The 72089-nt window shown below is 35.2% G+C and overlaps 7 protein-coding genes across 7 annotated transcripts in view; 6 read left to right on the top strand and 1 right to left on the bottom strand.

Annotated features, from left to right (window-relative positions):
* LOC107415712 (uncharacterized) overlaps nt 1-2051 on the top strand; it is a 3478-nt gene extending 1427 nt beyond the window's left edge. The window contains exons 3-4 of the mRNA XM_048472587.2: nt 669-1129; nt 1362-2051. Of these exons, the coding sequence (XP_048328544.1) occupies nt 669-1129; nt 1362-2039 (1139 nt within the window). The 3' untranslated portion in view covers nt 2040-2051. The remainder of the gene's footprint in view (nt 1-668; nt 1130-1361) is intronic.
* A 12240-nt stretch (nt 2052-14291) lies between these two features.
* On the top strand, nt 14292-16495 carry LOC125422073 (uncharacterized). The gene is made up of 2 exons (XM_048472543.2): nt 14292-14694; nt 15618-16495. Exons 1-2 carry the CDS (start codon nt 14292-14294, stop codon nt 16493-16495), a joined length of 1281 nt encoding a protein of 426 aa, XP_048328500.2.
* A 9726-nt stretch (nt 16496-26221) lies between these two features.
* Nucleotides 26222-29523, top strand: LOC107415650 (uncharacterized). Its single transcript, XM_016024010.4, has 6 exons — nt 26222-26869; nt 26996-27148; nt 27411-27581; nt 27671-27712; nt 27795-28321; nt 28535-29523. The coding sequence occupies exons 1-6, from the start codon at nt 26350-26352 to the stop codon at nt 29237-29239; spliced, it is 2118 nt and encodes a 705-aa protein (XP_015879496.2). The 5' UTR covers nt 26222-26349; the 3' UTR covers nt 29240-29523.
* Nucleotides 29524-43503: 13980 nt separating this feature from the next.
* Nucleotides 43504-45569, top strand: LOC125422006 (ankyrin repeat-containing protein NPR4-like). The gene is made up of 3 exons (XM_060817350.1): nt 43504-44046; nt 44763-45094; nt 45278-45569. Exons 1-3 carry the CDS (start codon nt 43504-43506, stop codon nt 45567-45569), a joined length of 1167 nt encoding a protein of 388 aa, XP_060673333.1.
* Nucleotides 45570-51310: 5741 nt separating this feature from the next.
* On the bottom strand, nt 51311-51898 carry LOC107415549 (probable transcription repressor OFP9). The gene has a single exon (XM_016023889.4). It carries the CDS (start codon nt 51843-51845, stop codon nt 51312-51314), a length of 534 nt encoding a protein of 177 aa, XP_015879375.3. The 5' UTR covers nt 51846-51898; the 3' UTR covers nt 51311.
* A 3447-nt stretch (nt 51899-55345) lies between these two features.
* On the top strand, nt 55346-60803 carry LOC107415758 (pyrophosphate--fructose 6-phosphate 1-phosphotransferase subunit beta). The gene is made up of 16 exons (XM_016024148.4): nt 55346-55640; nt 55947-56108; nt 56200-56321; nt 56706-56759; nt 56845-56951; nt 57168-57273; nt 57704-57767; nt 57893-57981; nt 58241-58372; nt 58508-58678; nt 58773-58888; nt 59169-59280; nt 59485-59569; nt 59881-59925; nt 60075-60143; nt 60364-60803. Exons 1-16 carry the CDS (start codon nt 55445-55447, stop codon nt 60438-60440), a joined length of 1707 nt encoding a protein of 568 aa, XP_015879634.2. The 5' UTR covers nt 55346-55444; the 3' UTR covers nt 60441-60803.
* Nucleotides 60804-63772: 2969 nt separating this feature from the next.
* LOC107415557 (uncharacterized) lies at nt 63773-64315 on the top strand. Its single transcript, XM_016023901.3, has one exon. The coding sequence runs from the start codon at nt 63773-63775 to the stop codon at nt 64313-64315; it is 543 nt and encodes a 180-aa protein (XP_015879387.3).
* The last annotated feature ends 7774 nt before the right edge of the window (nt 64316-72089 follow it).

Raw genomic sequence — 72089 nt, 5'->3', positions numbered from 1 at the left:
ATTGATTGTTTTCTTAAAAGTTTTTAGTTTTTAAAGCGTATATGGAAAAGTAAAGTTCCGTTCGTTAATACATTTGGCTTTTTTTTTAATATATAATAAATCGGTGTAGTTTGTTTACCAATTTTTTGTTAGTATTAATAAATGATAGCTAAAGACATCTCAATCAACTATAAATCTACGGAGAAAAAAAAATATAAACATCAAATTAAACACAATTTGAAATTATGTTTGTTTTTAATTTTTATTTTCTTTCTTTTATTTACGTTTGTAGTTAAATGACATGTCTAACAAACTTCATTTATTATTAACACCGACAAACAATTGAAATAAATAAACTCTATACAATTTAGTAGAAAAAACAAAAACTAAACATGTTAACAAACAGTTCCTAAACTTTTAACCTTAGGCAATTAAACTGTCATCTCATCACTTAGGGTCACTGATATGTCACCAATGGTAACAAATAATAACGATTTTCAAATATATTTATAGATGATGCTTGTTTTCATCATGTTACAATTCGTATATTAACATGATGTATCCATCTCTATATCCAGTTACATGTATGAATATCAATATTGGACCTATAAATTATAAAATGCACATATTACATCTACAATTCTATCCCTCTCTAATCCCCTGTCTATCTCATTTTGATCTTGGAGCAGGATGGCCAATGATGAAAACGATCTATAAAGAATATAGAAAGCATGAATCTGCTTTCAGACTGGCCAAGTTGCTAATAAAACAAGACACTACATGGCAGGAAATTGAATCAAAAAAAGAAGAGGGAAAGTCTTCCCTACTGCCTACTCCTCCTACCTCACTGCTTACGGCAACAACAAATGGGATAGTAGAGATTGTCAAAGAAATACTAAAAGTGTATCCTCAGGCAGTAGAGCATGTAAGCGAGGCGGGCCAAAACATATTGCACATAGCCATAAAATACCGACAATTGGAGGTCTTTAATCACGTAATGGAGATGGAAGTGGCAATGTATAGGTTGGTTAAACAGATCGACAAAAATGGCTACACAATCTTGCACCAAGTAGGAAACATAGGCAATTACCCTGGAGGTACCCTCCCTGGTCCCGCACTTCAGTTGCAAGATGAGTTGCACTGGTTAGAGGTATTTAATTAATTAATTATTGTTAGTTAGTCCAATCGAAAATGGAGCCAATAATATTAACTGATTATTGTGGCTCTTGAATTTTTATAATAATGCAAAAATTTTCTCATTCGGATTGTCTGGGACAACATCACACCACAACATTAACAATATCGTGGATATGAGAATTAATTTTGCCTATAGATATATATGAATTTCTTTATCTTAGATATTTTAATTCTTTAATTTGCAGCGTGTGCGAAACATTGTACCACCCCAATATGTGACGCTCCGCAGCAAGAAAAAATCTCCCAAAGAAGAAGAAGAAGAATACGAGACTGCTGATGAGTTATTTCTAAGAACTCATACAGAACTACTCAAGGACGCACAGAGCTGGATAAAGCAGACGTCCGAGTCTTGCTCCACCGTAGCTGTTTTTATCGCTTCCGTTGCCTTTGTGGCTGCTTATACCATTCCCGGAGGTAGCGACAAGAAGACAGGGGTACCAATCCTCCTGCACAACTCTTTCTTCATGGTGTTTGTAGTCATGGATGTACTCTCCCTCATCAGCTCCTTGATTTCGGTTGTTCTGTTCCTTTCTATTCTCACTTCCCCATTTGAGCTCCAAGATTTTCGAAACTCCCTCCCTCGAAAGCTCACGTTCGGCTTCACATTCCTCTTCATCTCGGTGGCGGTGACCATGCTAGCATTTGCAGCCACAATCATACTCGTCATTCATTTGAAGAAGCACTGGATTACAATTCTCGTTTACTCTCTTGCATTCCTTCCAGTCACTCTCTTTGCTCTCTTGCAGTACCCTTTGTACCATGCTTTCATGGAGACCATGAACTACACTTGGATAACCATCAAGAAATCGTTACCTTCTCTTCCTTGTTCTACTCCTGTTTCCTCCGTTTACAAGAAAAATTGATTGCGATTTTGTTCATATCAACAAGCCCTTACATATATATATATATATATATAGGTATGGAATGCGTTAAATTGGTACAAAAAATTTAGCATATTGTATGATGATGTGATTGTGGATTTTTTTATCAATCCTCCTAATCAACATTAATTACCAGCAGTTGTGGATCCAGAAGATATTTTCAGTGAAGCACCATTAGTTATATATATATATAAATATATATATAAAGGAAAAAAAAAATACATCAATCATAAAATATTAATGTAAATATTGATCATATTAATGGGTGTATAAAAAATCTAGCATGTATGACATTGTCATTCCTTTATAACATTACCAGCAGTACTTGTGGATCCAGAAAATATTCATAGAGGAGCACCATTAGTTTTTTTGTTTTTTTATTTTTATAAATATGAAGGAAAAAAATCATAAAATTTTAATATAATTATTTATTATAAAACACATAAAATTTAACTAACAATTTTTTTAATGTCTAAAATTATCCTCCATTAAAAGGAAACAACTTCAAGATGCATATTTTGATAAAGGCTATTACAGCCCTCCCACTGGCATCCAATCATTCTCTTGCTCCTTTTGGAGCATGCTTATATTCAGAATTTTTTCAAACCCTAAAATCAACCGTTGAGAAAAAACCTTAGTTATTAAAAGAGCAATTATATTTACATTTCAACTATTATTGTTCTACACTTAAGCAATGATGGATTACTCATGGATCTTGCTCCTCCTTGCCTTACATCAGTTAAGACCCACACGTTTTATAATTCACCCTTTATGATTTCTCATTGATCTTATCTCACATCTTTCAAGGTTTACAAGTCTTACAAAACTTAATTTAAAAAAATAAAAATGATCAAGTAAAATGTAACACCCCGTCCCAAAGTACAACAGAAATTTTCCAACTTTGATCGAGGGTGACTGTTGATCTTTGACTTTTATTGTTGACTGTTGACCCAAGGGGTCAAAAGTTGACTTTTTGACTCGGATGGAATTCTAGGTTGACTGAGGTACCGTTACGAAGTACACATTGGCACGAGTTCGTAGACTAGTAGCACGTCAAAAATGGAGCTACGGTTTGAAAGTTATGAGCAAATCAAGCCGAGGTCCAAACTGTCCAAGGAGTGCCGAAGTTGACTTTTTATTCATGCAAAGTTGAGCTGTGACTCATGCATGGTTGTGAAGTACTCGTTGATACGAGTCAGAAGATTAGCAACACATCCGATTTGGACATGTGGTTTGAAAGTTATGGACGTGTGAAATTTTCCGAATACCGTAATATTTTAATATTTTCGAATTGGTGAACAGTGAAACACCACGTGTTGACATCTGAGAGGTCCACGTGGATGAACAGTGTCACCCATGGTAGCTTTTATTTTGGCAAAACGGGAGAGAAGAGAGAGAAAGGGAGAGAGGAGAGAGAAGGATGAGAGAGAAAGAGAGAGAGAACCACCGGCCACCACCGGTTGGCCATCGTTCGGCCACCGGAGGGCCACACGCGCCACCCCATTGCCTCCACCTCCTCAATTCCGACCGACCACCCAAATCTCATGGTCAGCCGGCCGGTAACGCGCCTAGATCGGAGAGTTTTCCGGCGACGGCCATTTTTCCCCTCCACCACCGGCCATCGCCGATTTGTCTAGTTTCCGGCCACCCCAAGCCACACGCGCCAAACCGGTCTCTCACCCGTGGGAATTCCGGCCTACCCACCAAATTTCATGGCCAACCGACCGGCGACGCGCCCAGATCGGGGCTTTTTCTGGCAGCGAACCTGCCACATTCAAACCCAAATCTCTTCGCCATCCGGCCTCCGTTTGCCTCACCGCCAGTCCCGTTGGAACCCTCTTCCCTTGATCTACAAAACCCCCAAAAATCTCAGTCATTAGCCACCGGACGCACCGCCGCCGGTGATGGTTGCCGGTGACAGTGGCGGCTCGCAGGAAAATCCAGTTCCGGCGAGTACCCAGTTGCACCGCTGGTCCATCCCCACTAGTTTCGACCCCCTGAATCCAAATCCAGGGTCCTTTTCTTCCAACTCACGACGGTTTGGGAGAATCAAGGCTCTAAAGGTCAAAAGCTTTCCGGCGAGATTCCGGCCACCTCGGGTCCGATCTCCGGGAAGTAAGACCGAATTCGTAATCCTTGTCACTCAAGCTTCGATTCGGTATATTACTTGTCAATTTTGGTTAACGTTTGTGTTTAACCCCCCGGGTACCGGGTATTATTTACCCGAATAAAATATTAATTTATTTGACTGTGTGTGAATTGTTGTTCTAAGAGCACGTGTGCATCGTGGAATTAATCCCATGGAGGATCTTAGGTTAATTGCGTGCTCTAGGTGAGTGACCCACCTTTAAAAATATTTTGGGGTAATTAATTATATTTATTTGGTGTTAAATTGATATCTGGAATTATGCTCATGTGGTAGAAATTTAATTATAATTGTGGAAAAATATTATTTTATAAGTACGTATATGTTTATTGGTGCTAAACGGAATTTTGGGCTATTAAAAAATTTCCGATTTTTATTATTGTAATTTAATTGTATTTATTACGCATGAGCAAAGTATTTTCATTAATTAATTGTGTTTGGATTTTTATACTATTTTTTTGGGCATAATTGGTTTAAATATTTTAAGGAAAATATTTGTTTAAATTGGTGGTTTTAAATTTGATAATTATGCCCACGGAATATTATTTGATGGACCTTGTGATACGAGAAAAATTATTTGTATATTGTTATCGGTGTTTTCGTACCGAAAATGTTAAAGGAAAATGTGAGATGGTGAATTTGAAAACTGGTATAATTCCCATGGTGATTTTCAGAAAATCGGTACGGTAATAAAAAATTTAATAATTGGTTTTAGACGCACTCATACAGTATTGGTGTTCTGCCTGTATATGTGGATTAGCGCGCAAGTTATTATGTCTCCCGTAAGTTGCCATTGGACCGAGGGCAAGCAAGTTTGATATTGGCCATAGCCGCCCCCCTCCTTGGCCGGGATGACGGTTTCAGCAGGGTTGCTGTCGGGACGCCGAAGTACAGTATGCAAGTTATTCTCTTTAACCTCCCCACCAGTCGGTGCTCAGGACGCTGGGTATCGGAGGGCATCACTGGTATATGGTGTGGTGTGTCAAGTATAAATTTTCAGATAGAAATTTCAAACCCTAAAGTGTTCAAAAATTATTTATTATATTGTTTACATTTTATTTATATTTGGATTATTTAACTATTATTTATTAAATTAACGATCCCTTGATTTTTGGGCATAAGAATAATCGGGTTTTGGTGAAAATGTTTTAAAAGGGGAACATTTCCAACGGAGTAAATAGTGAGGGTTTTGAGAGAAAATATTACTTTCAAATGATTATTATTTATTTATTTACTTATTCTTAATTAATCAATCGTACTGTGATTATCGTTATTATTATATTTGTCCAGTAGATAGTGTCACTCACTAAGATGATTAGCATCTCATATTTTTAAATTCGGTTCCCGTAGGTCCAGGTTGGGAGACGTTGATCGTCCGGGACTAGCCCGGCGTCTCAGTTCATTGCCGAAAGTCTAAGGAGCATTTTCTTCCCTTTTTCCTCTTCATCTTGTATTGCTTCCTTACCTGTTATTGTATTAATTTCACATTTACTTGTATAACGCTCTATATACTGTATTGGACGCATTTTATTAAATACTGCATTAATTTACTGTTATTCATTTGGAGTGCTGTAAATTGGTGGAATCAAATTGTAGTAATGTGGGAGGAATAAAGGGATGAATATAGAAATGTGTTTTCAGTGCAGGAAATTTGTGGTAAGTCCAACCCTTAGGGGAGGTTCTACCGGATTTTCCATTGGAGGGTCCGGTAGTGTTTCCCTGGGATCAGGGCTTGTCTAGGGTTCCGGTGAGGAATTTTGGACGGGTCCTGAGAGTTGGTATCAGAGCTTTAGGTTCTAGTATTCCTAAGGGACTGTGCATTGTTATGCATCCCATTCACATCTATTCTCTTGTTTTACCTGTCTTAAAGCGTTCTTTCCGTTTGTCTCGAAACAAATTCGTTGCCCGAGTTTAAATAACTCTAATCTTCGAGGGTGTCAATTAGAATCATCTATCCTAACGGGGAATTCCTATGGCCTAGTCGATGGTCGAGGATTGCCTTTTCTTTTTGAAGATCAAGTAATGGGGGCAGATCCAATCTTTGAATCTTTTTGGGATCTAAAGTGACCCTAGATATGGATTGAGTAGTTATGCATCTTATGTTTATGGACCGCTAGCATAAAGGAGTAAAGTTAAAGTGATTCAGCTTACCTGAAGTGGTTCTTCATGGAGGAGTTAGAAGGCCTTTGCTGTGGTTAATTTCTATCCTCGTCTCCAAGGAGCTATCGGAGAATGGTTGTTAAGGGTATTTGACCCAGGTGGTTGATGCCAAAGAAGATGGTGAGCGTTGGAACCGCTAATAGTGGGAAGCAATTCGAAAGTATTTTCCCAACAAGTTACTTGGATTACGACCGTAAAAAGGATATCGAATCATTATTGATTTGGCTTTGGACATCGATCTATTTCAATACCACCATGCCATGCGACTCCATTAAAGTTAAAGGACTTAAAGGCTTAACTGCAAGATTTGGTGAATAAAGGTTTCACTAGGTCAAGCTTATCATCGTGAATGGCATTTGTTTCATTCATGGAGAAGAAAGGTGATTGCCTAAGGGTGTGTATCGGCTACCAACAATTTAGCAAGGTCACCACCCATAATCGATACTTGTTGTCGAGTATGGATGTGTGTCGATCAACCTCAAGGTGTCAAGATATTTTTTTGATCGATTATTAAAAATTAAATACTTTTCAAAGTGATATTTGAAATTAAAGGTATTTTATTCAAGTATTTTTTGTTTATGTTCGTACATCTATTTGTATGTTATATTGGTTGATGATATACTGCATATGCTGCACCATATGGAGGCGGCGAACCAATGTGGCCCATGTAGAGCTAGCCCCATAATCATGTTGCCTACGAGTCCAGGGGATCGGACGGCCAATATAGGCAACCACCCTGGTTTGTATTGGTAGCAGAGTGCCGGCGACAGCTGGAATCATGGATCATGTAGCATGTTAGAAGGTATCGTACATACCTCCATTACTAGCGTGCATATTTCATTTTATGCTATGGATTTTAAGATATGATTTTATGCATTTATTCATGTTTTTATTATTGTTCCAATGTGGAGTTTTAACAATTGCCTATGCAAGTTAAGATATTTTAAACTAATTAAAATAATTTTCATATTATTTATTTGTTCATTGATTTAATTAGTAAATTTCATAAATTATATTTTGATTTTTAAAGAAGATTGGAAATTTAATTTGGGTTGATAAATTGTGTATATTTTATGTCGGTGGTATATTTGAAAAATATATTTTATTATTTGTTTTATGTTATATTTTTCCAAGAGCGACTTAAGGTTTAAGTATCGCCAATCGAGAATCCAAAGTAGGATATCGTTGAGTTCAAAAAGGAGATCCTAAAGGAAGCACGTGATTCAATGTATACGATACACCCCAAGGGTACAAAGATGTAACACCCCGTCCAGAAGTACACCGGAAATTTTCCAACTTTGACCGAGGTTGACCATTGACCATTGACTTTGACCGTTGACTTTTGACCAAGGGGTCAAAAGTTGACTTTTTGACTTGGATGGAATTCTAGGTTGACTGAGGTACCGTTACAAAGTACACGTTGGCATGAGTTCGTAGACTAGTAACACGTTGAAAACGGAGCTACGGTTTGAAAGTTATGAGCAAAACAAGTTGAGGTCCAAACTGTCCAAGGGGTGCCGGAGTTGACTTTTTATTCATGCAAATTTGAGCTTTGACTCATGCATGGTTGTAAAGTACTCGTCGATACGAGTCCGTAGACTAGCGGCACGTCCGATTTGGACATGTGGTTTGAAACTTATGGACCTGTAGAGTTTTTCAAATACTGTATTATTTTAATATTATTTTTAAACATGTAACAATGTGCCACGTGTGACCTAATAAATATGACCATGTGTCACCATGGTGAGATGCCACATGTCAACCATGCTTAATACCATATTATTTTATTATTGTTATTTTATATAATAATATTATTTTTAATATTATTTAATTATTTTATTTTATTTGTATTTCTTTTCTTTTTTCTTTTTTTTCTTTTCCCCCACATGGGAAAAAAGGGCCACGGGCCCCTTCTTCTTCTTCTTCTTCTTCCTCCGTCTTCTTCCTTTCCTTTCCTTCTTCCTCTCGAGCCATCGCCGTTTCTTCGTTTCCGACCATCGGACGGCCACACGCGCTGGCTACCAGTGAAGCCTAGTTCCCGGTGACCTCGACCTCCAAGTTTCCCAGCCAGACGCCGCCGGATGTGCCCAGATCAGGCAGGTGAAGTCGGTGGCAGCGGGTTAAGTTTTTCCAGCGATTCTCGCCGTTTCCAACCAACCCAACTCAATCCATACCTCTATCCCACCATTTTCGACCCCTCTTAGTCCATTTTCGGGGTTAGATTGTCCAAAATCCCCACCGTTTGAGAGATCCCTCAAGTTTAAACTCGGCTGAAGCTTTCCGGCCAATTTCCGGCCACCGCCAGTTGAATTGAGCTCAATGGAGGTCGGTAATGTGATCCTCATCTCACAAGCTTTCCATAGACATATAATTTGTCAATTTTGGTTAACGTTTGTGTTAGACCCCCCGGGTACCGGGTATTATTACCTGAATAAAATATTAATCTATTTGACTGTGTCTGAATTGTTGTTCTAGGAGCACGTGTGCATCGTGGAATTGATCCCATGGAGGATCTTAGGTTAATTGCGTGTTCCAGGTGAGTGACCCACCTTTAAAAATATTTTGGGGTAATTAATTATATTTATTTGATGTTAAATTGATATCTGGAATTTTACTCATGTGGTGGAAATTTAATTATAATTGTGGAAAAATATTATTTTATAAGTACGTATATGTTTGCTGGTGCTAAACGGAATTTTGGGTTATTAAGAAATCCCCGATTTTTATTATTGTGATTTAATTGTATTTATTACGCATGAGCAAGGTATTTTCAGTAATAAATTGTATCTGGATTTTAATATTATTTTTGGACATAATTGGTTTAAATATTTTAAAGAAATTATTTGGTTTAATTGGTGGTTTAAATTTTATAATTATGGCCGTGGAATATTATTTGTTGAACCTCGCGTTACGAGAAAAATTATTGGTATATTGTTATCGATAGTTTCGTACCGGAAATGTTAAAAGAAAATGTGGGATGGTGAATTTGAAAACTGGTATATTTCCCACGGTGATTTTGGAAAATCGGTACGGTAATAAAAAAATTTAATAATTGGTTTTAGACGCACTCATACAGTATTGGTGTTTTGGCTGTATATGTGGATTAGCGTGCAAGTTATTATGTCTCCCGTGAGTTGCCATTGAACCGAGGACAGGCAAGTTTTATATAGTGCACATAGCCGCCCCCCTCCTTGACCGGGATGACGGTTTTAGAAGCGGTACTGTCGGGACGCCGAAATGCCATATGCAAGTTTCTCTCTTTAATCTCCCCGCTAGTCGGTGCTCGGGATGCTGGGTATCGGAGGGCATCACTGGTATATGGTGTAATGCGTCAAGTATAAATTTTTCGGATAGAAATTTCAAACCCCAAAGTGTTCAAAAATTATTTATTATATTTTATTACATTTTATTTACATTTGGGGTATTTATCTATTATTTATTAAATTAATGGATCCCTTGGTTTTTGGAAAATACGAATAACGGGTTTTGGTGAAAATGTTTTAAAAGGGGGAACATTTCCAACGGAGTGAATGTGAGGGTTTTGAGAGAAATTATTACCTTCAAATGTTTATTATTTATTTATTTATTTAATTGTTGGTATTAATTAAATTTCTTTATTTGTTATATTATTAATATTAAAAGTGTTCAGTAGATAAGGTCACTCACTGAGATGATTAGCATCTCACGTTTTTAAATTCCGTTCCCCTAGGTCCAGGTTTGCAGACGTTGATCATCCGAGGCGAGCCCGACGTCTCAGTTCGTTGCCGAAAGTCCAAGGAGCATTTTCTTCCCTTTTTTCCTCTTCATCTTGTATTACTTCTTTATCTGTCATCGTATTAATTTCATATTTATTTCTATAATGCTCTGTATACTGTATTGGACATTTAGTTATTAATTATGCACTGATTTATTGTTATTTATTTTGAAGTGCTGCAATTTGTGGAATTATATTGTAGTAATGTGGGAGGAATAAGGGAATAAATATAGAAGTGTGTTTTCAGTGCAGGAAAATTTTGGTAAGTCCAACCCTTAGGGGAGGTTCTGCCGGATTTTCCATTGGAGGATCCGGTAGGGTTTCCTTGGGATCAGGGCTTTGGACGAGTCCTGACAAAAGATGTATGGAATGCTCACTAGATGACATTATGGTTTGGCACGATAAAGGAAGTCACAGGATTCGAATAAAGGTACTTAAGTCACCGACAAGTAAAAATGGGGAATAGAAACGTTTGAGGTAGTTTCAATCCTTGCCCATTTCCATGTCTGGTGGGGAGATGTAAACATGGATTTCGTGCTTAAACTATCGTTCACAAGGAGAAGGTACGACAACGTTTAGAGAATCAAACAAGATCCAGATAGCGATTAAAGTTCTACTTGGTTGTTGTTGAGGTTAATGAGATGAGGATGATTCCTTAGGCGTGATGGTGGTGTAGTGATAGTGGATGAGGTCTCTATTATACTTGCTAAGTTAAGCTGCTCAGGTTCGGAAGAAGAGCTATACAGTTGTGTGTATACAGATATACTTAGAGCGAGACTTAACGACTGCATTGCCTTTCACCATAGGCTAATGGACAAGCAAAGTGCAGAATTCACACTTCAAAGTTATGTTGAGACTGTGCATTATGCAATGTCGAGAAGAGCTGGATTGAGCAATTTCCATCGATAGGATTCATTACGATATTAGCCACCGAGCGAGCATCGAGGTGTCTTCGTATGAGATTCTAAATGGAAGGCAGTGTCAAACCCCACTATATTGGAGTGAAGTGGGTGAGGAGAAGCACCATACGATGACCAACCTGAATTGGAGGCAAACACCTACGGATGACTATGAATAAGGTGAAGGTCATCCAAGAGAGTTTGAAGACCGTTCAAGATCGACAAATGAGTTAAGCCGACGTGCATGGAAAAGATGTTAAGTTCAAAGTCCGAGATTGAGTTTCTTAAAATTATCTCCGTAGAAGAGGGTCGTATGCTTTGGCTGACAAAGAAAGTTAAGTTCTCATTACCTTAGTTTCTATGGGGTTATTGGAAGAATTGGTTTGGTGGTATGCAAGTTAGTATTTTCGGGAAAGCAGACATGGGTATGCAGCGTAATTCACGTACTGTTGCTACGAAAGGACATCGAAGACCTATCATGTAAGGAGCGACTAAGACAGATTTTAAGTCATGAAGAATGCATATGGGTCAATAAAACTATTTTCTCAGATCAAAAGTCTCGTGGTGAATTAATCTAGTCGAGAAAACGACGAGGAAACTCGAGGCACAAATCCGCAATCAATATTCTTATGCATTTTAGTGATGTATGAAATTTCGATGATGAAATTTTTGTAAGGGGGGGAAGATTGTAACATCCCATCCCAAAGTACAACGGAAATTTTTCAACTTTGACCGAGGGTGACCGTAACCGTTGACTTTGACCGTTGATCATTGACCGAAGGGGTCAAAAGTTGACTTTTTGACTTGGATGGAATTCTAGGTTGACTGAGGTACCGTTACGAAGTACACATTAGCACGAGTTGACCTTTTATTCATGCAAAGTTGAGAGTTGACTCATGCATGGTTGTGAAGTACTCATCGATACGAGTCCGTAAACTAGCGGCACATCCGATTTGGACATGTGGTTTGAAAGTTATGGACGTGTGAAGTTTTTCGAATACTGTAATATTTTAATATTTTTGAATCGGTGAACAGTGAAACACCACGTGTCGACATCTGAGAGGTCCACGTGGGTGAACAGTATCACCCACGGTGGCTTTTATTTTGGCAAAACGGGAGAGAAGAGAGAGAAAGGGAGAGAGAACCACCGGCCACCACCGGTTGGCCATTGTCCGGCCACCGGAGGGCCACACACGCCACCCCATTGCCTCCACCTCCTCAATTCCGACCGGCCACCCAAATCTCACGGCCAACCGGCCGATAACGCACTGGGATCGGAGCGTTTTTCGGCGACGGCCATTTTTCCCCTCCACCACCGGCCATTGAGAATTTGCCCAGTTTCCGACCACCCCAAGCCACACGTGCCTGACCGGTCTCTCACCCGTGGGGATTCCAGCCTACCCACCAAATTTCACGGCCAACCGACTGGTGACGCGCCCGGATCGGGCTTTTTCTGGCGACAGCGCCGCCACCTTCAAACCAAATACTGCATTAATTTATTGTTATTCATTTGGAGTGCTGTAAATTTGTGGAATCAAATTGTAGTAATGTAGGAGGAATAAAGGGATGAATATAGAAGTGTGCTTTCGGTGTAGGAAATTTGTGGTAAGTCCAACCCTTAGGGGAGGTTCTGCCGGATTTTCCATTGGAGGGTCCGGTAGGGTTTCCCTGATATCAAGGCTTGTCTAGGGTTCCCGTGAGAAATTTTGGACGGGTCTGACATAAAAAGTTCTTTAATATGTACTACAAATTCTTTGTGTTTATCTTATATATTTAATCAATTATCAATTTAGTATTTATTAGATTCTAAAGGATTTTATAAATATGTATATACATATAAATATATATATATATATAATTTATATATCTAAAAGATTAGACTGTAAGAATTTATAATTTAAGCAAAAGTTATTATCTTATCGAGTTTAATAAACTCACTATATTTTGGAAATTGAAAATTAAGGGTTGTATGTAGAGACTTTAGAAGTTCAAATATAACTTGGCGCTTTTTCTCAAGATCTAATTCATAATTGCCACTAATAGTGCAAGTTAAGTTGATAGCATACTAGAAGCCTAAAGATTTTATCTGACTAAAGGTCAAAGATTGAAATTGGAGTAGTTTTTGTTAGAATAGGAAATACATATTAATACTCTAATCCTTGAATAGGGATTAGGCGCGTATCAAATTGGTTATAGACACACCCTTTAGTCAAAGACCCAAAAAATTTATAATTGGCCCTTCTCAGAAAAATAATAATAATAATAATAATTGCCCCAATGAACTACACGATAGGCTTCAGAAAGCCGAGGGAAAAAAAAATCACAATTGTCCCAATGGACTACACAATAGGCATGGCTTGCACAAATTTTCCGTTTGGTTTGGCTTTTTTTCCTCAATTCTTTTTTATATTTTTTTTTATATATAATTACAATAAATTTATAAATAATATCACAAAATCAACCAAAAACCAACCAAAAGTAACTGCCAAAGTTTTTTTTTTTTTTTAATAATTCACCTAACGTACAAGCTACTCAAAATCCTCCCTTCAAACTATTATTATTGAAATATAACCACTGATAACAAAAACCAAAAAAAATGTCTCTCTTCTGCGTGGAAAGTTTTTTCTCTCATGATTTCTGCGTGAGTTTTTTATCCTTCTAATCTTGGGAAGGAATTTGTTTTTTTTTTTTTTAAGAAAAATAATGGAAGAAGTGACAACTATGTTTCAAAGACGCCTTTTACTCACATCAAAGGAAAGTTCATCTTTAGATCCACGTTCTCATCATCTTGAAGAGGAGGCGAATGTCCTACAAGTATGTTTATTGGTGCAACTTTTGACTAAAGGTAATTACAATAAGCGTGCTTTTATGGATACCATGTCTTCATTGTAGGGTTCTTCTACACCAATTCAGATTCGAGAATTATATGAAAATATTTTTATAGCCCAGTTTCATTCTGTTAATTACAAAGAACATGTTATAAATGGATCTCCATGGCATTTTGATCGTTCTTTGGTCCTATTAGAAGAAATAACTGGTCCAGTTCTCCCACGTCAAGTTTCTATTACACATGCTATGTTTTGGATTCAATTGCACAATCTTCTTCTTCAATGTATGACCCAGTTTGTTGGTTATGCTATTGGTAACCAATTGGGCAATCTGGTATCTATTGACACTGATGAGGAGATAAATGTTGGGGTCGATTTATGCGCATTAGAGTCCAAATTGACATTCAGAAACCATTGCGGAGAGGCATGAAAGTTAAACTTGACAAAATGGACAGTTTCTTGGTGGATTTCCAATATGAGAAACTGACAAGGTTTTACTTCATATATGGTCTCTTGGGACATTTGCAAAAGGATTGCCACATAGTAAACTCTCATACTACTCCACAATATGGCGCTTGGCTGCGAGCAAATTCTATTTTGATTTCACCTAAAGGATCAAAACTAGGTGTTGGTAATCGCCGTCCTGAGTCTACCAATTCTCAATCTCATACTCATGATGATAGGACAAGGATTTCACAGAAGGGATCTGAATCTGCGACAAGGAGCATTGATGGAGATTTACCGTTACTCCCAGAAACAGTTATGGAAATTGAATCACGAACGGTTTCAGAGAAGATAGCAATTGAAAAACCTCCTATGCAATTGATGCTATTGACGAGGGATGACTCTGGTGATGATGTGGCAACAAAATCAGTCTACAGAAAATCTGATGTGGAAAAAATTTGACCAAGCATGACATGTATTGTAATCTAACCAGGGTTTCTAATTCACTTAAAATACCTACATGAGGAAGTATTCGAGGATACCAACGTGGGATACTTTTCAGGGGTAGAAAACATACTGGTTTGAAACGGACAAGAGCTACAAAGAGAGGTTTGGTGTTGAAGTAGAAGAAATTGAAGAATTCAGTGGATTCCAAAGTAGAAGATGTTGAATCTTCTAAAGTGGTGGGGCTCGCAATGCAACCCCACCACGAGCCATGAAGGTGCTAAGTTGGAATGTTCGTGGGATTCGAGAACCCACGGACATTCAGAGCATTCCTTCGATTGCTCAAAATGGAGAATCTCAACATTGTGTTTCTTATGGAGACACATTTATTGACAAGAAAATTGGAGCAAATTAGAGTGCATATTAACATGGGTGGATGTTTTGGGGTCGATCGGATAGGAATGGGTGGTGGTCTTGCCTTATTTTGGAGACAAGACTTGTAGGTGCAAATTAAATCTTACTCAGTAGGCCGTATTGACTCGGAAATTCTACACCCAGTAAAAGGTTGGTTACATTTAACTGGTTTTTATTGAAACCCAGAGGAAAATCAAAGACACCATTCTTGGGAGCTTTTGCATCGATTAAAATCTACATCTTCACCATTGTGGTTTGTTCTTGGAGATTTCAATGAGATTCTAAGTTTACATGATCAATGGTGTGGTCGTACACGTGCTGCATCCCAAATTGATGGTTTTCATTAGGTAATTTACCTATGTCAGTTGCGTCTAGTGCCTTTCTCTAGCTACAATTATACATGGTCTAATGGACGGGAAGGGGAGGCTAATGTATAAGAGTTGCTTGATAGATCTTTCTGTTCTCTTGAAGGTCGGCTCATGTTTCCAGCTGTTAACGTTCATCATCTTATATCTTCTGTATCTGATCATTGTCTGATACTTTTGGGTCTAGATGATTTCGGTGAAAGGAACATTCAGTTTGGCAAGAGGTTTCATTTTGAAGCCATTTGGACTAAGGAAATTGAGTGTGAACAGATTATTGGTAACGTATGGGGCTCTGCAAGTGACGGGTTAGTTCCAGTGCAACATCTTTTATCAAGATTGGCTATTTGTGCACAAAAGTTGAGGAATTGGAATAAGTATAATTTTGGACAAATTACTCATGAATTAAAGGAGTGCCATCATTCCTTAGCATCCATGAAGTTGGCATCGGGTTCAACGGGAAATTTTCGTCAAGTAAGGGCACTTGAGCACCAGATTAATGGACTATTAGAGAAAGAGGAAATTAAATGGAAGCAGCGATCTAGATTATCGTGGTTGAGAGAGGGTGATCGAAACACTAGATTTTTCCACAATCATGCTTCTTCTAGGCAACGCTGTAATACCATTATAGGTGTTACTAATGGTTTGGGAATTTGGGATGATAATCCAGTTTGTTTCCCTAAGGTTTTCCTTAATTATTTCGACAACCTGTTTTCTACTGGCGGCTCTTTGGTAGATGAAGATGTTTTATTTGGAGTTCAAGGAAGAGTTTCAGATGAAATGAATTTGAACTTATCTCGCCCATTTACTGCAGATGAAGTGAAGGCTAGTTTATTCCAAATGCATCCCACAAAAGCCCCAGGTTGTGATGGAATGCCTACATTGTTTTTTCAAGAGTATTGGCCAATTGTTGGTCCGCAATTAACAGAGGCATGTCTGGATGTTTTAAAAAACAATGGTGATGTAAGCATGGCAAATCACACTTAGATTGCTTTAATTCCAAAGATAAAGGAGCCTAGGCAGGTAGCGGACTACAAACCAATAAATTTATGCACTGTTATTTATAAAGTTATTTCAAAGACAATAGTGAATAGACTTAAACCCATTTACCATTAATTATATCTCGAGAGTAAAGTGCCTTTGTGCCTGATAGGTAGATAACAGACAACATTATGGTTGCTTATAAGTTATTACATAAGCTTGGTAAGCATCAATCTTCTTCTGACCCCTTGATGGCTATTAAGTTGGACATGAGTAAGGCATATGATCGGGTTGAATGGGGTTTTTTACGACGAATGATGCAGGAGATGGGCTTTACTAGTAGCTGGATCAATTTAATCAAAAGGTGTGTTACAACGGTCACCTATTCTGTTTTGGTTAATGGTTCTGCGACTGGTTTGATATGTCCATAAAGAGGGTTAAGACAAGGAGATCCACTGTCTCCTTATCGTTTTCTTCTATATGCAGAGGGTCTATCTTGTCTTTTGAAGAAATTTGACTTCCAAGAATTTTTCAGGGGCTTGCAGGTTGCTCCGTCCAGTCCTGTATATCCCACTTATTTTTCACAGATGATACAGTTTTATTCACGCATACTTTAGTTACTAATTTTGTGAAAGTATGAAGCCACTTAAGGTCAGCAAGTTAATATGCAGAAGACTGACATCACTTTTAGTTCAAATCCTTCATCGGAACTTCGGGCCTCTATAAACTCATTATTGCAAGTGCACTCTTGTCAGGGACATTCGAAATAATTGGGTCTCCCATCTTTTATTGGTCGTCAAAAGGTAGAATTGTTTAGAGCCATTAAAGAACGTGTTTGGAGAAAGTTGAAATGTTGGAAAAAGCGATTATTATCCTGTGCAGGAAAAGAAATCTTGTTGAAGGCAGTGGTTCAATCCATTCCTACTTACTCAATGTGCTGTTTCAAGCTCCCAAAAACACTATTGGATGGTTTGACTAGCATGATTTGTCGTTTCTGGTGGGGTAGTTTTGGAGGCAAACGGGGGATTCATTGGGTTAGTTGGCCGTAATTATGCCAACCAAAATCAATGGGTGGTCTTGGATTCTGATCATTGTAGGCGTTCAATGGAGTTTTAAAACAATGTTGGAGAATTATCCAAAATCCTGATTTTTTTGGTTGCTTTGATTTTAAAAGGAAAATATTTTCCAAATGGGCCCTTTTGGGATGCAGGAATAGGAAGACAGCCTTCTCATTTGTGGAGGAGTCTCTGTTCGGGTCGCAAGATTTTGAACAATGGTGGGATTTGGCATGTAGGGGATGGATGTAACACCCCGTACCAAAAAATATACATGATTAAACAAGTTTGACAAAATTGACTAACTTTGACCAAGTGAATAATATATGGGTTCGAGTTGACTTTTTCAGTAGCCAATATTTTTGGTTTGACTGAGGTACCATTGTGTAGATCTCGTCAATACGAGTTCACAGACTGGCGGCACACCAAATTCTGAGTTATGGACAAAAAGTTATGGTTCTGAGAAGTTTTAAGCATAAGTTTTAAGCATAAGTTTTAAATTAGTGTCCAAGCCAGTCCCCAGTTTTTGTCTATTAGTGATCCAAGGTTTTATATAAGCCTAGATAAGCGTGTCAAACAGGAAACAAAGCCCAAAATACCCATTTTTTTCTCCAAAACCTGAGAAATTCTCTCCTCAAACCCATGGGTCCAAACTGGGTCGTTTCGACCCGTTTACCCATTTCTGGCCAACCACCACTTACATGTTCCAGCCACCTAGGAAGGTCACCTGAAGATGAGCTCAACCGTGAAATTTCATGGCGAGAAGCGGCCGGACAAACCCAAATCGGGCCAGCGAAGTCTGCGGTGGCCGACGAGGTGGGTCACCGGATTTTCTCATTTTTTGGCCATTTCAGGCCAACCCATACAACCTTTCCACTATTTTCAACCCCTGTGAGCTCATTTCCGTGGTTATTTTGTCCAGATTCCTCACCGTTTGAAAGATCCGACAACGAGAAGTTGGGCCGACGCTTCAACAGTGTTTTCTGGCCACCAGAGGAAACTTTGGACCAAGGTGAGCATACTGATGAGTTCCTTGTCTCTTGGGCTTTCCGTCAATATAAATTTTGTGAATTTTGGAGGTCGTTTGATAATTTTTCCATTTTTGGATCAATTAGTTAATTTTCGAATAAGTTAGGAACTGTGTTTGGACAAAATTAGTCAAATTAATTAAAATTGGAGTTGAATTAGTGAAATTGGATATTATTAGGACCCATTAGGTGGTTTGATTTTGAAATATTAGGCTTCGGGTAAAAATCCCCAATTTTGGGTACCGGAACCTAAGGACATGCGGTATAATTGGACTGCCCGGTATCCAATTTATGCAATTTTGTAGTACTATAAATCATTTTGAGACATTTGGGTTATACAAGTATCTCTGGTTTAGTTGTTTGGAGCCTGAGGAATATTTTATTATATTACAGGCATTCGAGTCGAGCCTGGAGGCAATCCTGTAGAGGAGCAGGCATGAGCATCTACAGTACTGTGAGTGGTTATATCATTTTTAAATGATTTGGGTATATAGTATAGTATATATGGGGTTTAAATATTTTACGTATATATCATTTGATTGAAATGTTGTTTTATGCATATATAAATATTTGCTTTCACATATATATGTTATCATTTTATATGACTTTTGATAATATTTTAAGTGATTTTCAATTTTAATGGGTCCATAAATGGACATATAATTTTAAGCATGATCAAATATTTTATAATTTTATGTGCTTAAAATTGGTTTATGGTGAATATATTTCACTATGATATTTCTGATTTTTGTATAAAATGATGTTTTGGGATTTTGAAGAATTTAATTAAGCGGTGGAAGTTTAAATGTTAAATTATGATTTATGATACAGTATCGTTTGGAAAAGTATACATATAATCCTATAAGATTGTTTCATATATACTGTATGGGTTATTTTTAAATTGATGTACCATGTAATGCCAATACCTTGGATCAGTATTATATTATGTTATATTACCGCGCACTGGGTTTACCACGGTGCCGTGAGGTTGGTTTCATCCAATGGTTATCTATTATTATCACGGACTGTGAGGTTGGGTTTATCCGACGGTTTATTATTATTGCCACGGTATCGTGAGGTTGGTATCTCCAACGGTTTATTATTGTCACGGACCCTGAGGTTGGGTACGTCCCGAAGGTTATTTATTATTTCCACGAGACCGTTCATATATTCAAGGTCGTGAGGTGGGTGTATCCCACGGTTTGTATATTGGTACATTGTATGGTACATTGTATATGCCTATATATATTGTTGATTTACAAATATTGTGGTGATTTCTGCATTTTCATTTTTATTTGGTGGAACTGTATTTATTATAGTTTATGCTCAAATGTTTATATCTGGATTTGAGACATTTCATAGTATTACAATGATCGTTCATTCATACTTTTGAGCATCGGTTTTTATTATATTAATTGGGGTACAAGTTTGGGTTTTGTGAAATTATTTTTAAACGGGGATCTTTTCAATGAGTGGAATGAGAGGTTTTGAGAGGAAGATTTTTCAGAGATAAATCATTATTTTTCTATTATACTATGCCACTCACTGAGATTTCTTTATCTCACATTTTATTGTTTTAAATTCGTTCCCCTAGGCCCAGACAGCTAGTAGCAGTCTACCTCGCGCATAGCTTATCGCTTGTTTCCTTCCACTACAGCAGCCGTATTTATCCTTTCTTCACCTATTGTTATCTTCTGGACTTATTTATTATTTATTGGTACTCATAGACTTTGTTGACACTCTTAGAATGCTCTGATTTTAATTATGGGACTCAGTAAAGACCATGGTACTCATGTGTATAGTTATAACCTGTAGTACAGTAGGCCGGTTGTGGACTTATTTATATATACATATATATATTGAGGTATTAATGTTAATGCTGGTGTTTGATTATCTACGTTTTTAAGATGAGGTTCTATTGGATATTTTCTAGGGATTGTCCAGTAGGACTTCACTAGACGGGATCACCCGGGAGGTCCTGGGAGGGTTCCCAGGGCGGATCCTATCATGGATGCTCCATACATATCTATAAGGATCCTTGCCTTCCCTGGGCTAGTTCTCGTAAAGTATTGACAACTAGGGGTGGGCAAAATCCAATCCAATCCGTTCAACCCGTCCAATCCAATCCATTTTTAATGGTTTGGATTGAATTTTTACATCAATTGGATTGGATTGGGTTCAAAATATTATAAATTGTATGGATTGGATTGGTTATGGATTGGAAATATAAATCCAATCCAATCCAATCCAATCCAATCCAAATAATATATTATATAACTAAAAAATTATATCTTTTTTATTTTTTTCATTTTTATATATTAATTTTTTTATTTTTTTTCCAATTTTATATATTGATTTTTAATATATATATATATATATTTTTTTTTTTTTTTTTCTTTTATATCCCCATATCCCAAATCCCAAATCAAATTATAAGTTGTAACCCTAAACTAAATATTTACCTTTATTGCCGCCCACCACTAGTCCATCACCATCACCATAATATATATATATTTTTTACATCCCCATCATATATATATATATCTACATATATTCTATCCAATTGTTACTTATATATATATATATATATATATAAGTGTTTAAATATAATTTATTGCTAATTTTATTGTTTTGATCTTCGTAGAGCTTACAGAATCAACTAAAATTAATGAACCTGTCAACGTTGATTGACTTATGATTTATCAAAGTTTGAAAGTTAAAAAAAAAAAAGGAATTATACATTGATTCTTGAATGAATGAATTTTGACGAATATATTATTTTACATTATTTGTTCTAACAATTTTAATTTAATTTTATAGAAGTGGGATGATGACATTAATATTTGCTATTTAATAAGTGCACGATGTGTATCATTTGCTACATTTTCTTTTTTATTTTCCATTGTAGACTATGTTATATTATTCTAATTGTATTTTATGTTTGGATAATTATAATTTATTATTTATATTTTATATTTGAAAAAAATTTTATTTGTATTATATATTTATAAATTAGTAAGTTTCAAACCGATCAACCAATCCAAACCAAACCGATCATAAATGGTTTGGTTTGGTTTGGATTGGATTTAATACTTTAATGATTTGGTTTGGATTGTAAATTAGAAAAACCGATGTGTATGGATTGGGTTGTATTTCGGTCCAAAACCGAACCAACCCAATCCATGCCCACCCCTATTGACAACCCCTGATTTACATGAAGACTCTTGTGTTGCAAATCTTTTCACTGCTTCTGGTGGATGGAATATCCCATTGGTTCGTTCTATTTTCTCTTATGATGAAGCAAATGTAATTGAAAAAATTCTGATTGGTGGTCCTGGTCAAAAAGATCGTTTTGCATGGTATTATAGCTCACAAGGCATTTACTCTATCAAATCTGGCTACTGGGTGGCTCGATCTTTGGGTGTGGGTGGTCTGATTGCTGAATTAAGTTGTTCGGCAAATCAAAAATGGTGGCATGAGTTATGGAAGTTATCAGTCCCAAATAAGGTGAAAACGTTTCTCTGGCGAGCTTCACATTCTGCTATTTCATGTAGGCAACAGCTTGCTAAATGTCATCTAGATGTGCATACTGTTAGAGTTAGTGACCCGAATTCTTGTTGACCCGACCCGAAAAGCTCGCGGTGCGACCCATTTGGTGAAACTAATTTTGGAGAAACATTTGGGGCTCTGTGGTGGAAGCGGAGGTCTCGGGCCGATGGGGGTGCGGGGGCAACGCCCCCGCGGTATGGACCTGTTCAATTTTAGGGTTTCTTCTGTACTGTATATATATATATTGTTGTTCGGCTGTAATTAGGTTTTACAGAGTATCTCGATTTCGGCTCACCTTTGTACCAATCTTTCGATATTGGATTTGCTTCTCCCTGCCCGTGGTTTTTCCCGTCAAGGGTTTCCACGTAAATTGTGTGTCTGTTCTTCGCTTTCTTTGTTTTCGTTGCTATTGGTTTTTCTCCCAATTTCGTAACACATACTTTATGCCCTTTGTGTTCAATGGGGACTGAAACTATACTTCATGCCTTGTGGGAATGTACTTCGATGCAGAAAGTATGGAAACACTTGGATTTCTTTTCAATTCTAAAAGGCAAATGTTATTATTCTTTTGCTGGTTTATGTTGTTGGGCGATATCATCTCTATCTGATTCACAACCAGCGAAATTTGCTGATGTTGCATGGAGTTTGTGGAATCGTCGAAATAGTTTTATGCATGGTCACGAGCTTCAAAATGTTGAATGGTTACTGGCTAATGTTGCTAGTATGCTGGTGGAGTTCAACGAAGCAAATAAGCCGTTGCTGCTGTAGGCTCAAGTTAAACATTTGTCTTGGTCACTGCCAGTTGGAGAACAATTGAAAATCAATGTGGATGCAGCTTACAGAGATGCTTCGGGTAAGGTTGGGGTAGGAGGTGTTATTCGTAATTCATCTGGTGAGGTAATGGGTCTTCTTACAAAACCTTTTACTCATTCTTGGTTTGCTTTATTTGGGGAGCTCTTGGCTGTTCGTGAGTCTATTTGCTTTTGTGTAGATTCTGGTTTCTTTAAGGGGAAAATTTCATCCGACTCACTAACTGCAGTTAATTTATTAACTGGGGATGGTATTTGTTTGGATGCCAATTGCTTTTTGGTGGATGAGATCCGTGAACTTTTAATTAAATTTAAAGACTTTCATGTTTCTTATTCTAGTCGGCAGCAAAATAAAGCTGCACATTCTGTAGCAAAATATGCTGTCAGTTTAATTTCTTATGAAACTTGGCTTGAAGATAGCCCTGCGTGGTTTCATCCCGTGCTTCAAGTTGACAGATGTATTCCTTTGGTTTATTAATGAATTTCTCTATATTTTTTTCCCAAAAAAAAAAAAAAAGGTGATACCATTGGAGCTATCCGCTTTTGTCATAACTACCAAAGGTAACAAGTTTTCTTTTTCTTTTTCTTAATATTTTTCTATTAAAAAAATACCCAAAAAAAAAAAACTAAAAAAAACTAAAACTTATAGACCGAAAAAATTCTGGAGCAGTTTTGGTTGGTTTTCAAATGGCCAAATTGGTTTCGATTCAATAATCGACAAAAAAACCAACGGATGAGCACACCTTACTTTTAATAGAAATTCCATTTTCCTTTGATTAATTTAGTTTTTATGAATGATATCCTTATATTCTTGTATAAAGTTACAAAACTACCCTAAAAATTTAAATTTTTTAAAGAAGTTCAAATTGCAAAAAGACTCTATACAGTTTTCATTTTTTAAAATTCTTCATTCGTCCCTAAGCATTTTCACATTCTTTTTTCAATTTTTTTATGAAAAAAAAAAAAAAAAGACATTATTTCCTCCAATATGCAGTGTCCTCCCATAACGGTGCCGATTGCAGATCTATGGTGACTTTTTTTAATAAAAAAATTAGTAATATGGAACTTTAAAGCTTTTTTTGGTCAACTTATGGAGTGTATCAATTTTAGCTCACATTTTTTTTTTTTGTTTGGGGAAAAATTAGAAGAAAAAAAAAAGTGTAAAGTAAAAGATCAAGGAATTTCTGAAGTGACTTAGTAGACTTTTAAAAATAGATGACATTGCACTGACAAATAAATGCTTCATGGAAATACATAAGGATTAATTAAGAAAAAGAAGGAAAAAAAAAATATATATATATATATATGCCATTAGAGCTAGCTGGTCTTGGAGAACCATTTGATCCTCATTATAGGTATACGTGGACTTGAAGGTAAGGTGACAGTGACTTTTTTTTAGGTGGTGGAGGCGATGACTACTGCTAAATGCATGAAACCCTATGAAATAACTTTTGAATAATTTTTTTTTTTTTTCCCTAAATGATATCTACTCACAAAAGATCTATTAGCAAAATCTCCTTCTAGAGAAGCTATACCAAATGTACACTAAGCTCCGATTTTCTCTAGTAGGTTCAAAGTTTTTATTTTTAATTTTTATACTTATTCACTTAAATTATCAATTTGTTCAAATTAGAAACAATAGTTAGGAGTCTTTTATTTTTAACAGTAATATCATTAGAACTTTTTTTTTCCCCTCCCCTTTTTGTAAACTATGAGTAACAAATTATTTACTAAATAATATATTAAATATAGCAATATAAGGTACTTTATTTTAAGTAATGGTAAGAGGTACCAACTAGTCCATTAAAATAATGTACACCAGTAACATGTTTTTACTTTATTAATTGACATTTTAATATATCCTAAATATTGAATAATTGAACATTTTAAAATATAAATATAATTAAATATAAACCAATAATATAAAGACATTTATCATTTGATAAACGTCTTAGTAGATGAGTGCATATCTCTAGCATTATTCCTTTATTTTATTTACTTATATTGAATTTTATTTACCTCTTTAGTGTATTTAGTATATATTTTGTCAAACCTCATAGAGGTCATCAGTAATATTTTCCTCCTTGAACTAGTGATTTGCAGCAACGGAACTTTTTTCCAATAAAGTAATTCATCTAAGAAAGCAAGTAACATCTTTGATTCATTGGTATTTTAAAATTGTATAAGCGTGTAAACAAATAAAATGGCAGCAAATATAATTTACAGTGCAGGAAAAAGAACAAATAAACAAACAAAAAGGAAGATAAAGATGCTTATAAAGCTTTACGACACTCGTTTTTTCTTGTCCAGCGTATATAGCGTGTAACTTTTACATAGGAAAGGAGTAAAAAACCATATACATCCATCTTCTTCAGCATCATGCCAGCATTAGTGATAGCAAAGTTCCTTCTAATTTCAATCCCACGTTAATTATATTTAAGGTTTGGTCTTTGTATTTAAGAATTCATTTGGCAAACTATATATATTCCATTTCGTCCCAATGGGAATCCGTCCTTTTCCTACCTCTCTATCTTCTCTATGAATGATTTCTTTTTACGTCATACTTGTTGAGACTTATAGTTGGATTCATTAAAAAATAAAAATAAAATAAAAAATAAAAAAATAAAAAGAGAGAGAGTAAATTAAAGCAGAAAGCAAATGACAAAGTTATGTTTATATGTTAGATTCCTTGCTTAATTAATTTGCTTTCTATCACTTAATTTTGTTTATGTTCCCCTCCACACTTCTTCTTGACTCTTAATTAACTGCACTAGTGCCAGACATACACACACATGCACTAGCATACATCCACCCTTTTTTTTTTTTTTTTTGAATCCAACTATGGCTCTCAACAAGTATGAAGCAAAAAGTACTCATTCATAAGGAAAATGTAGAGGTGGGGAAAGCACGGATTCCCACTGGGACAAAATGGAATATATATAGTTTGCCAAATGTATTATTAAATACAAAGCCCAAACCTTAAATATAATTAATGTGGGATTAAAATTAGAGGGAACTTTGCTATCACTAATGCTGGCATGATGCTGAAAAGATGGATATATAGGTTTTTGAATCCTTTCCTATGCAAAAGTTACACGCTATATACGCTGGACAAGAAAAACCGAGTGTCGTAAAGCTTTATAAGCATCTTTGTTTTTCTTTTTTGTTTGTTTGTTTGTTCTTTTTTCTGCACTGTAAGATTATATTTGCTGCCATTTCATTTGTTTACAGTTTTATACAATTTTAAAATACCAAGGAATCAAAGATGCTACCTTGCTTTCTTAGATATGAATTATTTTATTGGAAAAAAATTCCGTTGCTGTAAACCACTAGTTCAAGGAGGAAAATATATATACATATATATATGAAAATATTTACATAAACGTCCGAGTGCATTATCTTTGTATATCTTTGTGGAAATGGCTAAGAACATTGATCATGAACTTTACAAGAATTTCAAAGATATGTATGAAGGATTAATGAAGGGCGACATGGAGAAAGTGCTCAAACAATATGATAAGTTACCGGTTCCTTTACCGGATTACTTAACTGTATTTGGTGACACACTTCTTCACATCGCCATTTTCATGGACCGTGAAGACATTGCAAGAGAAATCCTCAAAAGGTATGTCAACGATCATCTCTATGATCTAATTCACCAGAAGAACAACCTCGGAAACACGGTTCTTCACGAGGTGGCTACCACGAATATGGTGACCCTCGCCAGGGACTTATTGGATTATGCGCCGAAGCTGCTGTCTTCCAGAAACAACTTCGGCGAAACGCCTCTCTTTAAAGCTGCATACAATGGCCAACATGATATGTTCGATATCCTGTCTCTTGCGGTGGATCTCACAGACAAAGACAATCTCGATCAACACCTCACTAGCAAAGACAGGACTAATATTCTTCATTTGACAATTCTTGCTGAGTTTTTTGGTACGTAATTAATTTCTTCAACTCCAAGCAACCTACAAATTAAAACCTCATCTTGATTTTTTTTTCCCCTTTTATTTTGCTTGACTTCGTTTAAACTTTGTTACAATTAACTTCTTTGAAGTGCAGATCTTGCCTTCATAATAGCAAACAAATATCCACGTTTAGTTGATAAAAGAAATGATGCTGGGAAAATAGGCCTTCAGCTCTTATCAAACAACCCTTCTGCCTTCCTCAGCTCAAGGAATTATGGATTAGTGAAGAGATTGATTTTTAAATATTGTAAGTTTTTTTGTTCTTTTCTCTATATTTATATTGTACGATTTTCATATACCCTAAAAATTCTACAAAAAGTCTCACATAGCTAGAGTGAATGATACAAAAACTAAACCATCAAAACAAAATTAATTTTATTATATAGCTAAATTTAATTTTACTATAATAACTGAAATTTTTTTTTTTCCATCCTTCCTTTATTATTATATATTGCTATTTGGAAATTAGATGAATGGTCGTTCAAATGCATTGTAAAATATAAAACCAGGTGTTCCAACGTCCATTGAGCACGAGAAGAAACGGCATAAATTAGATGATCTTAAACATCCTTATGAACTCAACCCATTTGATGATGAGGATCAGGATAATAATATTCACAAACCTAAGGTTCCCAAGATGCCTCGAACATATACTCGTTGCATGTCCATGGTTGCCTCAGGTAATTATAATCATCAAGTCATGCAAAACCAAATATTTCCCGTTCTATTTCTTAGATTTCAATTTAATGAGAGATTTATAAAATGGCAGTTTTAACACAGATAAATAGATCAATATGGACATTTCTACGAGGTATGTTGTTGTTGTTGTTGTTATTTTCTTCCTTAAATTATCTCATTTCTGTTTTACCTCTAATTTGATAAATTTGGATCAGGATGGCCAACTATGGAAAGAATCTATAATGAACATAGAAAGCATGAATCGGCTATTATACTAGCCAAGTTGCTAATAAAAAAAGATACTACGTGGGAGATTACTCGTTCCGATGAAGAAGGGGGCGACATCTCCCTTGGTTCCGAAGGGAAAAGGAGCAAAGGAGAAATGGCGAAAGAAACAAAACCTCCTATATTCGAGCTTTTACCAAGTCATCCTACCGCACTACTTACCGCGACAAGCAATGGAATAGTAGAAATTGTCAAGGAAATATTAAGAGTATATCCTCAAGCGGTGGAGCATGTAAGCGATGCGGGGCAGAACATATTGCATGTAGCCGTCAAACACCGTCAATTGGAGATCTTTAATCACATAAGAAAGATGGAATTGCCAATGTCTAGGTTGGTTCGAAGGATCGACGACAATGGCTACACAATCTTGCACCATGTTGGAGTCATGAAGTTTTACAGAGGAGGGACCCTCCCTGGTCCTGCACTCCAATTGCAAGAGGAGTTGCATTGGTTCGAGGTAATTAATTAATTTCAAATTCATAAATTAACATAAATTTTGATCAATTTTTGAAACTAATGAATCATTAACCTCAATGTTGGAAATTCGAATTCAGAGTCATGAATCATCAGCACATTGCTTGCTTAAGAATACAGTGTGCTTTTATCACTTACAACTATTTCCGATCATGTAACATGTATATCATTAATTCTTTAATGATGATATATGCAGCGTGTGAAGCATATTGTACCGCCTCATTATGAAAAGCACCGTAGCCACATCAAAAAGGAATTATTATCCAAAAAAAAGGAGACCAGCAATGAGGATGAAGGTTACATACGGGACACTGCCTATGAGTTGTTCGGCAGAACCCATAAAGACCTTCACAAGGATGCAAGGGAGTGGCTAAAGAACACAGCCAAATCATGCTCCACCGTCGCCGTTCTTATCGCCACCGTTGCCTTTGCCGCCGCTTACACCGTTCCAGGGGGTTCGGATTCCAAGACAGGGGCTCCAATCCTGCTGCACGACCCTTTCTTCTTGGTGTTTACAGTAATGGACGTGCTCTCCCTCGCCACCTCCTTGACTTCTGTGGTGATGTTCCTTTCTATTCTCACTTCCCCCTTGGAGCTCGAAGATTTCAAAGAGTCACTCCCTCGGAAACTCACGTTTGGCTTCACCTTCCTCTTCATCTCCGTGGCCATGACCATGCTTGCATTTGCAGCTACCATCGTGCTCATTGTTCATTTGAAGAAGCGTTGGGTTACAACTCTCGTTTATTGTCTTGCATTCCTTCCGGTCACTGTCTTTGCTCTCTTGCAATACCCTCTCTACCTTGCTTTCATGGATACCATGACTTACTCTTTGAACGTGATCAAGCTTTCTCTACCGCCTCTTCCTTGGTCTTCCAAAAAGTCCGTTTACAAGTTGGATTGATGTTTTGCTCATCAATTATTGAGCCTTTTATAGGCAATGCTTTTTAATTTTGTCAAACATTGAGCATACGACAATTTCTCTCTCTGTCTCTCTCTCTCTCTCTCTCTCTCTCTTGTGTATGTGTGGAGGAAAAAAAAAAAAAAAAGAGTAAAGCTTGTAAAAATAATAATAATAAAGTAAAGCTTCATGAGTTAATGGTAACATCTGATATTGAAATTTAAAAAATAAAATAATAAGAATTGGTACCAGTGATATTGTGCACGCTGTGTGCTGCAATGTATAAGCGATGTTTTATAACGATAATTAAGGAATATATTTGTTACATTACATGTAGACGTGCAAACAGAGCGACTTTATATTCACCAATAAGAAATCAGAGCAACTTTACTCTCACATTCTAACATATGGCATATACAGTGTAGCCCGATTTGAGGTCCGATATAAATGGATAGCTCAGGGATGGCGTCCATGAAGCCCACATATCAAGGATTTCGAATCCCAATTAATTATACTTGCCCAAAAAACAATAATAAATAATAAATAATAAACTAAATTCATTACCAAAAAAGAAAATACGATTTATAATCTTAATTGGATCGGCGCTTTTTTCTTTTTTTCTTTTTTTTTCTTTTTTTTCTTTTTTTTAACTAGCCCCTAAGCAGTCCAAGTCAAAAATAAAGTTAAAAAAAAAAAAAAAGGCTAGTCAAAATTAATGTTCTTTTCAAAAAAAAAAAAAAAAAGTCAAAATTAATGTCTGAGTTGGACTGAGCCGCAGAGCCCAAATGTACATTCCTCTACACAAGAAATTTTGCATTTTGTGGCAATAAAATCGTTTCAATCAAATCTCAGTCCCGTCACTAAAAATATTCTATATGCTTTACAATTCAGATGGCGATAACCCTCAAAGAAGTTGATGTATAAAATTCTCAACAAACAAAAAACGGATAGCTGCAAAAAGATTTTTTCTATATGAATAATAAGAAAATTAAAAATATGGATGTGTAATTATTAATTGCTTTACGACGAGTGGGTCCGGAGAAGAGAAGGTGTAGCGATGGCTGTGGCCGAAATAGCGAGACTGAAGAAGGCGTTGATGGATTCTTTTTTATGGGCTGAGCGAGCCTAGATTCGTCATGCCACTAAACTTTGGATGTGAAAGTGTGGAGACAAGTTCAGTCTTGGGCTTGGGCCGGGCCCGTCTCTACCAGACTTTGAATACAATTGTTTTTGGGGCATTCATATGAATGTTTAACAATTTTACACACTATAAAAAGACCATTGAAAAAGCCATACAGTTACTGATTCTAAACTATACTTTGTTTGGGTAAAACGAAGCAAAGTTTAAAAAATCGGTACAGATGGAAATATTGAAAATTTAGAATACAAAAATTTTTATAAAAATATCGAAAAATATCGAATGTTGATAAAAAATTATAAAAAATGATGGAAATTTATTTTGAAAAATAGAAATTTTTATTAAAACTTTAAAATTAGCTTATTTAATCTATCAATTACCAAATTGATTATAAAACTTACTAAAATATTGAATAAATATTATATTCTTCTTAGTGAATTGATTTATAATAAGCATTAATGACCATAGATTAATTATTGTTAATAAAAAAATATCAAAAAATACATATATAATAAAATTATTTATTAACTAAAATATATAAAACGATTATTACAATTGTATTGTAATTCATAAATATCATCTTAATACCACATAAAATTTCTAGATTGTTGAAAATTATCTGTTTCTTCCTCATTTTGATTTTGAGATGTGAAATGTGAGAAGTAGTTATGAAAAAATATATCTCGCTGATAATTTTGCATATAATTATTAATATGTCAACTATATGGATCTTGCATTATTGGTTGACTGTGTGTATAACTACTACTCTCTGATGGTTGGGTTTGATATGGTACCCATGAGTTGCTATTTAGTGACATTCCATAAATATTTATTGAATAAGGGTCATAAAAATGACTTTCAACCCTCATTGATCCAAAATTCATAAAAGTCGAATCATCTTCTTGTTGTAACATCTCCATGTATATGTTTCATCATCTATTTGTCCATATTTGTAAAACAGATATTCCCGGTCAATAAGATTTTCCAGGTTCAAAAATATAATTCATAATCTTTGTATTTTTACTTTATCAATATTCAATAAGTAGAACTTATTAATGTTATTCAATTCAATTCATTCTATTTTGCTTATATCGCTAAATGTTTAAAATGCAATTAAAAGGTAAAAAAATAATCAATGAAGTTAATTTGATAAAAAAAATTTACTAAATATCAATAATATTTATGAATTTTTTTTTAAAAAAAATTTTAAAAATTCTATAGAAATTTTAACGGATATTATGAAAATTCTATCCATTCCCATTTAAAATTTAAATTTTATTTTAACCTTTTAAAAAAATAAAAATTTTGAAAAAATTTTGAAAAAATTTCAGATATTTTAAGCTATGCTTATAAGTAATGCGGACTTTGTGATAACCGAAAAACTGCTGAATATTGAGGCATATACCCATTTCTTAGTACCTTAATTTAGTTCATACGCCCTGTACAAGATCAATCCAACAGTTGTTTATTTTTACCGCAAAAAAAAAAAGTCCAACAGCTATTTAATGCTTGGCAATTCATCAGCATATGAATGGACCAGTACTGTTTTGGGTATTTATTAATTTCTCTGTTATTAAGCTACTACATTGACAGGGAGATATTTAATTATTATTATTATTATTATATTTATTTTTTCCTGAACTAGCTAGTCCGCATCTTTTTACATATATGTCAAAATTATTTTATATCAACAGACGAATTATGTCTAACCGATGCTGTTACCCAAAAATGCAGCAATCACAAGAATGTACTCTGGCTGGTGGATGTTCCAAGCTGCTGGTATATGTCCTGACTTTTCTTTTTTTCTTTTTAATTTCAGATACAAAAACAAAAGCAAAACAAAAAATGATCTTTTCTGATGTTATTCATCTATATTTCTCCATCTCTGCTGCAATATTCTTTCATTTTCAATATTGAAATTGAAACAACTTTCAACATTAAATGCTCGGCACATATTTGGCTTTGTGGGTTATTCAGTGTAAAGCTCCGTCACTTCAAATTTATCTATTTTTGGCTTTATAGGTTAATTGGTGTAACGCTTTGCCACTCTTTTCCTCCATCAATACTATCCCAATTTATCCATGGTACCTCAAATGATATAGAGTTTTTATTCAGATTTTTTAAAAAGTCATCTATTCTAAGATTATTTTTACTGAAACGCGTTTAATTATAAAATCATTTTAAACTTTAAAAAAACCAACCGTTTTAAAAATACATCGATTGATAAAAAAAATATTTATTTTATATTTGAGCTGTCACCGTTTTGACACCGGACAATGTAAGTTAGATATTAAATAGGCTTTACCAATAGAGTCTGTCAATACTTTGCATTCTCTCACAGTTACCCTGACAACATTATACCGGTTCACTTTTGGTCGGCACATTCCAATCCAAAGTATTTGTTCACTAAAACTTTTTAGTCAAGAGCCCACCCCCATGTATTCCACCCCAATTTCAGTCAAGAGTCCTGTGAGCTTTTTAATTCTACTTTATCATCCAATAAGGTGTGGCATCTTGAATTAGCTCATACTTTTGTTTCTATTTTAAATGTTGTTTCTAAACAATGTAATAAGGTCTCTTCATTAAATAGTTTTGATATTTTTTTTGTCAGCCATGTCAGTTGGAAAAATTGCATATGCAACACCTTCAAATTTTAAAACTCACCATTAGATTTTATTCATTCACATGTGAGGTTTCTAGCCCCAGTTCTGTCAAATGAAGGTTATATGTACTATCTTTTGTTTGCATATGACTACTCTAGGTTCAAATAGACTTGTCCAATGAGGTTTAAATCTGAAGTCACCCAAATATTTTTAAAATTTAAATTATTGCTTAAAATCAATTTAAAAGGAAAATGAATTGCTTTTCTTCAATTTGATTGCGGGAGAATTTCAGTCATTAAAAAATATTTTTGTTCTATTTGGAATTATCCTTCAAATCTTGTTGCCATACCCACGATTACAATGGAAAAATTGGAAGAAAATATCATCATGTACTAACCGAGGCTGCTTTATCTCTCCTTGCTCATAGTTCACTTCCACTCAAATTTCGGTGGAACACCTTAATTATATCTAATCTTCAACTTACATTATGTGTTATAATTAACTAGACTTAAAACAAACAAATTAAACTTCATGATTTATGATTTACTCTTATGAAGACAGCTCAATAATAAAATCATCATTTTCTAATACAATGATTTAAAATTCAAATTGCTCTATATTCATAATTAAAAGAATAATATCAAAGGTGCTAAGAAGTCTATCAAAATATTTGTTAAGTGTATATATTATTTGATTTACTTATATTTAATCATATTTATCCTTTGAAATGTTCAACTTCATTTAACTTATCTTTAACAAGGTTATATTAATATTTCAACCAATAAAATAATAACAAATGTACATTTAATAAACAATTTAATCAACTTCTTAGTACCTCTAGCATTATTTTTATCAATAAGAAAACTTTAATTTACAAATGCTTGATTATTTACAATAAACTAATTGATCATATAAGAAAATAGAGGATACATCTTTTATTCCTTGGAACTATAATCCTTCCACTAATTAATTACTATAATCCTTCCACTAATTAATTAAGTATAAAATTGCAGTATGTGCTCGCTAGCTAGACCTCGTGCACGGTAGCGGATTGATCTAATTAAACTTATTATGATCATATTAAAAAAATTTATAAAAAAAAAAAAAAGATTTCCTTTATTCTCTATATGGAATTAATTCTAATGTTTCCACTGATTAAGCATAAAATATCAAACTTTTTGCCATAGAAAAAAAATATTCAAACAGAATATATCCATCTTTTTTCAGCATCATGGAAGTAGTAGCTACCATTGATGGAGATTTTTTGTGCCCATTTGATTTTTTCTTTTCTTTTCTGACATTATACGGGTTAAAGGTATATAGTATCGCTTGTTCAAGCTACTTTAAGCATATTTGGCAAATTGAAAAGGAGATGCCGTTTGTCTCATATTCTCACCAATAGTACTAATCAATCTCTGTACTTCTTTAATAATGACCATCATAATCAACTTCCCAATTATCCACCAGAGTAAGCTAGATATCAGAGATGGCAAGTGTTGTGAAGTCCAGCCGCACCAACCACAGCCAACATTTTTGACAAATGGACATTGCTGCACCGAATTTCAAATTGATCAACAATTGTGGGCTAAGCTGTTGAAAATTGTGGCCTTGTAAGCCTATAAATAGGCTCCTTCCCATTGCATGCAAACCAAGCCAAGTGAGCAAGCTCAATATTATCCCAAGTGAGGAATATTGAGAGAAAACTCCGAGAGAGAGAGTGTTTAAGTTCCAGAGAGAGCTTGAGAGAAGAGTGAGCAATTACAGAGAGAATTGGAGAGTGTAGAGAGAGATTCCACGTGAGAATCCAAGAGAAAAGTTTTTTTGTATTTTTGTATTCTATTTCTAAGAGATTAATAGAATTCTTTTTATTTTTCTTCTCATATTTCTTCTCTAAAGTGGTTAGAGAACCACAACAAGTGGTATCAGAGCTCCAGGTCGAGAGCTTGGGTTCAAAATTTGAAGAAACAGAGCTACTGTTCATCAAGTTGGTGTTTCGAAAAGTTGCTCAAATAATTAATTTGACAATACCAGGTGAAAGTAGTCGACGAGACGAGAACACACAAGTTTTCCGGAGAGAAAGACACCGTCTCACGCGCCCGCACGCGCCGCCTGAACGTTTCTGCAACAAGTCACACGCCTCACGCGCCGCACGCGCCGTCTGGAGGTTGAAGACGACCACGTCAGCAGACACGTCAGCACCCCGGACACGTCATCTGCCACGCCAGCCGACATGTCATCTGTCACGTGTCGACACGTAAGCACCATCTGCCACGTCATCAATAGTTTCTGAAATTACGGAACAGCCCTTGAATTATTGGAAATTACAGATTGACCCCTGTAGTTTCTGAAATTACGGAACAGCCCCTGAACTATTGGAAATTACAGATTGACCCCTGAAGTTTCTGTATTTGCAGGTTGACCCAGAAAGTTTGTGAAATTACAATTTTGCCCCACAATTTCTGGTAATTATATTTTGACCCCGGAAGAGTCAAGTCCACCATTTTCGGCCGTTCCGGACGCAACGGTTAACTCCGTTTTGCCAAATTCAGCTACATTTTTTGGTCAAGCCATAATGTCAATGGAAGAATCATCTTCGGGAGCTATGGTTAAGCTCACTGCCACAAATTATACACTTTGGAGACCTCGGATGGAAGATCTCCTCAATTGTAAGGATCTGTTTGATCCTATAGAAGCTAAAGGAGAAAACCCCGATCCCAGCAAAGTAGCAGAATGGAAGAAATTAAACAAGAAAACGATCGGTCAGATCAGGCAATGGATCGACCACAGTGTCTTCCATCATGTAGCGAAGGAAACGGATGCATATGCCCTCTGGACAAAATTGGAGGACATGTACCAGGCCAAGACTGCTCGGAACAAAGCCCTGTTGCTTAAGCGATTGGTAAATTTAAAATTACAGAGTGGAACTTCTGTAGCCGAGCATACCAGTGAGTTCCAGAGCTTGGTAAATCAACTATCTGCTGTGGATTACCAACTAGGGGATGAGGATCAGGCCCTCCTACTTCTAAGCTCTCTTCCAGACAGTTGGGAGACATTGGTGGTCTCTCTCAGTAATTCGGCCCCGAATGGAAAACTTACTATGTCTATGGTTAAGGATGCCATATTTAATGAAGAGGCCAGGAGAAAAGACATTGGCATGGATCAGTCACATGCCCTCGTCACAGAGAGAGGAAGACAGCAAAGAGGTAGTCGAGATAGGGGGAGAGGCAGGAGCAAGAGCAGAGGCAGATCTACAGACGGCAGAAAATCATCATATAAGTGCTATCATTGTGGCCTGAAGGGTCACATGAAGAAGAACTGCAGAAAGTTGTTGAGAGAGCAGAGACTCCAAGGTAATCAGCCGAAGAAGGATGGAGAGACACTAGTCACTGTTACAGGAGAAGTGGCGCTCTGCTCCACCGAAGAAGAGACATGCCTTCATATATCAACCCAAGATGTTGAGTGGGTAGTCGATACTGCAGCATCCTACCATGTCACTCCACACAGAGATTTCTTCAAAACGTACAAAGTAGGAGACTTTGGTACGGTAAAGATGGGAAATTCCAGTTTTGCAAAGATTATGGGAACTGGTGATATTCAGATAAAAACGAATGTTGGTTGTACAATCACTTTGAAGGATGTCCGTCATGTTCCAGACCTTCGGCTTAATCTATTTTCGGGAGCAGCCTTAGACAAGCAAGGCTATGACAACTACTTCAGCAATGGCACATGGAAAATGACGAAAGGTGCCATAGTTGTCGCCCGAGGACATATTTGTGGAACGCTATACAAGACTCATATGAAGATATGTGCAGATAGCCTCAATATTGCAGAAGGAGAGGCGTCTCAAAATCTGTGGCACCAGAGACTCGGTCACATGAGTGAAAAAGGATTGTCCACTTTGGCAAGGAAGAAGCTTATCACTGTTTGCAAGGATGCTGCGCTAGATCCTTGTAATCACTGCTTGTTTGATAAGCAACATAGAGTCTCCTTCAGTTCATCTGCATCGAGAAGATCAGAGTTGCTTAGTCTGGTGCACTCTGATGTTTGTGGTCCCATGGAGGTGGAATCATTAGGTGGCAACAAGTATTTCCTGACCTTCATTGATGATGCTTCTCGGAAGGTGTGGGTATATTTCTTGAAAACAAAAGACCAGGTATTGGATTACTTCAAACTGTTTCATACCATGGTAGAGCGTGAAACAGGAAAGAAGCTGAAATGTCTCCGCTCAGATAATGGAGGCGAGTATACTTCCAAGGAGTTTGATGCCTACTGCAGAAGACACGGCATTCGACATGAGAAGACGGTCCCTCGCACCCCACAACATAATGGAATAGCCAAAAGAATGAACCGAACCATTATGGAAAAGGTCAGAAGTATGATCAGTATGGCTAAGCTGCCAAAGCCATTCTGGGGAGAAGCTGTTCGTGCCGCCTGCTATTTAATCAACAGATCACCGTCAGTACCGTTGAATTTTGAAATTCCGGAGAAAATGTGGTCGGGTAAGATTCCCTCCTACTCTCATTTAAGAGTGTTTGGTTGTTTAGCTTATGTACATGTATCCAAGGAGTTCAGACAGAAGCTCGATGCAAGATCTACTCCATGCATCTTTATAGGATATGGAGATGAAGAATTCGGATACAGGTTATGGGACCCGAAAACAAAGAAGGTTATTAGAAGCAGGGATGTAGTATTCCATGAAAACCAGAAAATGGAAGACATTGAAAAGCCCAGAATGTCTCCTAATTATAGTTCTAGTGCCGAGAATTTTTGTCCTAATCCAGCACCAGCACAAATAGCCACAGAGGATAATGAGGTGCATGAAGATATACCAGAAGCAGACCAGGAGGAAGAAGGGGATATTGAGCAGGGGGAGACTCAATCCTCTCAAGCAGCTGCAGGGCCATCACAGCGGTCAGATGATGGTACACCTCCTGAAACAAGTGGTTTACAAGTTCGGAGATCTGAGCGAGGCCGAATTCCATCAAAGAGATTTCCAGAATCTGAGTATATTCTGCTTACTGAAGAGGGGGAGCCAGAGAGTTTCCAGGAAGCTGTTTCTCATCAAGAGAAGGAAAAGTGGCTGCAAGCAATGCAAGATGAGATGGAATCCTTGCAGAAAAATCATATTTATGAGTTGGTTGAGCTTCCAATAGGAAAGAAAGCACTAAAGAATAAATGGGTGTTCAAGCTTAAGAAAGATGGCAGCGGAAAGGTGGTGAAACACAAAGCCCGATTGGTGGTCAAAGGATTTCTTCAGAAGAAAGGAATTGACTTTGATGAGATTTTTTCACCAGTGGTAAAAATGACTTCAATTCGAGTCATTTTTGGTTTAGTAGCAAGTCTAAACCTAGAGCTTGAACAGATGGATGTGAAGACAGCATTTCTTCACGGTGATTTACATGAAGAAATCTACATGGAGCAGCCAGAAGGATTTGAGGTTGCAGGGAAAGAAAACCTCGTATGCAAGCTAAAGAAGAGCTTGTATGGCCTCAAGCAAGCACCAAGACAATGGTATAAGAAGTTTGACTCGTTTATGGTGAGTCAAGGCTATAAAAGGACTGCAGCAGACCAGTGTGTTTATATGCAAAAATTTTCAGGTGGAAATTTCATTGCACTTTTGCTATATGTGGACGACATGTTGATCGTTGGACAAGATGCAATGAAGATTAGTCAGCTGAAGAAAGAATTATCTAAGTTCTTTGATATGAAAGACTTAGGACCAGCTCAACAAATTTTGGGAATGCAAATAATCCGAGACAGGAAGAATAGAAGGTTATGGCTATCTCAAGAGAAGTATGTTGAACGGGTGATAAAGAGATTCAACATGGATAAAGCCAAACCGGTCAGCATTCCACTTGCAAATCATTTCAAGTTGAGTAAGAGATTGTGCCCCTCATCCAAAGAAGAGATAGAGGAGATGGCTTCAGTACCATATTCTTCAGCGGTAGGAAGTCTGATGTATGCAATGGTGTGTACCAGACCAGACATTGCTCATGCAGTAGGTGTTGTGAGCAGATTTCTTTCAAATCCTGGAAAGAAACACTGGGAAGCAGTCAAATGGATTCTCAGGTATCTTAAAGGCACATCGAAGCTGTGCTTGTGCTACGGGGGAGGTGACCCAATCTTAGAAGGCTATACAGATGCAGATATGGCCGGAGACCCTGATAATAGAAAGTCTACATCAGGTTATCTCTACACTTTTGCAGGGGGAGCTGTGTCATGGCAGTCAAGATTGCAGAAGTGTGTTGCTTTATCCACTACTGAAGCAGAGTACATTGCCGCAGCGGAAGCGGGTAAGGAAATGTTGTGGTTAAAGCGTTTTCTCACAGAATTGGGCATCAAGCAAGAAGACTACAAGATACATTGTGATAACCAAAGTGCCATGGATTTGAGCAAAAACTCAATGTATCATTCCCGTACAAAGCACATTGACATCCGCTATCATTGGATACGCGAAGTAATAGATCAACAGTTGCTGAAACTGATGAAGATCCACACAAAAGAGAATCCAGCAGATATGCTAACAAAAGTTGTTGCTCAAGAGAAGCTGAAGCTATGCAGAGACATAGCTGGAATAGATGGCAGATGACCATCAGTTTAAATGCGGCTGGAGGGGGAGAATTGTGAAGTCCAGCCGCACCAACCACAGCCACCATTTTTGACAAATGGACATTGCTGCACCGAATTCCAAATTGATCAACAATTGTGGGCTAAGCTGTTGAAGATTGTGGCCTTGTAAGCCTATAAATAGGCTCCTTCCCGTTGCATGCAAACCAAGCCAAGTGAGCAAGCTCAATATTATCCCAAGTGAGGAATATTGAGAGAAAACTCCGAGAGAGAGAGTGTTTAAGTTCCAGAGAGAGCTTGAGAGAAGAGTGAGCAATTCCAGAGAGAATTGGAGAGTGTAGAGAGAGATTCCACGTGAGAATCCAAGAGAGAAGTTTTTTTGTATTTTTGTATTCTATTTCTAAGAGATTAATAGAATTCTTTTTATTTTTCTTCTCATATTTCTTCTCTAAAGTGGTCAGAGAACCACAACAAGTGTTTCAGCATTAGTAACAGAGCCATACCTAGCGGCCTTAGATGAAGACTGGGAAAGAATGTTGAGGTTCTATGAAAAAAACAGAGAAGCACTAATTTATCCTCTCACGGTCACTAATGACACCCCATTTCATATAGCTGTTTACAATACAAGTAAGAGCCCTCTTCAGGAATTGCTTCATATTTTTCCAAATAATGCGCTGATTGCGAAAGCCAATGATAAGAAAAACACACCTCTTCATGAGGCTGGTGCTATTGGAAATATGGAAGCAGCTCAATTGTTGGTGCGTTTCTCTCCAGAGCAGCTTGAGGCCAAAAATGCTTTAGGAGAAACTCCGTTTTTTAGAGCCGCTGCATTTGGTATGACAGAAATGGTCAAGTACTTGGCTTCTGAAGTGCGAAGCCGACACTGTGATATGCAAATTCAGCGCATCAGAGATGATAATACCTCCATTCTTCATAGTGCCATCCATGGCCAACACTTCGGTCTCTCTTTCTCAATGATAATAGTCAATTAATGCTTTTTAATATTTTATTTCAATCTTATAAAATACATGCATGCTATGCTTGACAACGTGATCTTGTTTGTTTTTTTTTTTTTTACTTTGACATTCCAAGTTTGTTAGTTTTTAATTTTAGAGCAAATTAAATCTCTTAGCGCTCCATGCTGTGTGCTAGCTAGCTAGAGTCTTTTAATTTCTTGATTCATATATATATATAGACTCGTGTTCATTGATGTCTAAACTTGTATCTATATAATAAATTATGAAATCTTAAAAATATATATATATATATATATATAGAAAAATTCTACAGTATAAACGGTTTACATACGGATTTGTAGTATTAATGATGATTTTTGAAAAAATCGATTATTTATTCAAAAATCATCATCAACACTGTAGGTCCGTTCCGCACTATGTATACATATCCTTATGAATCCCATAAATAAATATTACTTGTCAAGGCTATATATTATATAGTATAGGCTTGTGTGGCACCAGTAACATTAGTTGTAAAGGCTATTTATATCATATGGACAAGCAGAGGATCTACTGCCTCTGGCAAAGGTAAAGATTCCACTCTACCAAAAAATAATGGTAAAGATTTCATTATGTGTCTACAGCGATTGAAATTAGCGGTTTCTACTTCAAGCATGATTGAGTCTAGATGCCAGTTTGCACTTATTTCCATTAGTTCTTTCTGTCAAAGTCCAGATAAACAAAAGCCTTCTAATTTCTGTAGCGATGAGAAAGTAGTTCTTTCTTTCTACCCAAAATAGTACGGTAAGAGATAGAGATGCTTCTATTCAAATTATATATTTGGAGAAATTTTCATTTATATTTTTTTATTTTTTTCCTAATTACATTTACATTGTATATGTTTGAAAAATTATCACTAATCTCTTAACTGTCAATTTTTACAAGTTAATTTTAAAATTAAAAGCCAAATTTGTATTTTCACAATATTATTCAATTATAAAAATTAATTTTTAACCTTCCTATGACCTTTAACTGTTAAAACTAATGGATAAAAAACTGGATACATCTATTTTAATAGATATAAAAAATTTTAAAAAAATTAATGACAATTTTTTTAAAATATGGAGCATAATTATAATTATAGCAAAATTAAAGAAATCAAAATGAAATTTGCCCATTTATATATTAATGTTTTTGAAGTTATTATGTACATATGTATAGTATATAGACTATATAAATTAATATATAATTAAATAATTATATATATGGGTTTGAAAACAGAGACAGCATTATGGTTACTTCGAAATGATGAAATACTGGAAGATCTTATGGATAATAAAGGCAGGACATGTCTTCAGTTACTGGCAAACATAAAATCGGCTTTCAAGAGTGGATACCCCATGTGTAGATTTGAATCATTTATCTATTTCTGTAAGTCTAAAGTAAAGCTTATCAACATACACATTGGATTGAAAAAAAAATTTATTTATTTATTTATTTATATTTTTCTTTGTCATTTATATATATAATAGGTCTTCCAAATAATGAACATGATGACAAAGCTCAAATGAATTTGAGCCAACTCAATGATTTGGAGAGTGGATTGCGTGGAAATCACCTCCATCATTCTTGCTTTTCAAGCTTCAATAGAGGTAATTTATGGAAAGCATGTATTATTATTATTTTTTTAACTTTTTATTTTTATTTTTTCGTTTTAATTTTTACCCTCTTCCTTAATTGGGACAAACCTTTATTAATATTATTATTTTTATTTTTATTTTTATTTTTACCTGAACCAGCTAGTCCGCATCTTTTTACACATATGTCAAAATTACTTTATATCAACAGACGAATTATATCTAACCGATCGTGTTGCCCAAAATTGCAGCAATCACAGGAATGTACTCTAGCTGGTGGATGTTCCTAGCTGCCGGTATGTGTCCTGACCTTTTTTTCTTTTTTTTAATTTCACATACAAAAAAAAAATGATTTTTCTTTTGTTTTTCATCTATACTTCTCCATCTTTGCTCTAATATTCTTGTTATAGTCTCGTTGATTTTTCATTCAATATGAAAACAACTTTCAACGTTAAATGCTCGGCATGATTTTGGCTTTATGGGTTACTCGGTGCAACACTCAGCCACTATCTCTGCTCTATCAATATTTTACCTAATTTATCTATTTTTGGCTCTATGGGTTAATCTGTGTAACGCCTCGCCATTCTTTTGCTTCACCAGTGTTGTCCTCATTTTTTAATTGCACCTCAAACGGTATGGGATTTTTATTCAGATTTTTTGAAAGGTAACACATCTTAAGATTACTCCCATTAGAGTACACTTAACCCTTAAAAAATTTTCAAATGCTGAAACCAACTACTCTAAAAAAACATTGATTGTTAAGAGAGTATTTACATTATATTTGAACTATCACTGTTCTACATCCGAATGATGTAAGTCGGAGACCAAGTAACCTTTTCCAGTAAAGTAGCCCACCAATGCTTTGCACCTACCAACACTTACCCTGATAACATTATAATGGTTTACACTTGGTCGTCACATTCCACTCTGGTATATTTGTTCACTAATCTTGCTCTTTTTTCTCCGCATTCTTTAAAGTTCACAGATCTTATAATACACCTCTAATCATCACGTTCCACCCTAGTATATTGTTCATTGGTTTCGCCCCTTCTTGCCGCTCATCCTTAAAGGTTTATAGGTCTTACACTCAAGCATATTTTTTCATATTGAGTGTTGATTTTCATTTTTAATGAAAGTTAAATATGGATATTATTAAAGCAAAATGAAGAAAATGTAGAGGAGAAATGAAAAAAGAAATAATGTATTTTTTTAGTTAAATGATAAGTGAAGCTCATAATAAGCTTTTAAAGCTCACAATAACAAGTGAAGCACATAATTCTTTCTAATTATTATTAATTAAACATTTTCGAACAAACTACTCGCATATAAATTCATATATATGGTATGGATATGGATAGGATGGCCAATGATAGGCAAAATCCAGAACAAAAAGAAGAAACACGAATCATCTTGGAAACTTGCAAAGCTGCTTATAAAGAAAGACAGATCATGGGAAAAAACCCATACAAAACCAGATATAGGAATCATATCGTTTGGAGAAACAGAAGGAAGCGAATCAGAGAAAGAAGGTGTAGTAGGAAAGAAAGAAGAAAAGAAGGGAAACAATGATAATGTTAATCCTCTACCATTTCCTACAACACCATTGCTTATAGCTACTAGCACAGGTATAGAAGAGATCGTTAATGGCATATTGAAAGAGCATCCACAGGCTGTTGAGCATGTCAGTGATGAGGGACTCAACATTATGCATGTTGCCATTAGGCACCGCCAAAGGAATATTTTCAAACGTGTAAAGAAGATGAAGATTCTGATGGTGAGGCTGGTTCGGAAAATTGATGACAATGGCTATACCTTATTGCACCATGTTTCTGACATGACCCATTATTATTCTAGTGGAAGTTTGCCTAACGCTGCTCTCCAATTGCAAGATGAATTGAAATGGTTTGAGGTATATATATTTATATTTATGACTAATTACATTTCAGGTATATATATTTATATTTATGACTAATTACATTTTATTGCCTAAATTATAATATAGTTAATACTTATGCTTATATAAAACGCGTCACGCCTTTAGTGGACACATTTATGATACCAATATATTGCGCAACTTTTATAGCAAAATTCTCTTATCCTCTAAACTATATACACATATATTTGCACTTTTATATACATATACAAAGCTTTTATTTAGAAACTCTTCTATTCCATGTTATTTAATTTTTTTAATTAATTAAAAAGGAAAATTTTCATCACAAGGCCAAACTCAGATTTTAAATATTATTATTAATAGTGATTGCAAACTGGGTTGTCTCAAAAGAACATTTGTCATGGCTCTTTAAATGAATCAAAAATTTGTTAGTAAATTTATGTTGGTCATGAACTAACAAATATTGTATTTTGTATTTTTTTTTTTTTTAAAAGAGAGAATTTTCATTTGAATTATAATGAAACGTTAATTTTTCATTTATTATTTTTGAAATATTTTTGTGTAATGTTATAGTCAAATAATTTCTACTGTATTGTGAATCTAGTTTAGATTATTAATGCAGGTACGCAGAACTTTTTTTTTTTTTGACCCCCTGCAATTAACTAATGTAGGCAGAACTTAAAAATCTCTATATATATATTGTAAAAAGGGTCTAACTTGTGATGTGGCAGCGTGTGCGGAAAATAATTCCATCCCATTATGAAATGAACCACAGAAAAGTCAACGGTCAAACAGCAGAAGACATGTTCGAAAAGTCTCACGCGGAGCTTCACAAGGAGGCACAGAGCTGGCTAAAGCGGACATCGGAATCCAGCTCGGTCATCGCGGTGCTCATCGCCACCGTAGCCTTCACGGCGGCCTATACGGTGCCGGGAGGTTCGGATCAGCTCACCGGCCATCCGATACCGGATGAGTCTAAAGTCCCTTCATTATCTCACTTTCTCTCCCCGGTTCCTCCCCCCTACAAAAAAATGACCCCTATTTTGAAGAGGAAAGCTCCCAGGTAGGGGGGAAGCAAGTCTTTTCTGAAAAAACTCGCAGTTCTCCCCCTTATCTAAAATATATATATTGCTTCACGACCCTTTCTTTGTGGTTTTCACGGTCATGGACGTGCTGTCCCTGGTGAGCTCTCTCACATCTGTTGTCATGTTCATCTCCATCCTTACCTCTCCCTTCCGCCTTCAAGATTTCCGCGAGTCTCTCCCCCGAAAGCTTACATTGGCCTTCACGTTCCTGTTCCTATCCGTGGCGTCCACGATGCTGGCTTTCTCAGCCACCGTGATTCTGATCGTCCACATGAAGAAGCGGTGGATAACCACCCTCGTCGTCTACGGCGTGGCTTTTGTTCCAGTGACCGTGTTCGGGCTCTTGCAATTCCCTCTCTACGTGGCGTTCATGGGGACGGTCAAGTACTCTCTCACCATCCTGAAAAAGGCTCTTCCTTGGAATTTCCTTCGGCTGTTATTGTTTTGCAATAATAGGAAATATCTGTTTATTAACAAAGGAAATTAATGTGTCTCCCTCAAGAGCTGGAGAAAATCTTGCATGCAGCGGTGGTACCAGCTCACTTAGTACCACTTCAAGTAATTCTATGCCATATGTAAGAAATGCCATGTCATACCTACTCATCAGCTCAATTAATTTTCTTTTTGGAAAATGTAAAACTTTTGCACGCGCTTTATTACTTCTTTCTTCCATCCGTATGGCTCCTACAGCTAACATTTTTTATAGATCTCTCTTTCACTCCTGGTCAATTTCTTAAGAAATTAGAACACCAAATTGTTATGGGCTTATGGTAATGGTATGTTTTTGAAGAACAAACAAACTAAGAAAATACAAGATTCAACCAAAGGTTCCAAAAATAAAGCTCAAATGAAAAGGACAACGGATTTTTTTTTTCTAAATCTGAGAGGCCAAAAAACGAATACAGATTGGGTGTCGCCATGGCTTCAAATAATCTTAGCTTCACTAGATCTGAACCTCAACCAAACCCTTTCTTTTTGGGCTTTTTTTTTGTTTTTTTTTTAAATATAAACTTTAAAAGAGCCAAAAAAAAAAAGAAAAAAGAAAAAAAAATGAAGAACAGAGAATATAGAGAAATACGCAGAGAGATAGAGAGAGTTAAGCTGTGAAGCTTCATAAAAACAAAAAATGATAATACACACATAGAAAAGTAAAGCGTTTTTTTATGGAAAAAAAATAAAAATAAAAAAAGACAAACAATCAAACAAAGGCACATCAAAGAAGATTAATAATACCATTTTTCTTCATTTTTTTTAACTTTTAATTCTTTTAAAAGATTTGCAGCTTAGGCTAAAATGTGCAGATAAATGGATCTGTAAGCCTTGGAAGGGCAGGGCGAGGAAGATAAACCAGCGCATGCAAAAAAATTTCATCCTTAAAAGAAATAATTAAGATGATAATGAAATGATAAATTGATCTGATACGGTACTTTTAACACATGGCATGAAATGAGTTAGAGTGGTACCAGCTGACCTGGTACCACCGTTGCATGCAAGATTTTCTCCTCAAGCTGGCCTGCCTGCCCGCCCGCCTTCTATTAACGAATTGGTTGCTTTGGATTAGTTTGGAACACAATATTTATATTTTAAGTAATTTATTGTGCGAGTATTATTAATTAATTATGAGTTAATTACATAATTTCTCTTTCTTTCTTTCTTTCTTTCTTTCTTTCTTTTTTTTTTTTACTTTTTTGATTAATTACAATTTACAAAATTTTAATCCTATATAATTTTATATATATATATATATATATTTTTTTTTTTTTTTCTAGGATTTGGTTAGACAAGTGTCTCAACTGGCCAAGAGCTGATGGGAAGCCTTGCATTCGGGCGCCTCCAGCAAGGCAGTAAATCCAGTTTGCATTGAGAATGACGTGACATCTGATTTATCATATAAATATAATAAAATAAAATGTGTTATAATTAAAAATAGTGGTTTTGCAATAAATCGTAAATTAATTAACTCAAATTTTATCTACAACAATCAAAGAAAAGAAGAAATTGTTTTGAAGCTTTCAAAATTTATTAAACAGATGGCAGATGTCAATGGCGGCGGCAAGATCTTGAGTCTTTTTTCCTTTTTTTTTTTTTTTTCCCTCAAAGAAATCACATTACCATAAATTTTACTTTTAAAGTAATCACGTGATTGTCCATGTGGTTGACCTTTTCTCTTTTATTTCCCCCAAGGGTACTATTGGGTGACATGGATTTATTAATTAGGCATTGTGCTACAAATCAACTAAGGCTTACAATTTGAACCAATTATAAGGCTGCAACAGAAGTGCTTATTTAAACAAATACTTGGCGTGCATTGAAAAGGTCGAGAAAGGATTCCATTTGGATTTTATTTCCAACAAAATACACTAAAGCTGTACTGACACAGGTGTGTTTGGTACTCTGAGAGAGTATGCTTTTGTGGAGGTGGATTTATCTTGCAGTGCTTTTTTAACTCTTTGATCAAGTAACATGACTTCACAAAGTAGTAGTTTGAAACTATGTAAATAAAATACTTAATAAAACAAAATAAATAAATAAAAATTGGAATTTTAAAATTATCATTAATGCATGGGGTGCTTGACCTCTAGTGTTTTACGGTTAAAAAATAAACATTTTAGTTTTAATATTAGGCGTTTAGTTTTAAAAATTACCAAAAAAAAAATAAAATGCAACAAATTAATAATTATCAAATTATGAAAGGATTTTAGTGGTGATGATCATATATAATGACAAATAACAAAATTAGTTTTGATGTATCCAGAAAACACCCAAATGACAGGACTCGTCCCGGGAACCCTCTCAGGATCTGCCGGGTGGTCCCGCCTAGTGAAGTCCCATTGAACAATCCCTAGAGAATATCCAATGGAACCTCATCTTAAAACGTAGACAATAAACACAAGCGATAACAATAATACCTCAATATGTATATAAAAATAAAATAAATCCACAACAGCATAAAGTCCACAACCGACTTACTGTACTACATGCCATAACTACATGCATAAGTACCATGGTCTCTACTGAGTCTCATATCTAAAATCAGAACATTTTAAGAGTATCAACGACGTCCAGGAATACAAATAAGTAATAAATAAATCCAGAAGATAACAGTAGATAAAGGAAAGATAAATACGGCTGCTATCGTGGAAGGAACAAAATGATAAGCTGTGCGTGAGATAGACTGCTACTAGCTACCTGAGCCTAGGGGAACGAATTTAAAATAATAAAACGTGAGATAAAAAAATCTCAATGAATGGCATAGTATAATAGAAAAATAATAATTTATTTCTGAAAAATCTTTCTCTCAAGACCTCTCGTTCCATTCGTTTGAAAAGTTCTCCATTTATAAATCATTTCACAAAACCCAAACTTATATCCCAAATTAATATCATAAAATCGATGCTCAAATATAAAATGAACGATCATTGTAATATTATAAAATGTCTCAAATCAAGATATAAATATTTAAGCATAAAATATAATAAATACAGTTCCACCAAATAAATATGAAAATACAGAAATCACCACAATATTTGTAAATTAACAATATGTTCAAACGTACACATTGTACCAAACGATGTACCAATCTGTAAACCGTGGGAGACACCCACCTCACGACCCTTAATAAACAAAAGTTGTCGTAGAAGTATCAAATAACCATCGGGACGTACCCCACCTCACGGTCCGTGGCAATAATAAACAATTGGATGATACCAATCTCATAGCATCGTGGTAATAATAATAAACCGTCGGATGAACCCGACTTCACAGTCCGTGGTAATAATAGATAACCGTTGGATGAAACCAACCTCACAGCACCGTGGTAAACCCTGCGCATTGTAATATAATATAATATAATACTGATCCAAGATATTGGCATTACATGGTACACCAATTTAAAAATAACCAATACAGTATCTTTGAAACAATCTTATAAGATTATATATATATATACTTTTCCAAACGATACTGTATCATAAATCATAATTTAACATTTAGACTTCCACCGCATATTTAAATACTTCAAAAATCTCAAAACATCATTTCATATGAAAACCAAAAATACCACAGTGAAATATATTCACCATAAACCAATTTTAAGTACATAAAATTATAAAATATTTGATCATGCTTAAAATCATATGATTTTCAATCTGGTTTCTCAAACCAAATGGTTTCCAAAATGATTTGAAATCTCAATTTAATTACTAAGATATTTAAATACCACAAGTCCATTTATGGATCCATTAAAATTGAAAATCACTTAAAATATTATCAAAAGTCATATAAAATGATAACACATATATGTGAAAGCAAATATTTATATATGCATAAAACAACATTTCAATCAAATGGTATATAGGTAAAATATTTAAACCACATATATATTATACTATATACCCAAAATATTTAAAAATAATATAACCACTCACAGTACTGTAGATGCTCATGCCTGCTCCTCTATAGGATCGTCTCCAAGCTCAACTCGAGTACCTGTAATATAATAAAATATTCTTCAGGCTCCAAACAACTAAACCAGAGATACTTGTATAACCCAAATGTCTCATAATAATTTATAATATTATAAAATTGCATGAATTGGACATTGGACAGTCCAATTATACCGCGTGTCCTTAGGACCTAGTACCCAAAATTGGGAATTTTCATCGAAAGTCTAATATTTCAAAATTAAACCACCTAATGGGTCCTAATAATATCCAATTTCACTAATTCAACTCCAATTTTAACTAATTTGACCAATTTTGTTCAAACACAGTCCCCAACTTATCCGAAAATTAACTAATTGACCTAAAAATGGAGAAATTATCAAACGACCTCCAAAATTCACAAACTTTATATTGACGGAAAGCCCAAGAGACAAGGAATCTACCAGTGTGCGTCAGCTGAAAAACATTGTTGAAGCGTCAGCCGAACTTCCCGTTGTCGGATCTTTCAAACGGTGAGGAATCTAGACAAAATAATCATGAAAATGAACTCAGAGGGGTCAAAAATAGTGGAAAAGGTGTATGGGTTGGCCTGAAACAGCTAAAAAAATGAAAAAATCCGACGACCCATCTCGACGGCCACCGCGGACTTCGCCGGTCGAATCTGGGAGCTTCCGGCCGTCACTAGCCGTGAAATTTCACGGCTGAGCTCGCCTTCAAGTAACCTTTCTAATTGGCTGGCGCGTGCAAGTGGTAGTTGGCCCGAAATGGGCAAAACGACGGTGATCTGGTTTGACGGTAAACGGGTCGAAACGATCCAGTTCGGATCCACAGGTCTGAAGGGAGAATTTCTTGGGTTTTGGGGAAGAAATGGGTATTTGGGGCTTTGTTTCCTATTTGACACGCTTACTTAGGCTTATATAAAGTCTTGGATCACTAACAGACAAAAACTGGAGATTGGCTTGAACACTGATATAAAACTTATGCTTAAAACTTCTCAGAACCATAATTTTTTATCCGTAACTCAGAATTTGGCGTGCCGCCAATCTATAAATTTGTATCGACGAGATCTACACAATGATACCTCAGTCAAACCAAAAATATTGGCTATTGAAAAATTCAACTTGGACCCACATATTATTCACTTGGTCAAACTTAGTCAACTTGATCAAACTTGTTTAATCATGTGTATTTTTTGTACGGGATGTTACACAAAGCAATTTTGTAATTTCCTTATTGGCCAAATATTCTATTGCTTTTATATATTCTATTGTTTTGTGGGGGGAGAATGCTTCGTAATGATTTGTTTGGTGAATATATATAGAGTAAGCTTTAAAAGAGTTAAAGAGTTATTAAAAAAAAAAAAAAGTTAGTCCATATGAAAAAAAATGAATTACTAATTAATTAAAACCCAATAACATGGTATTATCAAAGTAATTAATTCAGCCAGTAGTTGACAATGACATAATACGAAGTATCCTTCATTTCCTAATTAATTAATACATATTTAAAAAAAAATTAAACGTATTCAAAATTGAAAAAATAAATTAGATATTAACTGTAAAATAATCTTAAATTTTGAAGAACCAAAAAAATGTCATCCAATTGTTTAGCAAAATTTGTATACGTTTAGTCCCTAATTAATCCGAGAAGAACTGGGAAATAATGGATGGACACCATATTCAACAATAAAAGAGAGATATTCCCTACAAAAAGATCTCAAAGACAATCTAATTTTTCACGTTTCTCATCATTATCAATGGCATTTACAATATAAGAATAAATCAGTACAGACTTCATGAAAGACCTCCAATATAATACCATGATACTCCTCCGAATTCATTGAAACATAGTAATTTAAGAGGCTGCGAAGATCCTTTGGATCTTGAATCCGATTCGCAATTATCATTTCCACCATGGATTCTTTAAAATCCTCTCTTGGATCATACGAGCATTTTTCCATGGCAACCATTACTACGAACTTAGTCCCCTCTGTACCTCTGTGCCTTCTTCTCTCCGCATTAATACTATTTCTTGCCTCCTGCCTTTCTCTAATCATTTGGTCCAATCTTTCTTGAACCATGGCATGTGCTAGGCTTGATATCGAGGGGAACCGGTCAGAATTCGAGCTCTCTGCCTCCTCCGACGAAGAAGACACGCTAAGCCTGCAACTGCAGCACAAGGCCCTGCATCCTCTCTGTTGAAGCTGCTGCTTCTTTGATTGCCTGGAGGATTTCATCCTTGAGCATGAAATCAGAGCTTTGATGGAAATTTGTGCAAAAATAATCATTTAAGCACAATTGGCAAGTGGGTCATGCTATACATCATTGTGTCTAACATTTAGAACATATATTAGATGAATTAGGAGAAGGTAGGAAGCCAAAAGGGGAACATTAATATGGTTAATCGAGCTAGTGATTATGATAAGTCATAAGTGAACCTTTAATAATTTCCTCTATAGGGCTACTTATTGTTAGGTGGCATGCTTTTGAGAGTGTGGTTAATGTGGAAAGTTGAGGGTGTGAGGGTCCATCAAACCCTTTTTGATTAATTAGGCTTTTATATATGGGTTATGTGAGCAATGACCCAATAGTTTCAACGTTTTTCCAATTAGCACAAATCTCCCACTCTCTAAAAGTTTGTAAATAGTGAGCATCAATCCAAAATTTCACACTCGGCAAAATTTTCTTTCCATATAAGGAGAATCTTCTCACTTACAATACACATGCATTTTAATAATTTTAATAGTTAAAAAGTTATAGGATAAAGGTTTTGAATTGATACTATACCGATTACAAACTTAAAAAGATGATACTAATTTAACATCATAAAGGATAAAATGTGAAAATAATGAAAATATAAAGGGTATTAGTGCCAAAAACCCATAATATATAGGTTTTTGCCATAATTTTTAAAGATAGAAAGAATGAAACTTAAGGAAAGTTTAGTTAGTTTATAGTTGGGGTTCACATGCCAACTTCCAGCTTTTCTGTACTTTTTAATCTTCGAATGATCTAACAAAGAGTAACTTGTTATGGCATGGGAAGGTAACCTTGGATTTGAAATTGATGCTAAAGTACTAGTAGCACGCCTCAAACTATGATTTTTCTTTTTGTTTTGAAGACCCTTTTTAGACACTACTAGGAAATGTAGAATAAATTGTCCCTTCGGATATAGCTAGCCAGATAGTAACGACCTCTTATGTTAATTTTGAGATCCTAGATTCTACCTCATCTACGAAGTTAACGTATGTCCCCAAAAAAAACAAAGTATGACATGTAGAAATTGAATTGTAAAAGTTTCATGTCAATATCAAATAGCTTGATATGGTCCACATATTGAGATGACGAGAGATTAGAAGAAATAATGGAAGAGAAACAATTATAATGGGTCCAAGCAATTACCAACCATCCAAATATGGAATATATATACGTTAAATAAGAAGGTTCTGTGGGTGATTTAGGGACAAAGCATGACATATGCTTTGCTAGACTCTCTTTTTTAAGTTGTAGCTGATAAGATTAATTGAATATGGAGTTTCTTGCTTTTCAAAATCAATTTCCAATTCCCAACTTTTTAATATTTGAAGAAATCCCATCTCTCTAACTACTTTAATTGTTTAATGCTTACCCTCTTGCCTTCATCCAATTATGCAGAAAATCCGACAAAGATTACACACAGCTGTGTGCATCTCTTTAAGAGATTCCCTCCTTACATTTTAGGCAGACAAAGGAAGATTAAAAATAGACGAACAAAATAATGTGGAAGCACAAGGTGCTGATCATGTGTTAATATCCCTAATATTATGAATAAGCAGTACTAATCGTACTCTTCATTTTCTAAGTCTGGAAACATAAATCTCATTTCCTGTAATAATATTTTCGCTGATATATATAATAAACACTATGGCACATGTTGTGGTAATGATGATTAGTAAAGATAAAGCCAAACTTCATCATTAATTATATTTAATTATATATAAATATATGGATAGGCAATCAGAGTACAGAGTGTTCTTGGTTCTTGTTAATTAACTTCATTTTCGGAAGCAGAAAAAAGAAAAAATATATATTTATGTTTTATAATAACGTCTAACAGGTCTTAACTCTTGTCATTAACGCTTTACCTGCGCACAATCTCCGATGGTATATGTTCTACCAAAAATCAAAAAAGACCTCTCAGACATGTGCTTAACAAGAATGAAACTCAGCACTCATGCATGTTGATGCCTATCAGTACTGAACTGATAAAGCTTCTAATTCATATACAATTAAAGCTTAATTTGTCAAAATAAATATATATTAAGTGTAAATTTTATGATAATTTGCATGGTCTTCATGTGTATGAGTATGAGGAAGCTAATTACCCAAACAAAAAAAAAAAAGTATGAGGAAGCTAACTAGTCACGCGTATATGAGTACAAGGAAGCTAGAAATTTCATAGAAAAATACTATTTTTTATCATGAGCATTATTGGAATTTACATGTTAAGTAATACTTTAAATGATTATCGTTGTATTTTTAAAATTTTAGAACAAAAGATAATAAAATTAAATATTTTAATATAAATTTATCACATAAAATAATGAAATAGTAACGATAAATAGTAAAATTCACTTAGTTTAAAAGTTATTGATATATATGAACTCTTTAATAATCATTAATCATATTTGTTCCATTATTATTATTATTATTTCGGTAATAAATATTTGTTTCGTTCTTGCTCCATGGAAATGGGCATAGTTTCAGAAGCAAGCTAATTAGATTGGAAAATTAACTGCATGCATGGTATAGCATCAGAGACATATTTAAAAATCATGATAAGATCTTGGGCAAATGTGAAATGATTCATCTTGGTGATAGGGAAATTAAATCAGCCAGAGAAACGAGTTGGCATTCATATGTTTGTATACATATATAATATATTTGTAGAAAAACCTTATTTATTTAATCGATTCTTTTTTATGTTAAATACAATCTCCCACTTGAACATTTAACAGTTGAGCATCCTCCAATATAAAACTGTGTCCAACTAACAAAAAATTCTAGCCAATTGATTTCTAATAATTTAAACATAAACATTTCTGATGGTCACAATCATTACACCTGTGGTTTTGGCCCACTCATAACACTAATTAGGCTTTCTTTTGTACTAAATCAGCAGCATGGGCTCATACCCATTTGCTCTGCCATTCACTTTCATGACAATTCTATAATAAATTCTCAATACTAAGCCCTTGTTTGGTAGGAGAGAAAGGAAAATAGTGATGATGGAAACGATAGGAGAGGAGTGAATCTGTTGATAGTTTTGTTTATTTTGTAAAAATAATTTTTTTGATTTTTCACCCTTTAATTCATTCAATTTTGGAGTTGGAGGGATTTGCCATCTCTCTTTTTTGTGGAGGCCCATTAACTAGAAATATTCACAAATTGGGCCTTGAACCCAAATTGGGTGAATCCGTTTCACCAAACATCCTCTTGAAAATGGCATACAAACAGGAATCTGGAATATACCTTCAGGCGTCCAATCGCCACCAACCAACGCACGGTTAGGTGAGCACCTAAACAAATGAATGATCTAGTGCATTTGATTTCACTTTAACGTTCTGCATACCACCCTCCATTGACCAATCTAATGTATCGGCTTAGCTTTTAATGCACAAGTTTTTTGTATATTCCCGAAATATCCCCGGACTGGGCAGCTGATTTATAGGGCGGAGAGTCTAAGGCTCAAAAGACATTCTTACCCTTTTCCACCACTAGTATATAAGCCACACTGTCCGAGTGCAAGACAATTTGATAGATACACGCTACGCCCGCAGTCTCACACCCAACTGAAGAGATCCCTCTGAGGAAGACTGTGTTCTGATCTGAAGTAGGTAGAAAAACAATGTCTATAACTTTGCTCGCTAACGGCGATTTCTCAGCCGGAAAGTCTGCTCAGGCGTCAGTTACCAGCCGAGTAGCCTCTGTGTACAGCGAGGTCCAGGCGACTCGTATCGACCATGAACTTCCTCTCCCTTCTGTCCTCAGAAAACCCTTCAAGATAGTCAATGGTCCCCCTAGCTCCGCCGCTGGCAATCCAGGTCATTTTCTCACTTCACACTTTCGAGACCGGATCCATGAGTAGTTTCATGGATTTAACGATCTCTGTTCTATTCGATCTGTTTTTGAAACTTATCTGTTTGGTTACTGAGAAACCTATCGAGAATTTAGTGAAGTAAATTTTTTTTTTTTTTTTTTTTGGTTGTTGGACTATTTTGCATGTGCAAGTTTTCAGCTTTCTTTTATTTTCCTTACTGCTTCTTACTCATTCATTTTTACCAGTAGACTGAGTGGTTTTTTGGTTCTTGGGATTTGATTGATTGGAAATCGTATACTCCTACTTGCAGATGAGATCGCGAAGCTGTTCCCTTGTCTTTTCGGTCAGCCATCTGCAGTGTTGGTGCCTAGTGATTCCGAAGCGAACCAGACGAACCAGAAGTTGAAAATTGGTTGCGTTTTGTCTGGAGGCCAGGCACCTGGAGGTCACAACGTGATTTCAGGAATTTTTGGTGAGGATCTAAATGGTTTTGAACAATTTTGTAAATGGTGCTTGGAGTTATGATTGAGTAACTAAGAGTTCACTTTATACTTGGTTTGTAGATTACTTGCAGGAACGCGCTAAAGGCAGCATATTGTACGGATTCAGGGGCGGTCCTGCTGGAATCATGAAGTGCAAATATGTGGAACTGACCTCGGACTATATTTACCCTTACAGGAACCAGGTGAGACTTTTGAATTTGATTTTTACTTTTTAGCGGCTAAGAACTATTTCACCGCGAAGTTTTTGTCGTTATTCAATGTGAATTTAACTATTTGTATAGTTCATGAGGTTCATGCTTGGTACATCCATTTAGTTTCTGCAAACAATTTTGTTGTAAGGACTGCTCTATGAGTATGTGAGTAGTGACATATGGTGTACTTTAAACATCAATGAATTTGAATATAAATACGGTATGCATGAAGCATCTTTGTCTGTGTATATGTTCGAGTGGATGCCTACGGTATGCTTTGTATATATCCAGTTTAGCTTTTTATTGTTCTTATATGTGCACATGGACTGTGAATTAGAAAGTGATGATATTTTATATGGCAATTTCCTTTAACAGGGTGGTTTTGATATGATTTGTAGTGGAAGAGACAAGATTGAAACTCCAGAGCAGGTACCTTTTGTTTGTTTGATCACAGATTCCATGTTATGTTCATACGTGCTATGGCTAACTAAATTTTGATGGTTTTAATTTTTAGTTTAAGCAAGCTGAAGAAACAGCATTGAAGCTTGATTTGGATGGACTTGTTGTTATTGGTGGAGATGACTCAAATACAAATGCTTGTCTCCTCGCCGAAAACTTCAGGTTTATTATAATTACATTCTTTTGGAACAATTATGCCTTCTGAGAGGAAATCCAGGCTTTGCATTTATTTTTACATGTTTGTTTGTAAATGTAAGGTTTACTAGTTATTTGCTTGTGTCAATGTATGATCTACAAGTGAACCTAGCTCCTATTTAAGCAACATTGTTTCATGGTTCTTGTTGACATATTACTTTTCTAATTTATTTATTCAATCAGGAAGAAGAATATAAAAACCCGGGTTATTGGATGTCCAAAAACCATTGATGGTGATTTGAAATGCAAAGAGGTTCCAACAAGTTTTGGATTTGATACTGCCTGCAAGGTTGAGTGTTATTATACTTTAATTTTGCTCCTTTAATACTTTCCAATAGGTTTTATAGTTTTTATTATATTTTACTCCTTTAATTCATATATGTTATTTACCTTAAATATTTCATATTCCAAATCTACTATTAGGAACTTGAATACTTTGTAAAAAAGAAAATGCTTTCTGTATTTGTAAGGGACATTTTTCAAATGTTTCAAAGTTAAAGATTTACTTGATTGCTTAATCATGCTCTTAATTAACTGCAAAGATCAACCTCAAATATTGTAAACAGAGGAATTTTTTTTCTGAAGAAAGATTGCAGAACTTGTTGGGTAATATTAGAAAAATTGTCAATGCCATGAACTGTTTGATACCTTTATGATATTTGCAGCTATAACTACATGGAAGGAATTAATATTAAGATGCTGCTTTAACCTTTACCCAGATATATGCAGAAATGATTGGAAATGTCATGATAGATGCCAGGTCAACTGGAAAATATTATCATTGTAAGTATGCTCCTTTATAGTCATGGAACATTCAGTATTTTCACATCATTGCTATGTCTCATCTATCTATCTGTTCCATGTCTTCGACCTACATAAGAAGTTTAATTGAATATATGTGTCCACAGTTGTGAGGCTTATGGGGCGTGCAGCTTCACACATTACTCTAGAGTGCGCTTTGCAAACCCATCCAAACATTACAATTATTGGTGAAGAGGTACCTTCTTTGCTTTATCTTGAAAAGATTTCTTTTGGTGGTAGATACAAACCAGAATGTAAAAATATCAGACCTTGGTATCTCTTTGCCATTGAAGAGATTAAAGAACATGCAATGTTTAATTGAAATTATTGTTGGTCGAAAGTTGCTAAGATGTTCCATTGTGTAACTGTGAATTACATATTGCATTACAATCCATCGCCTTTACAAAGGAGTTTCTTAAGCATTTGTAATCTGATTGGAATATATGTTGTTGCAGGTTGCTGCAAAGAAGCAGACACTGAAAAATGTTACAGATTACATTGTAAATATAATCTTAAAACGTGCTGATCTTGGATACAACTATGGTGTGATACTTATACCTGAAGGTCTAATTGATTTCATTCCTGAGGTATTTTTTATCACGAAAGCACCCATATCAGTTTTGTCAAATCCATATTGTTTTGTATTCTAATGCTCCAATGTCATATGTATTGTTTTTTCTTCTACATGTTTCCTTGATCATTATGCATTTGTTTATCTGCAGGTGCAGCAGCTTATTGCAGAACTGAATGAAATTCTGGCCAATGATATTGTAGATGAAGGTGGCCTATGGAAAAAGAAACTCAAAGATCAGTCTTTACAGCTATTTGAATTCTTACCTCCAGCAATCCAAGAGCAGTTGCTGCTTGAAAGAGATCCACATGGAAATGTCCAGGTATATGTTCTGAATTACTGTTTGCTTTTCAGCTGTCTGGATATTTACCAATCATCACTTTTTGTTTACATGTATTATATTTGTTTCTTCTTAGGTTGCCAAAATAGAAACAGAAAAGATGCTTATCCAAATGGTTGAAACAGAGTTAGAGAAGAAGAAGAAAGAAGGACCATATTTAGGCGAATTCAAAGGACAGTCTCACTTTTTTGGGTACTTAATTTCTTAGCTTAAATACATCTCTTTCAGTTAAAAGTTCCAGCTGTGAATGATAGCATGATGCTTTGGCTTGAGGTGTTGTGTTTATGTATGCGTGCACATGTTCTCCTGTTGTTAGGTGTGTTGAAAACTTGGATTGAGGATCCATATGGAAACTATGTCCATGCTGTAGATTACTCACCCATACCACATGTTTAATAGATTTGTGAGAAAAGTGGCAAATGATATTGCAGGTATTTGTTGTTACCCGCTAAGGTAATCTTTCAATTTGCAGGTATGAAGGTCGATGTGGTTTACCAACTAATTTCGACTCCGCCTATTGCTATGCATTGGGCTACGCTGCTGGTGCTCTCCTTCAAAATGGATATACTGGCTTAATATCATCGGTTTGTGCCTCTATCCTACTTATGCTTTATTCCTCCCGTTCACTTTTTTTTTTTTTTTTTTTCAATTACATATTGATATAGTTTCATTTCGTGTGCTACCTTCCTTATTCTTCAGTACTTTTTTGTTATTTTAAGGGAATAACATAGTTCCTCTTGTGTTTTATTTGGTTTTTCTTTTTGGTATCCTTTTCATAATGTCACCAGGTAGGGAATTTGGCTGCTCCTGTTGAAGAATGGACAGTTAGTGGGACTGCATTGACTTCGCTAATGGACGTGGAGAGAAGACATGGTATTTTGTATCCTTTTTATTACTTTACGGAGTTATGTGAAAATTTTACTTCCCTTAGCCTTTATTACTGTGATGCTTTGCAGAATATGGAATAGCCATCATCAGTCCCTTAGTTTTTCAATTATTTATCTCATGACTGGTTTTCTGTATTGAATTGGTTTTTTCCATTTAACTATGGTGACTGCACTAGAAGTTTACAAGATTGTCTTGGAAGAATATATGATAAATCTTTTATTATGCTCTTTAAGATGTTTCCTTGTTTTTTGATGTCCTCCAAAACTATTTTTCTGAGAGTTGAATATCTCTTTCAGGTAAGTTCAAGCCTGTGATCAAGAAGGCCATGGTGGAGCTTGAAGGTAAATTTTTTTGAAGCGTTTGTCTACAGATAAAGTCCAATGCTTTAGTTATGCTCTTATATTGATTACTTATTGGATTACCATCTCATCCAATCTTCCACTAACTAAAAACTTAGCTGTAACTGATGTGTGGGGTAATGAATATCCAGGTGCACCATTCAAGAAATTTGCATCCTTGCGGAATGATTGGGCCTTATACAACCGTTATATCAGTCCTGGTTAGTTATGACTTTTATGGTTGCAAATATTTAAGTGCTTTAATGATTCTGACTCGCTTGACACTCGTGATTGGCTTGGAAATTTCAGAATGTAGTTCTCTGCTTAATAATAAATGTCAATTTACAGTTTGTCCGAGTCCTATTATATATGCTGGAATTCTCCATAGAACTGATCTAGCTTTCCTTTGTCGATAACTCCCCCTGCTAATTTCCATTGCAGGTCCTATTCAATTTGTTGGCCCAGCATCAAATGCAGCTAACCACACTTTACTCTTGGAACTTGGAGCTCAAGTATAGGGCATATAAACCCAGTTCTTGCTTTAATGCACGTTCATAAATCCAGATGTTGGTCTATCGTGCATCTTTCATATATTTGCTGCTTGCTTTTTTGGTAGAATTTTGTCGTTCAGATAAAAGATGATCTTGAGTTCTGTATTGACCAAAATTTGTGGAACTTTGCTTTAGGCAGCCTAGTTTAGGGTTTTTTTTTGTTTTTTATTTATTTATTTGTTTTTTTTAATGTGGTTTTTCCTCCTTTGTTACAATTTTCCTCTTCTGCAGCATGAACCAGTTATGACTGCCTTCGAAGTGTAAGGTTATTGCAGTCTGTTGTGAGATGAATAAAATTTGAAATATAGAGACTTCGATGGTTATCCTTAACTTTTCCTATCTCCCCACGATACAGAAGAGTACAAAATAAAATCATATTGAACATAATTTTTTTTTTAATTGCTTTTTCTTTTTTTTTTCTTGTCATTTTTACTTTTTTAAAATAGGGGATAAATTTTTGATATCGTGTAAGATGCCGAAGCCATAGTATCCTCCAATTTCTAAAGCCGGTCTGGACTGGTGGGTAGGCAAATGCCTAAGGCCACCACCTATGTTTTTTGTTTTTTGGGCTAAAGGGAAGGTTGAGGAAAACAACCAAAACACCCAAAGGTCCAAAAGCCTACAAAAGGGAGTTGGCCCAAAGGATTCCTGGAAGAGAGTCTTGGGGTATGACCCCTACAAAATTATTAGTAAAACACCATTTACTCACGTAATGTGCTAGAAAGTTTGCTTCTCGCGGGATCCAGCAGAAAGTAACTTTTTGGATCCCTCTATAGGCCACCACCTATATTGGGATCCCTATAGTATGTTTTATATTTATATAGGTTTTATTTTATTTTATTTTTTTAATTCGTGTCAATATGTTGAATAGTTTAAAAAATTAAAGAGTCGAGGATTTTTATCCTTTTTTCCAAATATCGTTGCCTTATTTGAACCTTCAAAAAAGCAAGTTTAAATACTTTTTAAAAACAAGTACTTTAGTTAGTCTTTCTTATTTCTAGTTAGTAATTTATATATCTTTAAATGTTGTATAATCTTCTAAAAAATCGAGTATGATTTTCTTTTTATTCCTTGTAACAAGGCTAGTGCATATAACAAATAATTATCTTTTGACATTTCTAATTTTTTCCTATTTGAGGCCTAAGGTCCCCTGAATCTCAGAGCCGGCTAAGATATCAAATAATTTTTTTGAAGATTATACTTTTCTTCTTTAAATACTTTCATCGGTATCGTCCTAAAATACCATTTGTTTTCAACTATTTACCAGGGGGAAAAAAAAAAAAATTTGTTTTCGCTACTTGAAATATAACTCTATAATTATGGCTACAAAGTTTCGTATATTGATTAGAATAACTTATAAAATAAATATGAACTACCAGAAATTGTAAAAATAAGTAATGCAAGTAAGAGAGTTCTTATTCACCATGACGATCTAAATAAGATCTGTCATCTCTTCCTACCAGGGACATCTCAGGTTCCCTTCTACTTCTCAGGCAAGGTGTTATTGAGCCTCTTTTTGCTGTTATCATGAACCACGGGCAGAATCAAATGATTCCGTTACACAAATCACTCAAATCCCTTTCGCTTCAACCTAGATCTAATTCAGAAGAGCTGGTGAATCAAAGAGTACTAGTGGGGAAACTCCTGACTTCTAGAAGCTTTCGCCATTACACTATCACTGAAATTGCTTTGAAAACCTGGACTTTGAAGGGCAAACTACATATTGAAAAGCTTGAGGAAAATCTCTGCAAGTTTTCCTTCGACTCTTTGGAGGATAAAGAGAAGATTTTCAAAGGCAGACCTTGGTCTTTTAATGGAGCCCATCTTACCCTTAAGGAATGGTCGGAGGCTCTGGCCTTGTCCAAAATTTCTTTTCAATTTTCCACCTTCACAGTTCAAATACATGGGCTTCCTCCATTGTATCTCCATGAAGACACGGCTCTGTTGATAGGAAATCATTTGGGTAAGGTTCAGAGAGAATATGTTGATAGAATAAGTGTGGTGGCCCAGAGATTTCTTCGCTTCAAGGTTGACATTGACACAAGAATCCAATTCTAGCGGGATTCTTTCTGGAAAGATTAGAGGGTGAAGAACCTTAGGTTCAATTCAAATTTGAAAGACTTGGAGATTTTTGCTACAAATGCGGCAGACTCACCCATGCTACCGGAAAATGCAATTCTGACAAACCCGTAATGATATCTAATGGCAATGGACTGGAAGTACAGCTCTACGAGCCCTAGGTGAGATTGGAAACGCCGGGAGGCACACCTTTCATCATATCGTCGCTGGTTGTCAGAAGGCAGAGCCAACTTAGTAGTAAAATCACATCGTTCAAAAGGTGTTTTGGTTCCCAACAATTTTTGGACACAGAACACGGCTCACCAAATAGTGCAAAGCTCGAGGGTCTTGAGGAGAACAATAGTAGCCAAAGCCGAATTTTCCAGAAGACAGAGTTTGATAAGGTCAGAGCAACTTGCCCTGAATTAGAATCCCTAAGCCTCGCTATTAAAAGACTTGATTCGATCAGTGAAGAAGAATTCCAAGAGGCAGTTATTCGGAAGATAAAGAACCCCTTTTCAGCACCATGGACCTATCTAGTCGGGCCGCTAATTTATTAAAGGCCATTGCCTCTTTTAAAGCAGTGGTAAAAAGAAGTTTGGGCCCGATTGATTTGGACTCTCTTGAAACTCTTGGATTGGGCCTCCCATTGTTACCTTCAGCCCTAGTAGTCGAGAATTCCAAAACTGAAACGCGAGATCCCCATAGATCACGAAAACGTCCAACCTTACTGAAATGCGAGATCCCCATAGATCAGGAAAACATCCAGCCTTCTCAAATTGGCATGGGCCCCCAAAAAGCTATCTTAGAATTGAAGAACCCAAACGAGAAGAGTTAGGAGGAGAACTTCGTGACCAAGAGGAGAATCCCGTGAGAAAGAATGCCTCGGGGAGCCCAAGTGGCTTTAAATAGATTGGTCAAGATGATGATGCTCAGATACAACAGAGGTAGAACTCGGGGAGAGATAGAGAAGACTTTAAGTCATACAAAGAGGTAGCAGTAGAGCTGTCAAAGAGTGAAGATTTTAGGACTCAATGGGAAACACCGAGTGGGAGAAGGAATGTCCATATTCTAGAATAAAATAAATGCTTATGGTCTTGGAAACGTGAAGCTTGCAGAAGGTTTCGTACTGTTTCAAAAACAAGCTGAACCTATGAAAGGACCTCAAGTTCCTCATCAAAACGTTAGCTGGATTTTTAATAGGCCGAGGAGGTGGGCCTACTCATGCCTCCCCCACTGCCATGAAATTTCTGTCATGGAATTGCAGGGGATTAGGCCATCCAAGGGTGATTAATGTTTTCAAAAGTTTAGTTAGGAAGTCAAATCTTTCTTGTGTTTTCCTATGTGAAACTAAAGGAGGTAGGGATCGGTTAGAGAAGGTCTGCAGGAGCTTGGGGTACCATAATATGGAAATCATAGAAGCAAAAGGAAATGCAGGAGGTCTGTGTTTGATGTGGTCGGATGATGTTAACCTGAAGATTGAAAGGAGTAATGAGAGAGTGATCTGTGGAGATATGTTGGATGATGTAGGAAATCCTACCTGGAGTTTTTTGGCTTGCCACAGTCCCCCTTACATCGGAGAGAAGAAAAATTTCTGGAGTCAGCTAATTGGAATTGTTAATGATCTAAATAGGCCTTGGATTCTGTTCGGTGATCTTAATGAAATTATTGATGAATCAGAAAAGTTTGGAGGTTGCCACATCTGGAGAATAAAACTCTTGAAAGATTTTATTCATGAAATGGATGGTCTTGATTTAGGCTTTATTGGAGGGCACTTTACTTAGGACAATCGACAGAGTGGTTAAGCTCTCATCAGGAAGAGACTTGACAGGGCAATAGGGAGCAGAGATTGGATAGTTAGCAACCCTCAAGTGGTGGTGGAACATCTTCAATTTAAAGAATTGGACCATTGCCGCATCCTGATTCGGTCAGAAGGCGAAAAACAGAGATCGAAGAGACCTTTTAGATTTTTCAAGGCATGGACTACTGACAAATCCAGTTCGTATGTTATTGAAAAGGCTTAGAACGTGGACAACCGTCACAGAATGGATTACCACAAACTCAGAAGAAGTCTCTTAAAAACCTCAATTGCTTTGAAAACCTGGAACAAAGAGATCTTCGGTTTTGCTGACAGGAAAATCCGAGAGTTAGAGGTGGAGTTGAATTCAGTGCAACAAGAAACTATCAGAGACTTTGCCAAAGAATCCATTATTCTTGAAAAGTTGAGGACTCACCGTGATAGATGGGAATCTATTATGCGTGAAAAATCTAGAGAAGTTTGGTTGAAGGAAGGAGACAGGAATTCTGGTTTTTTTCACACCAGTCTTATAAACAGAAGAAGTAGGAACACCATCCATGCTATCAAGGATAATCAGAATTTGATTTATGATCCTGGCCAAATCGGACAATATTTTATCCATCATTTCAAAGAACTGTACAAGTCAGATCATCCTCGAATCCCACAAACTATTAGAGATTTGGGTGGCAACTATCTTTCCCAAGAGGAAATTTTGGAGCTAATGAGGGTTCCTTCTTTGGAGGAAATCAAATATGTCATTTGGAACCTGCATCCTCTTAAAAGTCCTGGTTCAGATGGCTTTTTAGGTATATTTTTCAGAAGTTACTGGAGAATTGTTATGGACAAAGTGGTGAATTTCACGCAGGAATGCTTTCGATTAAAAAGGATTCCTTACTTGGTCAACAATACTTTCATTGTCCTCATTCCCAAAGTCAACCATCCGCAAAACTTTAATCATTTTAGGCCAATTAGTTTGTGCAATTTTACCTACAAAATTGTAGCAAAAATCATCGCTCAAAGACTCTCCAAGTTGGTTGACAAGATTATTTCCCCTAACCAAGGAGCATTTGTCAAAGGTAGGTGGATTGCCAAGAACACTGTGATTGCTCAGGAGGTTATTCATAAAATCCGCTCTCATAAAGGAAAGAAGGGGCTTATGGCTATCAAAATTGACCTGAAGAAGGCATACGACCATTTAGAATGGAGCTTCATTGACAAGGCCCTCGAGGTGTGAGGTTTTTCTATGGATTTTCGATGGATGGTAGAAGCTGTGTTAGTTTGACCCATTTTTCCTTATTATTAAATGGCAACATATGTGGGTCTTTTCAACCGGAACGAGGGATTCGACAAGGTGACCCCCTCTCTCCTTTATTGTTCATTTTATGCTCTGAATTTCTATCTAGGCTTATCGCGAAAGAGGAGGCGTAAGGGAAGGTTCACGGTATCAAAATTGTTCAAAATACCCCAGCCATATCTCATCTCATCTGGTCAGGGCAGATAACTAAAGCAGATAAATCCAATATTCTTTTCTCCAAGACCACCTCTAGAATAGAAAGGAGAGCTATCAGAGACATTTTGGGGTTTAAAGAAATGGGGCACAAAGCTATTTATCTGGGAAATTCGCTGGTGTTGGGAAGAAATAAAAGGAAAAAGTTTTTTAGGGTTAAAGAAAGAGTCAAGAGTAGAATTAAAGGATGGAACAAACACCTTCTCTCCAAAGTGGGCAAAGCCACCCTCATCAAATCTGTTATTCAAGCCATTCCCACATACATTATGACAACTCACCTCCTTCCTTTAGGCTGTTGCGAGGAGCTTGATGCTCTTGTGCGCAAATTTTGGTGGGAAGCCAAACCTAATGCTTCTGGTTTTCTGGCGCTAAAAGCTTGGAAAGACATTTGTAAACCAAAAGACTTGGGCGAGCTAGGTTTTAGGAGGTTTAAAGATATGAATGTGGCTTTGTTAGCCAAATTGGGGTGGAAGCTGGCTAATGGTGAGGATTGCTTATGGACAAGGTTATTAAAAGCTAAATATCTTCAGAAGACAACATTTTTCGGTTACACATTGAAAAAAGAGACTTCGAATATTTGGCAAGGTTTGGTGAAGACTAGGAAGCTTCTCCGGACAGCTTCTTGTTTTTGCTTTGGTGACGGTTCCTCTATTGATCTCTAGAATGATCCTTGGCTTCCTACTCTCCCAAATAAAAGCCTCATAGCAAAAGAGAATACTGATACTTCCAATTGAAAATGAGTAATTGAGATTTGAGATGAGTCAAGTCATTCTCGGAATGAAAGGCTTATTAGACAGATTTGCAATTCGAAATCAACGAAAGCTATCTTGTTTTTGGAGATCCTTCATGTTACCTGTAGGGACAAACTTATCTAGACAGGAAATAAAGAAGAAAAATTTATAGTGAAAAGCTGTTAGGGTCTTATTTTCAATGATGAATGGAATAGAGAAGGCAAGGAAATTTGGAGGGGGCTTTGATAAGTGAGATTTTTGCTCACTTATTTAGCCCTTAATGCTTGATTAATTGTTTAAAAACTCAAGCTTTAATTTATTTCTAATGCTTTTTGTTAAAAATCTTGAAGGGAAGCTTTAGATTGGAGAGAATGACATATTATTGAGGAAAATGGCAAGTTTGGAGCAATTTTGGAAAAAAATGGAAAGGCTCCACGCCACCCTCCACTCTACACCAAGGTCCACGCCAAACTCCTGCTCCACGCCATGGTCCACGCTAAAGTCTATGCCAAAACAGCCCACTTCACACCAAGTCCACCCTCCACGCCAAACTAGCCTCCATGCCATGGTCCACGCTAAAGTTCAAACCAACCAGCAACCTTTCTTCACAGAGAGACTGGCGTGGAGTGACACCAAAGTCAAAATTGGGAAGGTTAAAATTGGTGAATTGGTCACTAGATTAACACAAACTAGGTCCTAATTAATATTGAAAGATTTAACTAGGATTTGGATAGCCATAAAAGAGGGGGTGTAAGGCATGAGGACTTAGGAATTTTAGAAAGGAATTTCTAATTTTTATTGAAGACTCATAGATTCTAATTTCATTTTGGAAAAAGAGATTAGATTAAATTGGAATTTCTCTAGGCTAGAAATTGGATGAAGTTTGGTATTTTGTCAACCTAATGAGTTAAATATAGGAAGGGTAGAAGGTACATCAAAATCCTAGGCTTTTAGTTCATTATAATTCCATTTTAAATTGTCGAATTTTGTTTTTGTGACTTAATTCATTGTTTAATTTCTTGCTTTACTTTTAATTTCAATTCTCTCACTTTAATTGAGTGCCTAGATAAAAACAATTAGTCAAAATTTGGGTAATTAGTTAATATTAAAACCAATTCTCGCGGGAACGATACTCTCTCATTATTCTATTACTTGAAACGACCCGTATACTTGCGGAAAAGTCTACATCAGGCTTTGGAAGCTTAAACTCCATGATCGTCTCAAATTGTTCCTTCGGAGAGTTTTAGCCAATGTTTTACCCACTCAAGAGATTATTTTCAACAAGATTGGAAAGGGTGAACAATGCTGTGTTTTGTGTGGTGCTGAAGTTGAATTGTCTTTCCACCTCTTTAAGGAGTGTCACTACATTAGAAGGCTTGCTTTTGCAAGCAAATAGGGTTGTAGGCTTGACAGTTGGGAGATTTCAAATATTAGAGAACTCATTGATTTCTGTATTAATCCCAAGCTAGAAGTGTGTTTCCACAACATGGAGAGAAGAACTATTGCAATTTTCATTGCCTCTCTAATGTACCTTGCTTGGAACTGTAGGAATGATAAGATTTTCTCTAAGGATGTTTCCAACTTGGATATGGTTTTTCGTTTCAATCGTCTGGTGGAAGATTTCCTGGCTTCTAAGGAATCCGACAAGTATTCGTCTCAAAAGCTCAATGAATGTTGGAAGGCCCCTCCGGATGGATGGAGGAAGATAAATTTTTATGCTGCTTTTGTTAATGGCCAAGCAGGGATTACTTAAGTGGTCAGAGATTGCAAAGGAAATCTTCTTCATTTTGCTTCTAACTCGGTTTGCTGTGACTCCCCATTTGAAGCGGAACTCAAGGCTTTTACTTGGGCTGCAAACATAGCAATTAATAGGAATTGGGAGAATATTTGTTGATCGTCTAATTCAAACTTGGTTGTAGATGGCATCATTGATCATGAACGCCCTGCAGCGTGGACTTCCAGATATAACTTCCTTTTTCTTAGGTCTTTATTTACTTCTCATAATTGGTCTATCTCTTGGAACTCTAGATCTTCTAATTGTGCTGCCGATGTGCTAGGTAAATAAGCCTTTCATGAGAACTTGCTTTTTGATTTAGACTGTAGTTGTAACTCCCCTCCAAAAGATCTTTTGAACATCCTGGCTGCTGATAGTCTTGGATGCGTTCTTTCTTTGTAATCCCTCCCTCCCGGGAAGCTTTTTGTGCTTGATGCAATGAATTCTTATTTACCAAAAAGTACTATACAATGCAAGTAATCTAAATTTTAGTTTTGAAAATGAAGTCTAAACTCACGAATTTAGCCTTGCTATTATTTTCTTTTTTAATTGAAACCATTAGCAGTTATGGGCAACTGAGTGCGTAATCAGCATTCAAACAAGATTCAGCTCCTCCTACCTCCTGGAAACATATTTTTTTCTTTTTTAAGACAAGCCAGCACAACCGCTCGTAAAAAGTTTGCTATTATGTGTTTAAACATTAAACCATATATATATATATATAAACACATACTAGATTTGGGCATGTGCAACCAGAATTACTAATGTTCTAAATATTTTTTAATTTATATTTAATCTAAAAATATAACAAAGATAATAATATAAGATTTTACTTCTAAAGTGGTTTATCAAACTTATATTAGACATATTTATATAACATATATAATTATATATAGATGATAGTACAAAAATTTTAAATGAATTTACGATAATGGATAATTATTATAATATTGAACCTCTACATATTTTTCATTATTAAAATTAAATAATATCAAATCGGTGAGAACTGTTAACATAGGTCAAATAGTGATACAGAGAAGCCCTACCATGGGATTCAAAAATTTTAAGTCGGATTTGTATATGATAAAATATAAAATTTCTATTTTATATTTGATATAATTGCACTATACAACTGAGAAACTAAAAAAAAAAAAAAAAAAAAAAAAAAAGGACACCCGCTCATACACTCGCCCTTTCCTGCATCTACCACCATCTTCTCCTTTTCACAAAACCAAAGCATATTTTAATTAAAACAAAAGCCATGAAATTTATTTTATATTACGAAACTGCCATTCCATTCTTTTGAAAAATTGCATATCCAATTCTAAAATATTTTTAACTAAGTAATGCTGATTTGTTTTATATTTAAAATAAAAAATTAATAATATTTTATAGTTGTTCATTTATTTCTAGTTAAAATAAAAAAATATAAATTGTTAGTAGATTTACTAAAGTAATATGAATTAATAACAAAAAATAATAAAAAAAGTATTGTAGGAATATAAAAATAAGAAAAATCTTAATAAAAAAAATTAAAAGATTCTAACTTAAAAAGAAATAAAATACTAATAGAGATATTTATTTAATTAATGATACATAATTATTAATTTATTATTTTAGTCTTTGAATAGTATTAGTTTTGTGATTATATTATATAAATTTATATAGTTTTAGTTAATTAAATAAACAAAAATGGTTCAGTTGAAAAAAAAAAAGGTGAAATATAAGTTTTCCATTGTATGAAAATATTTATTTTGCTTTAGTTAAGGATATATGAATATCAATTTTATAATCAAATTGCATGTGTTGTATAACACTTAAAAAATACATATAAAAAAAAAGGGAAAAAAAATGAAAAAAGTTTTTTTTTTAATTGAAATTGATCCAATGATAATATAATAATAAGTTATAAAATTAATAGGTAATTTTTTTGGAAAAGATTAAAAAATACGTGTAAATAGAGTTTTACATTTTCAAACTATAAAACGACGTCGTTTTATGATTTTAATTAAAAAAGAAAAAAGAAAAAAGCTCCTCAAGACAAAAGCTAAAACACAGATAAAATAGCCGGTTTTATACTATTTTAAACAGTAAAAATGTACCAAAATACTGTACAACTTCTCACTTATAACATAGAGTAAGGATATATATTGATAATAGTATGTTTTAACTTGGATGGAAAAGGATGTTTTCTGCCGAAAAGAAAAAGAAAAACTGGCATCACTTTGACTTGTATATGTGGTCAGTCTCCTTTTACGAGGCAGAATTTTTTTTAAAAGGCTACTCTTGTCTCGTGTAGAGTAAACGCATACAATTTATATTATTATTATTTTTTATTATTTTCCCTTTTTGGGGCAAAGTTCTGAGATTGTTTGATTACCTACGGTACGGTCAACAGATCAATAGGATTTTAGATAAATATTGAGAATTTTTAATTCAAAGGTTAAAAAATTTCTATATAATTCTATTATAAATTTATATTTTTATTTTATTATAAATTATTATTATAAATATTTAATAATTAAATATATTTATATTTAAAAATTATAATTGAATATTTTAAATATATTTAAGAAAATATATTCCAATATTTTTAAAAATAAATATTTAAAATATTATTTAAAAATAATATTTTAAATTTATTTAAAAATATACAAAAGATGTTTAGAAGCTCCATAATTTGGAGATCAACAATTAAATGAATACAATTTTCATTTGTCAAAAAAGTATTCTGTCCAAAAATGTCTAAAAATAAATAAATATATGTATATTTTGCTTAGTTAAGATTATATAATTATGAATATTTTAAATGTTAAAAATATTGTATAAAATTATTTTATATTTTTTTTATATATTAAAATAATAATATAAAAAAAAGATAATTTTTTTAAAAATTATATAAAGAAGAACTTCTCTAATAAACTCACAACACAATACCGTTGAAAGCTTAAAATACGTTATATGATAAGTGATCTCATTCAAACTAATCAATTTCTTGTTGCCCTTCTCTATCTATATAAAGAATTATTTTCCCCTATCTCTGTTATGCTCATGTAGAACCACTCCACGTGTCAAGAAGAGCATTAAAATTACTAATAATAATATTGACAAATATGCATATATATATATATATATATATATAATAGAAATTCTATGGTGAGGACGGTCCGTATAAGGACCGCAGTATTAGTGACGGTTTTTCATAGTATTAACAATAGTTTCTTAGAAATCGTCACCAATACTATAAAAAACCGTCACCAATACTGTGATCCGCATGAGGACCGTCTGCACCATAGACGGACTGTATATATAAAGTTTTAAAAATTAGCTTATAAAACTTCAAATATAATTATATAAGTGGGGTTTTTTTTTTATAGTGTAGGTGTAATTATACAAATGTACTTTTGTCTCCGACTTTTTCCTTTATGTTTAACTTAATGTATGCCTTATATTTGTTTCTACGTATATATATATATATATATATATATATATATATATATGAACAAAATGCATTCTACAAATTATTATACGAAATACAATTAGTAAACAATTTATTGTCATATTAATAAATTTGTTTCATCCACTATGATCATCAAGCCCCTTTTACTAATATCAATGTAGTTGTATGTAAACCTAAAATAATAGCATAATAAATCAAAAAGTCTCCGAATCCTATTGTTAAGAATAGTGAATTCTCATTCTCATTAATAGCATTTTAACCAACCAGGCAACCATATGCTTCAACCTG

The sequence above is a fragment of the Ziziphus jujuba genome, chromosome 1 (genome assembly GCF_031755915.1).
Source record: "Ziziphus jujuba cultivar Dongzao chromosome 1, ASM3175591v1".
Lineage (NCBI taxonomy): Eukaryota > Viridiplantae > Streptophyta > Magnoliopsida > Rosales > Rhamnaceae > Ziziphus > Ziziphus jujuba.
Note: the sequence above shows the minus strand (reverse complement) of the source record. Positions and strands in the feature narration are given on the sequence as shown.

Excerpts from the sequence above, each read along its gene's own strand:
- LOC107415650 (XM_016024010.4), top strand. The coding sequence starts at position 26,350 with ATGGCTAAGAACATTGATCATGAACTTTACAAGAATTTCAAAGATATG. Across the intron at positions 27,582-27,670 it reads CATGTCCATGGTTGCCTCAG|TTTTAACACAGATAAATAGA; the intron begins GTAATTATAATC and ends ATAAAATGGCAG. Across the intron at positions 27,713-27,794 it reads AATATGGACATTTCTACGAG|GATGGCCAACTATGGAAAGA; the intron begins GTATGTTGTTGT and ends AATTTGGATCAG.
- LOC125422073 (XM_048472543.2), top strand. The coding sequence starts at position 14,292 with ATGGACAGTTTCTTGGTGGATTTCCAATATGAGAAACTGACAAGGTTT. Across the intron at positions 14,695-15,617 it reads ATTGACGAGGGATGACTCTG|GTCGGCTCATGTTTCCAGCT; the intron begins GTGATGATGTGG and ends GTTCTCTTGAAG.
- LOC125422006 (XM_060817350.1), top strand. The coding sequence starts at position 43,504 with ATGATAGGCAAAATCCAGAACAAAAAGAAGAAACACGAATCATCTTGG. Across the intron at positions 44,047-44,762 it reads ATGAATTGAAATGGTTTGAG|CGTGTGCGGAAAATAATTCC; the intron begins GTATATATATTT and ends GTGATGTGGCAG. Across the intron at positions 45,095-45,277 it reads TTGAAGAGGAAAGCTCCCAG|ATTTCCGCGAGTCTCTCCCC; the intron begins GTAGGGGGGAAG and ends TCCGCCTTCAAG.
- LOC107415549 (XM_016023889.4), bottom strand. The coding sequence starts at position 51,845 with ATGATTATTTTTGCACAAATTTCCATCAAAGCTCTGATTTCATGCTCA.
- LOC107415758 (XM_016024148.4), top strand. The coding sequence starts at position 55,445 with ATGTCTATAACTTTGCTCGCTAACGGCGATTTCTCAGCCGGAAAGTCT. Across the intron at positions 56,322-56,705 it reads TTTACCCTTACAGGAACCAG|GGTGGTTTTGATATGATTTG; the intron begins GTGAGACTTTTG and ends TTCCTTTAACAG. Across the intron at positions 60,144-60,363 it reads CAACCGTTATATCAGTCCTG|GTCCTATTCAATTTGTTGGC; the intron begins GTTAGTTATGAC and ends TTTCCATTGCAG.
- LOC107415557 (XM_016023901.3), top strand. The coding sequence starts at position 63,773 with ATGAAATTTCTGTCATGGAATTGCAGGGGATTAGGCCATCCAAGGGTG.